Source organism: Centruroides sculpturatus, unplaced genomic scaffold, assembly GCF_000671375.1.
Source record: "Centruroides sculpturatus isolate CEXI.00-Female unplaced genomic scaffold, Cexi_2.0 scaffold119, whole genome shotgun sequence".
NCBI classification, from domain to species: domain Eukaryota; kingdom Metazoa; phylum Arthropoda; class Arachnida; order Scorpiones; family Buthidae; genus Centruroides; species Centruroides sculpturatus.
The window spans coordinates 600,776-672,864 of NW_019384338.1; the positions used below are offsets into that span (position 1 = coordinate 600,776).

At 33.1% G+C, this 72,089-nt stretch overlaps 1 protein-coding gene and 2 long non-coding RNA genes across 4 annotated transcripts; 1 reads left to right on the forward strand and 2 right to left on the reverse strand.

Annotated features, from left to right (window-relative positions):
- Window positions 1-1,691: 1,691 nt before the first annotated feature.
- On the forward strand, window positions 1,692-44,324 carry LOC111632734. The gene is made up of 4 exons (XR_002757916.1): window positions 1,692-1,821; window positions 24,982-25,072; window positions 39,390-39,437; window positions 44,249-44,324. It is a non-coding gene; the product is annotated as an uncharacterized LOC111632734 (long non-coding RNA).
- LOC111632724 lies at window positions 8,557-36,050 on the reverse strand. 2 transcript variants are annotated; one of them, XR_002757914.1, is made up of 4 exons: window positions 35,980-36,050; window positions 28,694-28,917; window positions 24,980-25,047; window positions 8,558-8,924 (listed from the first exon to the last, which is right to left on the reverse strand). It is a non-coding gene; the product is annotated as an uncharacterized LOC111632724 (long non-coding RNA). The 2 variants fall into 2 exon arrangements; XR_002757913.1 differs by lacking the exon at window positions 35,980-36,050 and having other exon boundaries at window positions 8,557-8,924; window positions 28,694-28,941.
- On the reverse strand, window positions 20,686-22,792 carry LOC111632716 (transcription factor Sox-2-like). Its single transcript, XM_023377226.1, has one exon. The coding sequence runs from the start codon at window positions 22,181-22,183 to the stop codon at window positions 21,107-21,109; it is 1,077 nt and encodes a 358-aa protein (XP_023232994.1). The 5' UTR covers window positions 22,184-22,792; the 3' UTR covers window positions 20,686-21,106.
- Window positions 44,325-72,089: the final 27,765 nt, after the last annotated feature.

The following is a 72,089-nucleotide window of genomic DNA, read 5'->3' on the forward strand; positions in this document are numbered from 1 at the left end:
ATAATATCACAATACTATTAATTGATATTTAAATAAGTATAAGGCATTTGATTCCCACAAGAGATTTTGACGATTTTTCAATTCTGAGAATCGCGAATTAATGTTTATCTCGGAATAGCATCGAGAAACATTTCATTTCCCAATTGACTAAAGAAGCGCAGGTGAAATCACGTAAAGCTTTAGACTTTTCATCTGTTTAATAGACACAGAAATGGGGGAGAACTCACCGCATAATTTTCGGGTGAAAATAAGCGGTCTATGACAGATGCTCCGCTGTGTACGTGACCTCTTCCTCTGTAATTATTATGTTGTCACCTGGGAGATCCCTGCAGCACTTTGCATCGTTGAAAACGCGCTTTGGTCCACTACATCGAATATTTTCCCTTTTACAAATGAAATAATTATTAAATTCGCACAGAATTGTCTTTATTATACAGAGATCTTTCCACTTATAATGTACTGTACAGTACAGTACCCTAGATATATTATTACTTTATATTTTATTACTCTAATCACCGGTCTTTATCAGAAATATAGATCATAAATATGCCAAAAAATGATTAATATGTTATATAATCCGTTGTAATAGGTATTATATAAAAGTGAAACATCTTGCGAAGAAATAACAAAGAAGCGTGACAAAACAGCGGTCATTGTAATCAGTAGACCATGAAAAGAGTTAGGCTTATACCTGTATTAATTAATATTTATTTTTTTAAAAAGAGTTCTTTATATATAAAATAATTTATGTAAATGTCTTGGAAAAAGTATGAATTTTTATATAACCCAAGTAATGATATTTTGTTTCTCATAGTACTTTTAGACTACAAAAAAATTGAATAAAATGTTGTTTCTAGGCCTGAAAATATAAGTTTACAGCAAGCAATGAACTCTAATTTGAAATATATCTATGTATATATTTTATTAAATAATGTAAGGCTTCATTTTTATAATAGAAAACTAATAAATGAATAAATTATAGCTTCAAACATCCTTTTTTTGAATTAAAAAAAATAATTAATTTTTCATAAATATTAATACAAAATTTATAAACAGAAAAATAAAAGTTAATGAATAGAATCTGAAAAATGTTCAAGACTACTTTTAATACAATCTAATGTAATGCATTAAAGTACTTTTATCATATATAATTATAAATCATAAATAATAAAAGAATATAATACATTAATGTTCATTTAAAAAATTTTTTATACAGTACTAATTCTTCTTAAAGATAAAAACAAATTAAAACGCTTTTGTAAAATTATTTATCTATTTGATTTGTATTTTATATTAAATTTTTTATATATAAAATTAAACAAAGCAATTAAGGCTTTGAAGACATTCTAAGCCTAATTCTAATATGGCACGTGACCATATATACTGTACTACTATAGTATAATATGGCACGTGAATAAATATAGCCTACTAATAGCATCTTATTTTAATAATTAGCACGTACCAAGATTATTTAAAGATTTTAATAAAATTAACATTTTTTTTTCTTTAACTTAAGATAAATTTATTTTTTAACTTACAAAATTCGCCCTTTTGTTTAAACATTGAACGTTGCCTTAGTAACGGAGTGATCTTAACCAATCGGAATGAACCAAACGATAGTTTAGCTCATTCTGATTGGTTAAGATAGCCAAACGATAGCTTAGCTTTCGATTCGGATAAAATGTCGTCTGGCTTAAGAAAATATCGTCTGGATTTTTTACTTCTGTTCATTTTATTTACTCTTTACATTAAATTACTCAAATGTTATTTTTAATTAATGTTTTAATCTAACTGATCGTTAATTGTTTCTTTCCAGAAAAGGTTCGTAATTGCTCTTTCATTTTGTTTATTTTCTATGAAATTTTTAAATAATTACAATGACGTTTAGATCTAAATATCAATTTTTTTCCATTTATAATGATTATTTTTATAATTTACGATTTTTAAAGCATTAATAGGCAAAAGAAGACAATGATTTATATATTTGCAATAAAATTTAAATAAAGATTAAGTTTCAAAAATACAGTATAAAACCTGTTCAAAACGGAACCTTAGTAAAACGGAAACCTGCCTAAACGGGAGGAATTCTTCGAAACGTAACGATTTTCTATGTTAAAAAAAAGTGTTGAAAACGGAAACCCGCTAAACCGGAAAAATATTTTGTACCATACGAGTCCGGTTTACACAGGTTTTACTGCACATCAATGTTGGAAACTTTTAGAATCGTTACAGTTAAAGGTTGTTGTTTAAAATACAGTAAAACCTGTGTAAACCGGACTCGTATGATACAGAATACTTTTCCGGTTTGACATGTTTCCGTTTTCAACTGGTTTTTTTTTTAACACAGAAAATCGCTGCGTTTCGAAGAATTTTTCCCGTTTTAGACAGGTTTTACTGTAAAAATTTAATTATTAGATTTTTATAATTAAAACAAAAAGTATACTTTGGAATCTTTTTTGTTTGTTTGTTTGTTTTTTTATGATTGTTCTCTATTAGACAAAAATTGTCTGAAGGAAATTTCGTAATATTATGCTTTATTGTTTCGAATTTTGAAACAGTATATTAAATGTTTTTTGCTATTTTAAATCTATCATAGAACGAAGGACGCTTTCATATCTTCCTAATAAAACCACATCTACCGTATGTTCACCTTTTGACCTGCAAATCAGTCCACCATATCTTGTTTTCGACACAGGAAAACTATTCTGTGTCGAAAACAAGCAAGATTGAAAGGAAAAAAAAAGAAAAAAGAAACTGCTTAACTTTCTGGCGGATAACTTCTGTAGATTTCTGATAGGAGAAAATTTAATAGATAATTTGATTGATGTTACTTGTAATTTTATCATTTTTCAAATTATATATTCTAAATAGTTTGAGATTAAGCTTTAAATAATTATTATTTGTTGGAATACAAAATTATTCAAAATTACATAAAATTTAAAATATTATTTGATTTCTAACTTTTAATGACTTTTAACACAAATTATCATAAAATTGTTATAAATAAATTGACTCTAGGCCTGTTATACTGTATATACGATATTCAATAATTATTACGTAAAATGTAAAATTTTATTTCTTAAAAATTTTATTTGCATATTCACAGAAATTGAATATTATCTTGTCTAATCTATAATTAATAATTAGCTGTTCTTAGTAAAATTAATTGATATTTAACATTTTTTTAATTCAATGAAAATGGAATCTTGGAACTTTAATTGTAATGTTATTGAATAGTCCTAAGAAAATTTTTAAAACACTATATCTAGATTTTTGTTTACATTAAAAATTAAAATTAAAAAGAATTACAATATAAAAATAACAATTATAGGTTATAAACAATCATTTTCACTTTAGATTTTGAGTTTATATTTATCTTCAATAGATAAATAAATGAAAACCCAAAGATGAATTTTGATTAATTAAGACTAAAAAAAAAATAAAAGTATCTATCGTAATTCCAGAAACCTTTGAGATAAAGTCAAATTTATAAACAAAAAGTAAATTGATGAAAACAAAAGATTTATTGATAAACTAATCCTCTACTTAAATGCAACCTTGAAATTAACTATAAAAAGAGCCGGAAATGAAAAGTACGCAATAAAAATTACAAATGAATTTAGTGAATTTTAAAAATGCAAAATTTGATTTACTTTTATGGTGAAATATTTTGTTTTACAACATAAAAGTAGTATTTAGGTTATTACAATCATAGAGAGATCTTAATCTCCTATTATATCACGTGATGTTACAACTAAAATCACGTCTTCATCTTCGTGACTTTTTCTTCTTTGGCGAGTCACACTAACTTATTCGCGATTGGATTGTTGTAGTTTCTATAACCTCTCCGTGTGAATGTACGTTTAATCCTAATACTGTCTATACATTCATATTTCATATTATAACACGGAATCATGGCTGAGTGAGTTGAAAAATGAACATAAAATAATACTCCTAGTAAAAAGTTTTAAAAATAGTAAGTACTAAATCAGCTCTAAAAATTGACTGATACGAATATTAAAAATTATTAATCAATAATAAATAGATTATTAGTAGCCTAAAAGTGAAAATAGTCAATTTGAGCTTAAATAATAACTAAACTGTAGATTAATGCTATAGTTATCTCAATCTGATTATTATTATATTATTCTATTCATTTACTGAAAGGTATAACATTAGAAGATAATTTTTTAGCATAAACATCTATATGCGTATGCTATCCACGTGTCTACTACGTTGTAGCCTTTATGATGCCAATTATTATACATGAATACAATGGGAAAAAATCTATGGATTAATAGATGGGCTATTATAAAAGCTGTGGAAAGCATCTGTGTAAATTTATTTTTACAACAGAACATCAGGTGTTTCGTGTTCTGTTTTATATATTATTTTATACAGTTTATTTTAACAAGATGAACCGTTTGATTTTCCGTTAAAAATCTTATAATATAGGCCTATACGCACACAATTGATAACAATAAAAACTGTTGGATCACTTTCCTTTTTTTTTCTATAAACTTGATAAAAGTTTGTTTTACAAATCGATTTTAAAATTATTGTAAAATGGAAAAGAAATATCATATTAAAAAATATAATCATCCTGTAATAGCATATTAAGATTAGATTTTAATTAAAAGTTTTAATTTGAATGACAATAAATTGATTTTAGATTAAGTCTCGATTAATTATTAAATTTCAATTACCGAGTTTTATTATTATTATTATTATATATATATTTTTTCCTTCGCTCTCCTTTTGTTTTACTAAATTAAAGGGTGACGAGGACTTTCTTTTAAAAAACTTGTCATTTTATAATGTTTGCGTGACTTGTACCGACTCTGTTAGGTGTTGGGGAGTTCGATCTGTTTACTAATTCGCCCTGAATACTTCAATTTGTCCAATATGTTTATGGGATCTCAGTCGGAACAAGTCATATTGTTATATAGTATTAATGGAATACCAACGACCAAAATCAATATTTGTATGGAATTTTAAGTCTTGAAATTGATTTCAATAATTGTTTTAAAATTTGCAACTTTAAATAAAAAGCTTTGTTTTTGTTTCTGAATTTCTTTAACACCTTTATTTTCTACTGTATTGTTGCAAATCATACCATCTTCCATATGTGAAATTAAAGACGAAAAAGTTTTCTTATCCATAATAAATTAGTTTAAAACTATGCTTTCTATGACAATTTATTGACGAAAATCCGACTCTCGTTTAAATTTTGTAAGATAAATTTATAGTTAAAAAATATTTTTAAGAACGTTTAATTTAATTTTTAAAATAGTTTAAGTTAATTATGGATTCCTAAATATGGAAAAGAAGATAAACTTTTCTTCAAAATTAATTTATTCTTTTTAAGAAGAAGAATACAGAGATGTGAAGGAATTTCTACAATTTGAAAATTAATATACTTTTTTTCCATATAATTTTATAGTAGTAAATTAAAAATGGTTAATATAATATAAAACTTTTATGAAGTTTATATTAATACGATTTTGTACTAGCAAATATTTTCTTAAAGATTATTATAATCTGCAGAACTTGGATCAATAGTAATTATCATCATTAGGTCTATAATCAATTTAGAATATATTCATTCTTCCCACTCTAAAAATTAATTTAAAAATTAATGTTTATTCGATTAAAAGCGCTGGTAATCTAATTTAACGGAAATGTATACAATATTCTATGATTATTATCTGTAGTGTTTATATTTAAAATAATTAGACTGTAAAACTATAATACTCGGCTGTTTGAAACATTTCTTAAGAGAATTGATTCTATATATTTAAAAACTTGGATAAGATATTTTTAATGTTAATTTAGATATTTTGAATTTTCGTTTAGAGTTTTATTTTAAAATATCATAAATAACTGTTTAATTATAAATTAATTGAAATTAAATAACATACGTTTAAAATTACAATCATTATTATATTAGATAATTTATTAAATTATAATAAATAATATTGATTTCGTATTTTCAAATCTAAATGGCGCTAATTATCATTATTAATTAGTTTTCTTTGCAAAAAACTTCAATCAATCATTAGACGTTTTCCTCTCTGTTACATGCTTGAGAAATGAAATTATCAGCCCATCATTTTGTTGTAAGGTCTAACAGTGTCGGAAGATCCCTGCGGACCTCCCCTCACTCCCCCTCACCTAATGAATCCCATTATAACCCTGCGGGTATCCACACATGGTTGATCCCACCTCTCCACATGGCCGATCAAATCACGTCGCTTATCTGGACAGATGATACACGTCTTGTCAAATCGAACCTAAGTAAAATTGCTTTCGTTAAAATAATAGATTAATATGCCATTTAAAAAATTATTTCAAATTGCTGTTTAGTCGAAATATATTTTACCACCTGAGTATTTTGTAAAACTTAAGGTTTAACTATAACTATAAATGCATTACACTTGCAAGTACGCAAAATTCGTGTCAATCTACATGCGGGGTTAATCCGTTCCGGCTGTGTTAAGTTCTCCACCTTTTTTGACGGTAGCACAAATAAACCGACTGCACCTTTGAAAAAATACATCTAACTATGGTTTTTAGGAGCCATCTAGTAAAAAGTATTGAGCTTTTCAGAATAAAAATTTTGGCATAAAGTGTGTTAACGTAAGCTTATGTTGTCTATGAAAATAAATAAATAATTACTGTATTATAATATTTCAAAAATAGACTATTACTATTATAATGATATTTTTTAATTAAACTTAAAATGTACATATCAGTGAATATTATTAGATCGAAAGCTTATTTAGTTTAGGTAAAACCAAGTTCGGATTTCTTACAAATGGATTAACTGATTGTCCAAAATGATTTCCTTTTCCTAAAAGATTGCCTAATTGGTTGGGAGTTTTATGTACAATTCATGCAACTTCAGTTGGGCATACATCCTTCCCTTCACTTACTCTGGTAAAGACTACGATTAATAAGCATGGATCGAGACGACGAAATGCATCCTGAATGCAGGACATGCTTCGACAATTTTCTGTAGTAATTGTTAGAGAAATATCTGATTCTAACTCATTCAACCTTACATTGATTTGGTATTATTGATCTACACCAAAACAGAATGTTTGAAGATGCTTATTAACTTGACGAAATTCGATGATGTATTGAATTCGATTTACTGTAGACCTTATTTAAATAACTATATATTCAACATAATGATCTTGACATTTTACTTAAGCAGTATGTGTTTTACATCAAAATTCAAAGATTTTTTCTTGTGATAAAAATACCATGATATATGCAAAATTTTCAACTTTTTGTTTTCCTTAAATTTTTGTAATTGTTTATTTATGTTCTTTTAAACATTATAAATATTACAATTATTTAATTTCGAAAGAAATAGCATTTAAATAACATTAAGAAACACCCATGTTAAATACTTAAAATCAAATAAGGAAAAATTTTGTTTCCGGAAATTAAATTCGCTTATCGTGATTATATATGTGTATATTTGTACTGGTTCAAGATATAAACAAACTGTTTCTAATGTAAAGGTATAGTTTCGACCTTTTCTTATTAGTGAACCATTCAAGATATAGGAATCTTGAATGATTTTCTAATAAGTAGGAAATAAACTAGGATATTTTCAGAGGCCTGTATACCTCATTTTAAATTTACGACATTCATAAAAGGCGGCACAATTCGCAAGATCAAACTTTCTATCTTCAGTATAAGGAGCGCTGGACTCCACCAATGTGTACCGAAGAAAGCTCATAGCCTGTCTATCTTGTAACTCCCACATCCAACCTTATCAGAATTGCTATCGTGACAGAATGACACCTTTGTGACAGGCGTTCTCACGATATATATCGCATCCCTGATAGTCCAGTTAACTACCTGGCAGTTCTTCAAATCGTACCTGGAAAAGCTGCGAATATGAGCTTATCAAAAATATATTTCGTTAAGGTTATAATTTCGATTGTTAAGTATCGAAAAGATATTGCTTTAGGAAAAAATATTTTAAAATTAGAATTTTTTTTACATACTGTAATTCGAAAATTTTTCCATTTAAGTTTGAATTTAAAATAAGTTTGCGGTAACGGTATTCTTGCATTCCACCAGATATTGGAATTATATTCAATTAGTTTTGTGAGAAATTGTTAGAACTATTTTATTTTAAACATTAAAATTCTATTGAAAGAGAATAGGTAATAATGTAAAAACATTTGGAGCGCTTTTGCAGAGTAATTTGATCAAAGATAAAGTATCTTTCCCACTCCACGTTTCTTGATAAACATAAGACTAAGACAAATTAACAAGATTGTCACTTCATAATAAAACAAAAAGAAACTGTAATTAGTCTACTTAACTTTATTTATCAAATTACAACATTTTTCTTTTTAAAATACATCAAAATACAGACTCAATACAATTCATTACTTTCACACAAATTTTTATACAGCTATATTTTTTAGATTATTGTCTTTTAAAAAATACAAATCCTGTTTATTAAACGAAAATACATCACCGATGTAGTACTTTCAAAATTCTTGAAACTTGATGAAGGATTATAAACACAAAAGAAGATGATAATTAAAATTTCCCTATAATTAATTATTAGAAAACATTTACATCTATATCAGTACTGATGTATTTTAAACGTTTTAATCTTTAATATTTTAATCAGTTATAAGGAGGGACAACATAATTATACAACCTACCTTAGAATGAAATTTCATTCAGAGTGTGTCCTGTCTTCGTAATCAAACCGGTAATTGGCTAGCTGAGACAGGGATGCCTGAATCATCTCTTTGAAGGGGTGAAAATTTTCCTTCCCCTATCTTTTCGATTGTGAAGTGGGACTACCTGTCAACGACAGAAGACAAGCTTTTTGTCCGTCCAACTCGAACCACGTCCAATGATTATCTTCTTCAGTTTGTCTCTCTCTATTTCCAGTGAAACAGGGTTTCTTATTACAGATACCAAAAATTCGTATTTTGTTGCATGTAAACTATTTTAGTGCTTATGAATTGCCATTTACATAAATATATTACAATATTTATCACCTAATTAATTGATATATATGTATGTTTTACAGTAAATTCTTTTTAAAAATATATATAGAGATAGTCAACTAATTTGATTTTCGTTATCTAATCCATTAGATATACATCTACTGGAATTCTTTATTGGGCTTTTCTTATAAAATCATTGTGGATTTTCAGTTTTATTTTCAACAGAGACTTGTAATAGTGTCATAAAATCATTATTTGGAACTTCTGTTTCTATTAACACAACATATTTACGCTTTTGAAACTCAAGACTGAAAACAAAAAAGAATTTTAAATAATTTTTATTACTAAGCCCAATATTATAAAAATCGAACCAAGATATGTATATTATTATATATTCGATTCAGAAATCTACATTTATAGGCTAGTCTTCGTTCTGTAATACATCAGATCTATAAATAAAAATATAGATATATCCATCCCTATTCATATTAAATCTAGCTCAAATTTAGACTATTACATTTTAATTATTTATAATTTATATCTTATTTCAATCCTCTGGAAAGAAACTACAGTATTGCAATATCTTCTATTCAGTATAAAAGCTTTTTTTATATACATATTTTTAAAATTACTCCTTTATTATGATCGGATAGTAGTATTGAATTAATCGGAATTGCATATTTATAAATGTTTAGAAAGCATATTTACGGTCATTAAATGACTTCTTATCTTTTATGGTACTAAGGGGCGATTTTTATGGCCAATTTTTATGGATCCGTCAGGCATCTTCCTAAATAATTATGTAGAGTCTCAGAAATCGTATTCTCACAACAGATGGATAAGAGAGGGTAACAAAGGCTCCCCACCAATTGTTGACCTCAAGTTCATCTTCCATCTCCAGACGGCACGCTTTAATAAACTTGCTACCGAAGCAGTCAACTTAATTAATTAAACTCATTGTTTCTTTAATAAATTTTAGATTTATCTACAATCAAATTAGATTCAGCCAAACACAAATTTATATATATTATTTAAAATTTAAAAAAGATTTCAAACATTCTGATTAAAAAGTCCAATATACGAAAACAGGAAGCGATGCATCGGATATCTCTTTCCAGAGAGCCATAAAGGCGACTGTCAGAGTATTTCCTGTGCATTATCAATACCGACTGCATGACGTCATGTTCTTTGCATATTTGATCAGTGACATCACAGCAAGTTATTATAAAGATTGAAATTTGCTTTAAAAATATTTAATATTAAGAAATAAATGAAACCGATATTCAATTGACAACTGTCCGTACATTACTCTTACTTGAAGAGAATTACCTTTACTTCTTTCAATCGGATAGAGCAGGATAGCTATTAATATCATTACAAAAGGAGGATACACCCATTAAAGGNTAATATAAATATAAATTTCACGAAAATCAATACGGTCTTGCTTATTTCTTCGAGAGTTGTTTCCTTCTATTCATATTCAGGAGCGATTTGAGAAAAAGCAGCAAAAATGTTTCATAAGCGTTATTTTCGAACTACTTAAGATAAAATGTCTCTTATTAATAACGTTAGAAAGAAAAATGTCTTTCTAATGAAACCGTGATGTAATCAGATGTGCAAATAGGATTGTGTATCAGGATGAAAGGCAGGAACCCGATCCTTAGATGCGATTCAAGTAAAGCAGTCGGGAAGTGAAGCATAGATACAGATGAGGTTGTCTCCCAATTGCAAGCCATCCGAAGAAATCGAAACATTCTTCTACCCATAGATTAGTTGAGTCAATAAATTGCAGAGTTGTTACACGTTGAGTCGATCCTTTTGATTCCTCTAGCCAATAGAGAATTACTTTCTCTATAGAGCTAGTCTAGCTTATAGTAGCGATAGTTTATTCTAGACAGCTCTATATTTGATCAATCTCTCTTCTCATATTAAATTCATTGAGGCTTACTTGAATCTAAATCTGTTGTAGTGTTAATACTTTGCCGGTTTACAGCTATAACTGTGTAAAGTGCTTAAGTTCAAATGATTCTATCTTATATATCGTTAATGCGTTATTATCTTCGGTGATAATCATACAGAGTTTATATTATAAAAAAATTCGATACTTATTTCTTTAAAATTAAAGAATTAGATAGAAACCATTTATATATGTAAATAATCTTAAGCGGATTTATTGAATAATTTTTAACTATCGTATTTTAAAACAGGAGAAAAAAACGTTTAATAATTTAGATGGAACTTAATTGGATTCTTATTAATTATAAATTTTCTTGTTTTCTTATTTTACTTATAAAAATATTTGTAAATTTTTAAGCGAAAATTTTCTTTAAAATTCGTCGATGCCTGATTTCTTATAAAGAGACTTATTAAAGTGATCAAAAGATTTCAATTATGAAAAGAACTTTCTCTCTCAACTCATTACGAACTCTCTAAAAGATGTTGTCCCTTCGAGCGTTTTAATTTCGGTGCTTGAGATAATAATGTTTACCTTCTACAGAATTCTTTAATTTCTCTTCGACTGAAAGACTATCCGTTCGCAAAAATAAGAAACTTTCACTTGGGCACTTCTAAAAGTATTTATTTCTCTTTGCTCTTTACCTGCAATTCTTTATAATAATATCTGCTAAGATTTTAAAAAGTAACGATTAATTTCTTTTTTTATTAAATTTAGATTGGTTTAAATTAAATTACGGATAGACTTATCCGTTTGTATTTCTTCCGTGCCACACAACTTTTTCATAATTATTATTTATGTAAACATAGTAATTTACAGTTGCAATAACAAAACGAGACGATTACAGATAACATAATAAAGTATCATGCAAATAAAAATTTTCGGGTTTATTCTATTTAATTAATAAATTGTTAAAATCGTTTAAAAACATATTTTATTTAAATAAGTTATCTATTGAAATATCTTTACGTCGCTAGCGCCAAGTTCAGCGTTTTAAATTAGAAAAACTATGCATCATTAACCGATATTTTGTAATACTATTTAATATTTATAGGAAACATCGCGCAATCTTCATATTTAACCTATTAAAACTATAATTATTTAAACAAATTTATGCATTTAATTGAAAAATGAAAACTTTTGTTTCAAATTAACTACGAAAAGATTTCAGGTGGAAAAACTTGAAATAATTTGGATATATATATATAAAAAAAGTTACACTTTATCATTGGATAACTTGTTATTTATAATTATAGAATAATTGTTATTATAAACAATTATTTTATAATTTAGCAAGCAATTGTGTAAAACATATTAAAAATTAGATGGAATTTTAAATAGTTTCGTATCTGAAATTTTCTTGAAATAAATAATAGGCCTATTCAAACTTTTAATGTCTATTTCTATTTATAATAATAAATCAAATCATCATAGTTAAAATTTTAATATAATAAAACTTAAAAGATAAATCTTTAATGCCGAATTTTAATTTTATACATGTTTTTTACAAGTATTGGATAATCATAACTAATATAAGCTGCTATTTTTGAACGGAGGTTAACATAGAAAAGATTCCAGAAGCGACGATGAATTTCCTTTCTAAAAAAAAAAGACGAATCCGAAAATAAAAGTAAAAAGTATGTGCCCGAATCATGAAGTTGTGTTCAGGTGTCGTTCTTCGATCCGCATCCCGGTTTAATTTTAGCCGGAAAGCCATTTAAAAGAATTACTATGGCGAAGTAATCTTCAAATGCCGAAAGAAGAGAAAAAGGCAATCAAACAGAAAGTCTTTCACAAGGGAAACTATTGGAAATTGTTTTGTCGATGCCAAACTAGAGGTGTCTTGCTAGACTGGATTTTTTACTATTGGGAAATAGTCGCTAACTTAAGTTTCAATTTTTATATTATTTTTTCGCGTGTATCCTTTTTTATTTTTAGATATTACAAATTATAGAAATAGTAGCAGTTTTTATTTTTTAAATTTGATTCTTTAATAAATAATATAGAAAGTAATACGTTCGAATTATTTGTTTAAAAGATGATATACTTATATAAGGATTTAAATATAGATTTCGGAATTTATTTTAACCACTTAGGCCTGCCTAGAATTCATTTCGAAATTTGATTGATTCTCCGCGTATTAAAAATAAAAATAAGACTTTTGAAAGTTTTCATAAAATTAATTTAATACTTTAACATATCTGAATAGCATCTGACTTTTGAAAGTTTAAATTCTTACTTTTTAGAAATAAAATTTGTTTAAAATTAGATTGTATCTGTAGAAATTAGTCGTGTGAAAACTACTTTTAGTTTCTATGATAACAGAAATTTTCGAATAAATTTGGCCTAATTTTAACAGAAGTTATCCTTGACAGTTTCCATTAACAAATTACAACACTTTCACTCGTTTTAGTCCAAAGCATTATACTTCGATAATGAGAAACTTGCGAAATATTATCAGTTTTTGCGAACGAATCAACAGACGGCCAAGATATAAAATAATACATAAACCTTTATCCAAAAAATAGTAAAAATTATCGTAAGTTATATTATTTAAAATTTAAAAAAGATTTCAAACATTCTGATTAAAAAGTCCAATATACGAAAACAGGAAGCGATGCATCGGATATCTCTTTCCAGAGAGCCATAAAGGCGACTGTCAGAGTATTTCCTGTGCATTATCAATACCGACTGCATGACGTCATGTTCTTTGCATATTTGATCAGTGACATCACAGCAAGTTATTATAAAGATTGAAATTTGCTTTAAAAATATTTAATATTAAGAAATAAATGAAACCGATATTCAATTGACAACTGTCCGTACATTACTCTTACTTGAAGAGAATTACCTTTACTTCTTTCAATCGGATAGAGCAGGATAGCTATTAATATCATTACAAAAGGAGGATACACCCATTAAAGGCTGTCGTGCTGTCTTCATTTCCAATCTGGAAAGAATCAGATTAAATAGAGAGTGCATTTTCCTAACTATCGAGGGATAGAAGGCCCACGATTCGTTCATTTCATCCTAACTTAACTATTTTTAATAGTTGAAAATAAAGTCGATCAAAATGTATTAACACGACACTAAGCAAATTTAAGTTTTGGAATTTGTTCTCTTGTTCAAATAGACGGATTTATAGTTTAATAAAAGATAATTATAGTAGTTCTATGAGAGAATTTTTAATCTAGAGGATAACGCGAAAAATTTGAAATGAATGCTTTTATTAACATAAAATCCATTTACATATTGATAAATTGAATAAAGTATTCAAGAAAGGATTTAATTAATCAATAATAAAACTTCTGATTACTTAGCTTATATTTCAAGTTTTGGTAATCTTACTATATAGGATTACTAAGTATTATTGCTTAGAAAAAGAATCTTGCATATAATTTTCAAAAGATAGTGCATTAATTTCTATGGTTCCCGAAAACTTGATAAAAGTAACATTTACAAAAGTTTTATGTTATATTTTTGTTTATTGAAAAGATTTTTAAAATGGCCCATGTTATAATATTCAAATCGTAAATAATATCATATTGTAGATAAGTGTAGTAAGTTAAATGAGTAGAAAATAAAATTTAGATAAGTTACACAGACCTAATAAAATTTTGAGGCATAAACAAAATACGAATGTTCTAACCTTTACTATAAAAGTCTAATTATAGTTTTATGTATTTAAGTTTTTCTTTTTTACGTATTGAAGAGAACGCTAATACGCTAAATGGGATAATTCCTATTTGTAAAATAAAAAGATTATCTTTCCAACTAGTTTATTATATTTTAATTAAATTATTGCTTAAATTAGTTGAAAATATCTAAAATTTGAATAACTAATTACAGTTAAAGTATAGGTAGACTATAATATTAGAAATGTAATATTTAAACCTATTAGAACTTAGAATAAACTCACTTTTATACTATTTGTTTTCGTTCTTATCTTCATGTTTAAATTTGTTCTTAATTTACACAAGGATACAACAAATTTTTAATAGTAGTATTAATAACCTACAGGGCTAGCTAATAGAGCTCTTAGAGGGCTAACTAATTCTAATTCTTTAGACTAATTGAATCACTGTAATTTAGAATCTTCTTATCATATCTTTTGATTTGTTGTAATCCTTTAAGAATATCTTAAACATTTATATTTTGTAATCTTAAAACATAATTTAGACTAATGATCTCTTTTGTATGGTTTAAATCTTGGTACCGGTTAAGACAAAGGAAACAAGCAGTTCGAAATTTATGTTATCCGCATTAATAATAAACTCGTCTCTTATTTTCAATTTTACAACATGAATAAAATAAAACTGTCCATTTTCAACAAATAATCATTAAAATATTATTAAGTTAATAAGGCAAGTTTAAATTGAATCCATATTATAATAAATTTGAAAGTAAAATTTAAATCGATGAAAAATAAACTTCAAATTAATTTCAACTCACTGTTTTTTTGAATATTTGGAATTTTAAGTATTCATTTTTTTTAAATTCTAGTAAATTTATTTTTTGATATAATGCATATGACACACCTATTGTGAACATTCTGTCAATTCTGTGAAAGGTTACTCGATATTCAAATTTGAAAGATCCAAATTTACAAAATAGGCAATAAATAAAAATTTAACAAGCTTTTTCTATAATAGGATATTTAGAAATATTTTTCTATTTGGTGAATGTGTGACTGAACAGATGGATTGCAAAATAAGCACTTGGTACTCCCGTGGTGATAACAGACGCAACAAACGAGAATAAAATATACACAAAGTAGTAAACAATACAAATAAACATTATCACTTCATATTACATTTATTAAAAACTCGCGGCGAGAGTTTTACTGCGAAAAGTAGATGAACTTTAATTACCCCAACGCGGAAGCCAAAACAATCCGGGCAAGGAATAAATTACCAAAACAATCTTACAATCTTATAATATATATGTATATATATATATATATTCTTTTAAATAAGATATTCTACTAAAATAAATCAAACGAGTACAAGCCCATTCACAGTGGAATTTCCTGCTAGGCCTCTTCCATACCAATGTTAAAGGAGAATTGAATCAATCTCTGCACAGGCCTGAGAGAAAATAGATTCGACCTTTCTCCTCCACGTAATATCCGTGCAAAAGAATAAATTCCAGATTTATCTTTACATGTGCAGCCAGAAACTATTCCATTTTGTTGACCAATGCGGCTGATTGAAAGAGGGAAAATGCGAAAATGGAATTAGAGCGAGAGAAGTAGGGGAGTAGTTGTTAAAAAAAAGCCAGACAAGTTAGCGTGAGTATAATTGCCTTCTGCCGTTCTAGTCCTACTTCCTATCACCATTGACATCGAACGGAAGTCATTAGGCTCCCGTCCCGTCAGCGGACATCCTAGGTAGCGGACGGTCTGGTCAGTCATGCGACAATACTCCTTCTACATCCCCACACCTGACTGATGGAATTAGAAATATTTTTCTGTTACAGGATCCACGCTCGCTGAGCAAATGTTGGACCATTGCAAACCGCTACCCACCTGTGAACTGTTGCATTACATTAATCGAAATCATAGATTATTATTAGAATAAGTTACATAAAAATTAATTTTAATATCAAATACCGCATTTCTTTTCGGAACTCAAACCCATTCACGGCATGAAGGAACTCGTCTCGAAAGCTCCCTAATGCTATTTCTCGCGTAACATTCTCGAAAAAGTTTAATGCACTGCCACAGGAACAACTAGAACTATATATACTATGCTATTTAATTATTAATTAAAGTGGATATTAATTTACCCATTGGCGAGTGAAAAAGAGAAGTTCATCTTCCGCTTCCTGGCAGAAGAGGATAGAAAACAGCTTAAACTTTTAAGTTGACTTTTATTAAACCGAATTCCGACGAATTTTTCTTGGGCTTTTCTAATATTTTCCATTTTGATAAATAGGTTTAACTGAAGTTATGACGGAAAATGGCAATTTAACTGATGCTCTTCCCTGGCTCGTCATTAATATTGTTATCTCTCCCCATATTAAGAACTATAAATTTTTTAGAGGGAATTAAATTTTATTCTTTACAGTATGTTTTCAATTAAATTAAAGGTTGTGGAGGAAATTAAATTACTTTATTATTACAATCATAACTATGCATTGTTTCTAAGAGGCTTTTATTATGCATACTGTAGAATCTACCTTTTTGTTTCATACTACTAAACGAAGAAAAAATTATTTTTGTTATTTTATTCATCTCGAAATAAATCGAATATGTTGATTTCTCTTTCTAACTTATTTCTAATGCCGGTCCAGTCTAGGCCTACGTAGAATATAGCTTACATAATAATGGACAAGAAAAATGATTTATATCTTTAATAATCCAAAACAGACTGAAAATAAAGTTGACATGATAACACTTCAACTCATTATCCGAAAAAGTATCAATAACTTGTCTACATTTATAAATAAATTTCAATAATATAATTTATTCGTGATAAGTTTATACATAATTTACTCTATTCTTAGTTTTAGGTATTCGTCTATATAGGCCTATTTAGATTGATCAAGGAAATTGCGACGTTAAAAACAGAATCGTATAAGTCTATTGTTCTCCACAGAGTAAATTATTGAATATAGACGTGGAATTGGACGATTTGGTTTGATAAAATTTCGAGTTATTAACGAAAAAAATCATGCATGCAGACAGCCGTGTAAAATTCGTTAACCATTTTCAAGTTCTAGTTATAATAATACGTGGCACAATCTCCGAAATAAAATAGTTTTTCGTTTCTCTTTTCTACTGTGAAATATGTAAACAATTTCAATACTTCCCGGCTTAATCCAATAAATGTTTCAATATAAATTCCATTTGAATAATTTTAACTTCATCACCGCTGGTTTTAAAATAAGCAGAGTGAATCCGGAAATGGAGGAAAGAAAGAAAAGATTGGCAATAGAAGAATATAAAGGAAAGCCTTGGTTGTGAAGGCCTACAGTTCCGAGCTTTTCTATAAGAAAATGATCTTACAAGATGATTCGTAACAAAGTAAGAAAAAAGAAGAAGAAAAAAACTTTCTTGAAAAGAACGAAGGGGCAAAAGAGTGGACCTATCGTCTCTTGGAATATTCCAATATAAAAACCTTATTCTAAACATGTCCAAGTTCTTTGTGCTAGTTCGTTTCGAGAATCATTTATAAAAGACGAAGGAAACTCTAAAGTTAAAATCAGGCGTGGTTTCTTGCCTCATCGAATAAGCGAGTCGACTTTTAGAAATCTTACAGAATAATACATCCACTCCTCTTATACTTCATTCAAAGTCCGTTTTTCTTTCTCGAGTGAGTCTTGAAACGAAACACGATCGCCTCTTCAATCCATCTCCTTATAGTCTATAGCCACTATATGGACTACCAGGCCTAAATCGAGCTGCGAGAAAACAAAATTAGTCATAATAGTCTATATATTTCAATATAGCGTCAGAATAACATCACGCGTTACACAACGGCACATTTCATCCAATATAGAAGGAAGATAATTTTACCGGAGACAACAATTTTAGAATACTGTTGTCGATAAAGCAATTTTCTGATAAGTTGAAAATGATAGTTAAGCATCACTTTCAAAGCTGTGATTAAATTTGAAATTTGCATCCTATCAAATTGTATACAATTTGCAAAACAATATTAAAAGCTAAATTTCAGCCGCGCACGTTTCCAATAGTTTATTATACAAATTTGCTTTTAACGAATTCGATACATTTCGAAATAATACACGATTTTAATTCTTAAATATGTACTGTACAGATAAATTTATAAAGCTTGGATTTCTCCAATTTCTGAATTGTAGTTACTATTCGAGTGAGATAAACTTGGCCTATAGGCTTTAAAGTAGCAGGCTTCGACTATATTATGAACTATTGATAGATGCACGCCTATTTTAAAACGCGATATTAGGGTGATAGGCGAACGATCCGAAAGTGAGGGAATCGACTCGGTCGAGTCGGTTACAGATGAGGTGGGGAGATATGAGGCAGAATAAATTCATTACAAAAGCTAACATTGCCTGCAGCTAACCCTGTACATAGAGACAGCTGGGATCCGGGCCGACGGCGGAACACCTCTTACGATAGGACGAAGCTGCAAGACGGATTCCCCTTACTTTACTACATCCTTTTGGCCATCCGTTATTTTGTCTCGTGCGCAATTTATTACCGGTCCCATCCGCATAAAGGATGTAGACCCACTCGCATCCTATTTTTCCTCTTGTTATAAATTACTTTTTTTAATCCTGCCAATTTTTAAAATTAAAAAAAAACATCTACTATGTAAAACCTTTATAAAAGTATTCTCGTGATAAAAAGTGCAATACCGTAACGTGATGTCATAAAATTGGCTTTTGAATGATTTGATCTAAAACTTTTTAAATAAAAAAAGTTAGAATAAATAATTAATTTTTTAAATTATTGAAATAACTCAGAAATAAATCTCTTTACAGAATCTGAGATGACATAGACTGTTAAATCTATTCTGTTTTTGAAACCTGCTACATGATTATGGCGAATTCTGTACTTTTCCGCTTTTTTTATTAGCTTTTAACTGATAAAAATTTAATTAAGAGATTAAAAATTGTTTGAAACTTAAGTAATAACAATAGCAAGATTGGGTCGTAGGCATTTCACCAACGGATCACAACGGGTCAATGATCTTTAGAAAGACGAATAACTTTCGGCACGAATAGCAATTTTCGACTTCTAAAACTGGGCCTTATGCTAAACGAGATCTGATAAATTAGGCCTACATCTAATGAATAGCCTATATTGTCGGAGTACATGTGAAATTATTTCAAGTATCGATTTTTAGATGTTTTGCATAATTTCAAGTTTATTAAAAAAAAAAAAGTCGATTTATGCTTATACAATTTTACTCTTTGGCTCCGTTTAAAGGTTTTATCTATGATTATTTTCCCCACTTAGATATTGAGACAAGATGCACTTAATCATTCCTCGAATAAATCCATAAAGTCATCTGTTGATCAAAATAAATTTTGGAATCGCGGATCGACCCGATTTTTCTTGCTTTGATTTTGAATGAGATAAAAGTTTATTTTGCAATATATAAGTACTTAGATTAATATTAAATTGGGTTTAAGAGGATTAGATGGGATCATTCCTGACTCGGGAGGAAAAAAAAAATATTTATATATCCTATACTTTAATTTGGCCGCATTTATTATGGTTATGGAGCTTAAAACATTCTGTCGCCCCCATACGCTGTTTAAACTTGCGTATAGGACACTTTTTTCACCTTTCGCGGCTCATTAATTTCTGCGGTTCAACAGAGAACGATCAATTACTGCGTCTCCCCCTCCATCCACGTCAGCTAAATATATTCCCCCATAGACATTATTGGGCTAGAGTTCTCCCGCGATTGTTTCCCCTGTGCACGCTTTTGTCTATCACTTTGTATCCCTCTAAAGACGGTAGAAATATGAGAAGATTTGTGAAGAAAAAAATCATGTAAATAAGATGTTTTAGGGCGATTTAAATTTAGAAAAAAAAATTTAACCCATGTAAAAAGGTTTAATGGCCCGAGATGATTATGTTTGATTCTTTATTCGAAAGTCGATTTTTATTGCCTATTAAAAACCTAAAACTGACGGTTGAGATGTGTCATGCTGGACTATTTGCAAGTGTGTTAAAACTAAATATGTTTCCTGATTCACTTTTAGTAAAAGGAAGATGACACTGGCTGAAACTCTTTCTTCAGATTTCTGTCAATTTATTTTGCAATGAACTAACAAACCGTGTGGCATCTGCTAACTACATAACGTGCGACATTATGTACAAGATGGGAGGCAGAGAGAGGGACAACTACAGTGCAAATATCGGTCACTTCTCGCACGACAACACTTGACACATAGAATGGAACAACGTGTCGTCCACAGCCGACTAGACTAAACTCAGGTACGGGAGCCCTCTTCTCTGCACCCACTACCCTCAGAGACCAAGTTCTTACATAGTACTGGGGTGCACCAAGTTTTCTAGAAACTAAAATTAGCTCCCAGCCACATTAGAAACGAACAGATGAATGGGTAGACATTACTTACGTGCTGGGTGGTGGGTTATTATGAAAACCGGCACACGTACAACATAGCCTGTTCCAGTTCAAAGTCACTTAACTAGCTACATGTGGGTCAGTGGCATGGTCCCCGCACTCAATGCTCCTACACTTTCAGTCTGCGGATAATGGTGACTTTGCATTTGTAGTCGACTTTGCAGACTAGGATCACCAGATTCTCCAGGTAGATACATGCTGATCATGTCCCGTAAGTCGGTTGTGCAACCGACCCTTCTTGTGGCTGCTGCCGCCACAGCTGCAGCAGCCATAGCGCTGGGAGAGTTTTGTCCGACCGACGGTGGGCTAGGGTCCGACTTGATGTTTGCGGACGTTGTCATCTGTCCACCAGCAGAAGTATAAGCCGTCGACATTGGCATGCTATAACTTGAAGTTCCGTTCATATAAGGCATCGACATGGTCGAACCGGTGGTCATCGGAGTGTGCATCTGACTTGTCATATCGTAGCGGGGATAACCGGCCATCTGGCTACTATAGCTGGCAGCTGCAGCCGCGTGTTGTTGATAAGCCTCGTGCATCATAGTTGGGTAGCCGTTCGGCATGTAACCGTTAATGGGGTAAATGTCACGACTCACCTGTTGCACGGCCGCTGCGGCCGCCGTGTTCCTGCCGTCGGCAGGCAAGAGTCCGCCTGTTAGCGGATATTTGTCTTTCTTCATGAGAGTTTTGGTCTTTCTTCGAGGTCTGTACTTGTAGTCAGGATGCTCCTTCATGTGTACCGCCCTCAAGCGTTTCGCCTCGTCTATGAACGGCCTCTTCTCGGCTTCCGACAATAACTTCCATTCGGCACCCAGTCGTTTGCTGATTTCCGAATTGTGCATCTTTGGGTTTTCTTGAGCCATTTTTCTCCTCTGACCACGTGACCACACCATAAATGCATTCATTGGCCTCTTAACTCGATCTTGGTCTTTCTTGCTAGCGGAATTGCCCGTAGTAGTTCCGCCACTTTCTACCACTGAATTGGGAGTGGTAGGCTGGCTGGACACGACGGACAGAGCCGTCTGAGGATGATGATGAGTTGCTAGGCCCGAATTAGCCTTTAAGTCACTCTCCATGCCGGCACCCGACGTTGGGGTGCTGTTGGTGTGCAGATTGTAATGGTAGGCACCATAGTCGCGGTCCATGGGGGCCAGACTAGTCGGGCTAGCAGCAGATTGGGGCTGGGGGTCCACCGGCTGGCTGCTGCTACTGCACAGCTGGCAAGGACAACTACTGCTAGGCCTAATGATGCTGGTGTCCGTGGCGGCTGGGAACGGAAAGGGAAGAGGACGCCAGTAGGCCTGATCGCTGTACGGGCTCGCCGTCACTGTTGCTCCTTTTGCTCTTACTTCGGTGTCGACATATCTACACTATTGTTAACGTGATAGAGCGATTCAGTTCAAAACTTTCGACCAACTTTGTTTTAAAACAGAACTATGAGCCAACAAGAGACGAGATCGTCTACTGAATGTCGAACGGACCGCCACACTTCTCTTTCTATGGGGAACTTCGCGACCAGTCCACGCGTTATTGATTGACAATAGCCAGACCGCGCGCTCACTCCAGCCAATAGCGTGCCAGCATCTTCCTCGACCAGATCCACTCGGATTGGACCAACGCCGGAGTAAGTCTGAGTAAGTGGGAGTGGCCGAACACACCAACTAAAGGAAAGTCTTCTTTGTAGCAAGGTGTGAGAAATTTGCACGCCTAACAACAATATTTTTCTATATTTCATTATGTACCGTTTTGTCTATTTAAAAATATGTTGACAATTATATCACTCTCCTTTACACACATTATTTTCTTGCAAAGGCGCTGCGCGACCCTTTTCAAACTCATAGCGTATCACTTCAACATCTCCAACTTTAAGAAAAACAATTTTATATATTTACGCTTTAGAATTATAGAATAGCTTTAATGTCATATTCTTCACTAAAAACACTGCAAATCTCATTAACGGCTACACTATTAAAACAACCTTTAACTAAAATTACTTCTCCTCCTAAATAGTTTATCAAACTTCGTAAACTATTTAACAACTAGACGATTATCTTTGAAAACGCTAAATTTTTAATAGTTCACAAAGCCGTAGTTTGTTCTCAGTAGCTGTATAACTTACTAACATCGGCTTTTATTAGTCGAAACCTTGAATAGTTATCCATTAATGGAGTAGATAACTAGCGAAAGTGATAGATACATAATCGATGGGTTCGGATTATTAAAATAAACGTTCAAGAAACGTGGTGGAAGACGACGATAAAGGGAAACAAGCGGGGAACTAACAGTTATTTAGGAATAATAATGAAATCCAATAAGTAGCTGTCAGAATCGACGCCTTAGTTGCTGGCCAGTTTGACAAAGTCTGTATTGGCCACAAATGGTGCATTGTAACCGGATCTTATTTCACAACACGTATTCAACTCCACAATAGCAGAAATCAGTACCTTCCTTCCTGCCAAAGCTTTCTATTCAGTCAACAGTAGACTCACTGCGACATCTGGTGGGAAATATTGACGCCACTCAGTACCTCCCCTGTAGTAGTGGCCGTGCACGATGCCTCTCTCTTCGTCGCTTCAGGTAGGTAGCCTTTACCTTAGTCGCCGCTTATCTGCCAGACATCGAGTTGATTGAAAAATGTACAGAAATGCATTTTTCAAACGCTGCTTTTATCAATAATACACACGTGCTAATAAATTCTCCTATTTCTTTCTTTCTCTCTCTCTTTCGCTCTCTCTCGTTCTCTCTCACCGAAGCGCGTGCGTTTTTTCTTCTCTGACGTGTTTATGAGTAAATATTTTAATTAAAACTGCGAGGAGCGTAGCTTTTTAATTTTTGCTCTCTGCCGAAGTTTGATTTATTAATTTTTAAATTTTTATTAGCCTAATTAATTAAGGATAAATATATTTGAAATCTACGAAATTAAATTAGTTTTCAGCTTATTAATGGTGCATGTTTTTATATACATTCATAAAACTTTTATAGGCTTAAAAAACAAATATTAAACTATTATTTTAACACGAGTTTGTTTCGATTTTTTAAAAAGTTTTAAGACAAAGTTTAATTTTAGGATTCAATTTATAATTCTTCGTTTAGAAACTTATCAATTTATATCGAATAAATTAATGAAGGTAAATTAAATCTGCATACAGCATATGGGACTACTTTCAATATCAATTTTAGCTAGTTTATGCTAATATAATAAATCAGTTGTTTATTAATGAGTTAGTAATTATCATCATGAAATAGCCTATATAGTAAACTTATATACCTTACCAATAGGGAACAAATCGCTTATATTTACTGATATACAAAGAGATTTAACTAGGGAATAGCCTACATTTTCTATAACTAAACTAATCATTGATTTATGATTTTATATTCCCTGTCTCTATTATATCCGCAAAATAATTGCAAAGTTTATACTATAATGCCACTAATGGAAAGTAAACAAGTTCAAATTATATGTATGCTATTTTATATAGGCACACATGTAAATTGTCTAATTTATCTTTAGGAATCGTGAATCCTTTATGTAAATAGCATTAGCAGTAAGGAAGAAAACTAAGTTTAAGAGTCAACCATCAGACTTGAGAAGCTAAATTTATTTGTAATAATAAAATTAATGACTTCATCAATTTTAATTTTCTATAAAAAGTTTCTATAAACGATAAATTTTTATTAAATAAAACAGCAGCTGTGTCCGATAGAAAAATCCATAAATTATTTATTAATTATTTAAATATTCTTAAATTAATATCAATGGAAAAACTTGTAAATTATGTTATTAAAACAAAAGCTTACATTTCACTTAATGATAGAAATTAGTGTCGACTGTATTATAGATTATTATAAGTTTAATTTTAATAAAATTAAGTATTAAAAAAATAAGCATTAGGAAGTATTTAAAAAATAACTTTATTTTTTTAAGTAAATTTTCTTACAGATCCCGATAGCAGATGTAGTTTAGGAGCAAATCATCACATCTTTATTCCAGACTCCGAATGAAGTCCTAGAAGAAAACAAATAATATAAATGTGAGAGTTTGGATATTTAGGCCTAATATTTAATATAAAAATCATATTTTTACTTTATTAAATTATTTTATCATTGAACTTGTTGTTTTAATTTTAATTTAGGCTATATTAGTCTGTTTTAACTTAAGTATATTAGAATTATAATTTCGAATAAATAGGTATACACATTGAATGTGCGAAGTTAATAGAACATTTATCTTATAGTCTGTATAGTTGAATTTTTGCTTATTATACATAGACTTGCTTAGTAAAAATCCCACTCATCGCATAAAAACCTTAAAGTATGAATGGTATACGGAATGAATATAAAATATCAGAATTACTGTTGAAATATGTTTTCAAAGTTCAAAACCATATAGGCATAATCTAAACGCACTGCGAAGCATGAATTGGTAAAATATTACTGCATTTATAAAATATTACATGATAAATTGTATTCGAGCGTGGATAAATATCGATAATGATGAACACACGAATGGTTTCTTAATCTCACTTTATAGACCTAGTAATTTTACAGCAACTAAATCCTTCAGCTCTTTCCAAGAAAATCTGAAAATCTTTATTAATCGAGTTTGATTGTATTAGCTTAAAACAATTCCAAAATGATTTAACCTTTATTAACGAATTGTCTTATCTAAATCGAAGTTCTTCGTTTAAAACAGAATGAGTAAAAAAATATCGCGTACCAACTGTTAAGAATACTTTTCTATTAAGACAGTTTCATTCAGTAGTACACATAGTATCGGTTACGTTCCTGCAGACAAACACAACATCGAGGACTATGTAGGAGGGTGTGGGGCCGGTACTTGGACACTGCCGATGTGGTCAATGAGCGAGGTTAACCGTCCATAAATTATCACTCTGAATACAGTCTTTTAGAAGACTCGACAGAACGTTGGGAGTGGAGGCTTCTGTTGGTCACAATATCCCCGAAATACTTTATTACCAACTGAGAAAACGTTGTATGGAAACTAAATAATGTATTCTGACGTAAAAATCTCTGCTGGAATGCTTTCTTAAATTCAAATCTTGTTTCAAATCTTTTGAGTTAAAAGTAATTCTTATAACTCGAATGATTATTATTTACTTTTTTGTAATCTACCCATTTGTTCAATTTTTTTTAGTCTCGTAAAAGGTTAATGATATAGGTATGGGGAATGTGATAAATTTTGGATATGGATTATCTTTTTCATCCTTGGTTGGAAAAGTGCCAAATTTTTATTGATATACCCCGTGGTAGTTGCCTGTGGGAACTCATAGTGACAGCTTCCCTCTGGTGGAGGAAAACTAAGACACATATGTCAATTAGACCTAATCTCTCTATAAACGATAGAACACATGTAGAGATGCTTGGCTTTCGATCCGCACTCGTTGGCGTTTTCATTCCCTAAATCGAGCTGCGGGAATGCTCTTTAATTACAAGTTTGGACCATATTTAACCAAAGTCTAATTTTAACTAGATCAGTTTACAGAGCCTATTATCTAAAAATATTTAGAAAGTAGAAGTTAGTATTATCAAAATTACAAAAAGGTTAATAGATTTGGACTAGAATCAAAATGAAGGGAATTGAGTTCGGTATCCTGAGCTAAATGGTCAATTTATATGCAGTCGCTCACGTTGATAATTTTAAAGGCGACGTACAGTACAGTACAGTACAGTACAGTAGCTTACAAATTGTAATTTTTATGCATATGTCCGTTTAACTTGGTAAATAAAGTGAAAATAGAATTTAATACTAATGTAATAAATCATTTATTTTAATTGTTTCTAATAAATAAAATGATTAATAATTAAAATTAAGCCTAATTTAATTTCTATTTATAATTTGAATTTAACTAACTAAATTAACATATATTCGATAGAGTAGTTAAATTAAATCATAAATAAGATGCTTAAGTATGCCTAAAATTAATAAAATCGGTCATGGAATAACTTTGCATAAATTAAGACTAAACTTCATAAGCACACAGGAAAAAACAATGAGACAAAATAATTTGCGCTTGTATACCTACTTTAATAAACTTATGTATATTATATGTATATTACATTGTCATAACGTAAATTATTTAGGTTTCTTTGATTTAGAGTTTATATTGTTTTCCCAATAACAAAGATTGTTAATTAAGATATAGAGTACAATTTGAAAGAGCATATTTATAGAATCATTAAATTCCTTACGTAAAAGTAATCCATTAAAATAAGTTTTACAGATAACTATAGTGCTGTAAATGTGTTAATCACATATAAAATGCACTCGTTTACATATAGTTTAAACAACAGACTACACTTTAAAACAATCTAATTATTAACGATTTACAGTTTATTAGTTAAAATATAGATTTATTTAAAAAAAGCAAAAAGCTTTGTCTATGCCTGTAAATTTATTACATATAAATCTATTTTAGAATATTTATGCTTTACTATTTTTCTCTAAATAATTTGTTCTAAGCTCGAATTCACATAGCCCATGATTGAAATTTCGTGGGTTACTACTAGATTAAATATCACTTGCAGTTATTTTTAATCATAAAAGATTGTAAGTATAACAATATAGATTTGTAATTTTGTCTGTTAGTTAGTTACATAATAGAAATATAACTTATTTATTAAATGAATTAATCAAATTTAAAAATTCTTTAAAATAAAAAGTCTAATTATAAGTTTGTTTTAATTAAGACCCATAAGCGAACTTATCTACAATTCATGATAAATATATTAATTCTGAAACCGGGATTTGATTTACGATCTTTCAATTAAACAAGAAATGATTTGGAGGAATTCTATTTTTATTGTCATGAACATTATCGCTTGAACTGAAAGTTGACAACAGCGATACTTAATAATAATCATAATACAAGCAGGCTTTATTATTAAATATTATAAAGTAAAAATAAAATTTTGGAGCATCTTCTATGTGAAGCGTTTAGTTATACCACTATTATAATTCTAATAAATAGTAAAATATTTTGAAGTCTACGATTATCATTGGTTTAAATATTGAATATTAATATATTTCTACTCGCTCCGCTTAAAATACATACATTGAGATAATATTTTTATGATTTGAAATTAAATAGTAGAATATATCAAAATAAAACAGTTTTGATGTATTTTCTACGAAAAATATCTAATTTTCAAATGAAATTCATTCACGTAGCAGCCTACAAATAATTTATTATGCAATTCTAATGCTCTTTAGACCAATTTAAGCAATTTTAGTTCTTATTTTTATTTTAGATACTTAGTTAACTTGTGAGTAACCTCTGAACATACTATCCTAGCCTGAAATTTATTTTGTAAGCAATCATGTCGCATTCTGCAGAGCATCCAAGTGTTTTTCCTAACGAGACTGTCTTTCATTTTGTTCGAAACTATCTACTTCTAACTATGCTACTATACGTTTGTCACACAAAAGAGAGAAGAAAGCGGAAGGAAAGAACGGAAACGAGTGGAGAACACTACTGACGTCATTGTAAACATGGCTAAGAGATCGTCTCTATTTCGACAAGATTGTCAATACGAGGGATGCAACTCCTGAAATCCCGAATTTACTGTAATCTAGGAAACGATCCACAACTCGACATTTAAAATCTGTCAGATTAGAAAGTAAAGCAACCAACTTGTCAAACCGTCCATAGCCCCATCAGACTCCCCACCGGGCTCTGTCCGGATTGTTCATCGTTAATATTTGTGGGATCTCCCCTCGAAGGCCGCAACCGTTGCAGGGACAACTCTGTGGCCTCGAGTCGACAAGGTGCCAACAGGGGGTGGACGAGAGCAGTTCCTCTATTTCAGACAATACTATTGTCGGTCCAGACAAAAGCTCTACCGGTCCCACAGAAACCTAGTGAGCAAAATAAATATCTTTTATTCATCTGAAAACTGTTTTAGACTTAATATTAAAAATTATCTAACAATAACTTTTAAATCAAGAAAATCAAAAGTTGCAAAAATTATTGTTTTGATGTTTTTGTGAAATTCCTAAGTGTACGTTATGTTGAATGGTAAACGTTATCAATAAGATTTTGACGAAATCTCTTCAAAATGGATAATAACATGACGCTACACATATTTTGAAATGCAAAATCCCACTAGTCCCATTTCGCATATCTTCTTACAAATCATATATGAAGTCTTATGGGTCTACTCGAATCGGATAACCATTTCCATCACTGAAAACCACATTGTTAAATAATCTCATAAAGGCTTCGCTATATGCATCTACTTTCATCCTACATATTTCCTAACATGTTCTTGGTTCAGTGCAACGAAACTTTCTGCTTCGTACAGTGTTTTTTCTAAAATAAAAAGCTGTTTCAAAACTGCAGCTTTATGAACTCTTTTGATAAAAGTCTTTGCTTAAATCTTAAATAATTCTCACTAAACTGCGTGTAAATCTTAACGCTCTTATTATAGCCTAAATATATTATCCAAAGCGCTCTAAACTAATGTTTTAGGAAATTTGAAGAGCTTGGCCAATAAATAAAATAGATTTATTTTATTCATAAAAAAACAAACCATAAATTCCTAAATCTGCAAAATGAAAATTGATAAAAGTCCAGACACCAAAGTTATGAGTAAAATAATTGAACTGTATGCTAAAATGTGTAGTTTTGAGTTTTCCATTTGAATTTAGTTAAAAGCAATCTTCAGTAACATTTTGACTTTTTTGTGTTTTTCTCTATAACAAAGTTGTAGTTTTTGAAATATGGCCTTATAATCAGAAACCGGCAATAACATCTTTAGAAGAGAATCAACAGAGAAAGCTAATAATCTTCGATGCAAAGTTCAGATTCAGGGAGAGACAAACAGACGCATTAACCATTCAACAAAACTATAAATTACGATTAGCTGACAGTTTCGACAAGTCAGTTATCTTTATCATTTACATTTGTCGCTATTTCGTTTTCTTGGCCAACTCGGTGATAAAGCGACAAGTGTCCTTAGGACTGCGGAAAGGAAAAATGATGGATTGTATACAGTGAATTACATTCTGTCCCGAAGCAACAAATGTCACTATATAGTAGCAATGACCATCCCTCAAAAATATTTTACTGGAACGGCCTGCATTATCAATACAGCATGTTAGCCATCCTGCCTTTTGCTTTTCATCTCCTTCTTGCTTAAATCAATTCAACTTGTTGGGTCGCCCCCATTACTTATAAATCTAAGTTTTCCTCTCTTTAAATATACACTTGGACTATCCATCTAATTCGAACTCTGTACTCGAATAGATCGGAAACAAGATTGCATATTCTACTAGGCCTTGAAAGTTCCATTGTTTGATCCTAGAATCCACAATCCATTCGTGACAAGTTTCTGTAACTAGAACAAATTAGGAGTTAAGCTCATAAACGAAATCCCTTAAGCTTATATAAGAAACAAACTGAGAATTGCCCTAATTCGATAGATTTAACGATAAAGATATTCGATATTCGGTGTGATAATTCCAAATCATGTATTTAAACTAGAGATAGGCCTAGACCATCTTGCTCTTGCATAAGTGCTATAATAATCTAAGTTCGATTTTTGTAAATAATCCTATTATTATTATCAATTTTTATAAGAACACGGTTCTCATTTCAGAAATGAGTTATACAATGTTCTCATTTCAGAAAATCCATATACAAACTATAAATATTAAAAATTGGAATATTTAACTTACTATTGACGACGAGATCGCAATCTTGAACTTTTCAACTTGATTATAATTTATTATCCGTATAATATTTAATGCCTTTTAATATCCTCAATATTGCGCTATTCTGTCTGTAGTTTATGTACTGTACTGTACCAGTACGTTATGCTTCACATTTTTAACTGACTTGGAGAATAAAATGCGATAAGATTTAACATATTAAATTAAATTATTGATTAGTAGAACAAACGAATTCATAGATACACCTATAAGAATTACACAAGTCTAATAAAACTTCTTTTGCTTCCACATGACAACAATTATTTAACCAAAAAAGATAAATTAATTCTTTAGGTTTACTTATGATAATTCTGATTAAAGCGTATTGTTTATCCAATCTTTAGGCATTTAAATTATCCTATTTGGATTAAGTAAGCCGCTAGAATTAGTCTATTATACTAACACGTTAAAGTCTATTATACAGATATTGAAGTTTACCGTGTAGCATAATAATTACGGATTCATAAATTAATCAAATCTAAAATTCTGAAATTTTAAAAGATTTATGCCAGATTTTACTTTTTATAAAAACATATTATAAATTTTTTCAAAAAGTTATAACTTAATTAGTGTATTTCAGACTGAATAAATGTTTAGGGCAATGTGGATAAAAGTTTAAGAAATTCGTAGAATAAAGTCAAGACGACACAGATTAACATTTTAATTTCCTTATTTTGGCTTATATTTGTCTTGATATAACAGTCTAAGAAAAACAACAATTGTTTAGTTTACATTCTTTAAACATTTCAGAAAAATATTGAAATAAAAGTATAAAATTCTTAATTGCTAAGCTAAAGACTTCTAATGCGACGTTGATGACAAAAGAATAAATGCCTAACATCATTTTATCAACCGGAAAGAAACTTCAACGATAATTACTTTACATTATTTTATAAATACAATTAAATTTATCTTCAATAGATTTCGGATAATTAACTAGAGGAAAACTTGCCAAAAGTCGAGAGCGGAACTGCATTAGACTACGTGTAAAGTTTCTTTACACAAACTGAAAATTCGCATTTCACAGAAAGTTACAGAGGAACGTCACGAATTCTATAATACTGAAGAGTTTTCATTATCTACAGCCTATCCCGATTCTCCCGCGCCAATTATTGGCTAAAGAAAGCCGATCCCGAATTCCATTAAAAGGATATTACTTGAATATTATTAAGTTCAGCAGTATATAAGTCTACATATTTTTCTACTTAAGTATATTATAGACAATTCTCTCCGCATTCCGTCAGGATACAGCGAGACTTTTGAAGAATTTTAATTTAACTTCGAGTTACCAGAATTTACTTTTAAAATAAATAATATAAGAAAATTAGAAACTAGATATTACATAATTAAAGTAAATTCAACTGTTAAATTTCAAATTGTGTATTAGTAAATGTTGCTCATTTTTATAGATTATGTTTACGTTTAATCTTCCGATATAACAGTTTATCTATTGTTCTAATCATTGTTATTCTAAAAAGTACAATTTATTGTTTCTTCTAGTAGAGAAATCACTATTAAAATGTAATATTTATAGGCCTAATAACATATATCTTTACTCGAGTTAACTGGTTAAAATATAGACTATACATTTTGAACTAAATTAAATTGCATGAAATCTTAAGGAACCTTTATCTTTAATTTTAAAATTAAACCGAAAAGTTGATAAAATCTGTACGCAGATTCATTAGAATTTAACAATTAAAACCATCCTATTGCATCTGTAAATTAAGAAAAATTCGCATTAAGGACACTATAGATCTAAGATAAGTTATTAGTTTCTAGGCCTTTAATTCCTTTCTGGATATCCGATAAGGAAATCAATGCTATAAATGTAAGCCTTGTCTAATCCTATATTTGCACCAGAGATATTTAGTTTAAAAAAAACATGTTCAATAGTATAGAATAAATTTAAAATAAACCATTAAAATCTTAAATTTTCATCAATCGGCTTAATTGTTGTCTCTAGATTTTAGAGCTTACGGTTAAAGGAAATCGAATAAATTACATCTAATTCGTGTATCCGTTATCAAATTTTAAGAATGAAATTTCGTTATGAGGCGTTAATAGTTGAACCTAATGTGGGTCGTGTTCTCATTAATTCTATTGGGTGTAACATTAGCAGTTGGCGTGGAAACGGGTCATCTGGCCCAGGAGAACCGTTGGCCTTGCATCATTTATTACGGCTTGTCGGAAACAGTTCGGAAAAAGTAGTCGAATGTGGATGCCATCCACGTGATTAACCCCAGACAGTTACCAGCACGAGGAAAACACACACCTTTCTTCACTACAACAATAGGTAGCTAATTCTGTAGGGTCCATTGTCGGCATTATTGTCAAAAACAATTAAAGTGCAACCACTGGAATTACCCACTTAACATTGTGTTCTAATTTATTTGACTTCGTCTTGACACGTTTGTCCATTGTGTCTTCCGTTTTTCTCCTCTTTTGATAATTCGGACAAACTTTAATCTGATATTTTTTCATATATTAAAGATTTGCTTAGGATGATTATTAATTTTACCGGATAAAATGTAACAAACTATATCCTATAAATATTTTTAAAATTTTGATAAAATCAAAACAAATTGTTTTAATTTTAGCTCTTATGTTAGTAACTTTAAAAATGCCCTTTTGATCTAGGTATAGTTTTCTTTTAAATTTATATAAGATTATATATAGGCTATTTAAGTATAAATGCCATTCAAATTTCAAAGCTTTTATATTCATTTAGTTCCTTTCCCCAATTTTCAGTTATAAAAATCTTTAGATAATTCACTTCTGTTTGTTGTACAAAACGACAAATTTATACTTATAGGTAGGCACTGTGCTAAGTATTTCTTCACCTAGCAAATGAAAAACGAACAGGTTTATATGCGATTTTACTACCGAAAATAAAGTTTCTATATGCAACTCTGAAAATCATGACCTATCATATATAAGCTACAAATTCATATAAAATTTTGTTTCCTGTGTATATCAAGTACTTGCTAAATTAGAGGGAAACTAAGCTTATTCAAAAAACAATAGGCCTACAGTTCATATAATGAAGGAAGATGCGTATGATCAAAGAAAATAATGACAACACATCAAAACTCTTCAACAAAAATTAAATAACAGCTGCGATGACAGACCATAACGGAAATCAAGCGTATGAAAAATACAAAAAAAGAAAACTAGAAATATAAACTTGCAAACAAGTCACTGTTATTGAATGTGTGTAGGCCTAGGCCTACAAAAATGAGTTTTAAAAAGTTAGATCAGTTTTTTTTAATGTTGTTGAAACATACGTCAATTATTGTATGTTTCCTTGGATATAATTCATATGTCTGGAAGAAAGTTGTAGACATGCGAAATTATTAACTTCCTCAATTAACAAAAATTATATATGTCTACAACCTTACAATTAGAAAGTTATGATTTATGAGTTAAGACAGTGAAATTTTTAACATTTACGAAATATAGTAATATGTTAGACTACATGCTACATACAAACACAACTAAAATTTCTAATTTTTTATATACAATCAAATCTCGTTAACACAAAGTCGAAGAAACTTAATAATCCGTACTTTGTATTAACGGAATTTGTATTAACCGAACTCGTTAACATTGAAATGTCTAGTCTGCCTCATCCAAGGACAGCAAATCTACTTCACATTAACGCCGACTTCGCATAAACCGATAACGTAATAACGAGGTTTGACTGTATATGTTAGAGTCTAGTGAAAATTCTAACTTAAGCTACTGTATATGAACCTTTTCATCACTAAATATCCTTACATATTTTTAAAAATATATTCTGTTATTCAAAATACATTTCGAAGAAGCTTAACAAAATAAACATTTTTACTTTTCAATTTAGATTTCTGTTACGATTAACTTATATTAATAACTTTTATACGATACAACACTTCAAAATATAATCACTTTAAAATTGTCTACAGGCTTACATCTTTTGATTTATATAGGTAAATTATTCGTGTATTAAGGAATAAATCTATATCAGTTGCATAAAGCAAAAAATTATTAGTATATTTGATCCTACATAGATAATACTCAATGACAGCCCAATAAAAGCAAACTATCAATAAATAAAAATAAAATAAATAAATAAATAAATAAAAAGGTGTGAATTTGATGACAGAAAACATTGAAAGATCGAAGCTTATAAGAAAAATTAGGAAATATGAATATTTTACAGTTTAAGAATTAAGCTGACATTTTTGTTGTTTAAGTACAGAAAAGGCCTATTTCCTAAAAGCAAAAGCCAAAATTATCGCTAAAAACGCAAAAGATAAGAGGAGCAAAAATATCCCCATCGCGGCCCGGCTAAATACTTTCATTCCGTTCTACTTTAATCTTCTAAACGACTTTCTGATTGATTGCGTTATTATAACAGAGAAAAGAATGAAGCTTAGTAATAACCTGCTGCAGCTGTTGGATCGATGCAAAATTTCAGATCAAACAACCTTCCTATTTTTAGTATTCTCCGCATGTAGAAGCGAAGAAATCTCTCCGAAATCCGTTGATTCTGATAGGCCCTATGCGTATACAGTAGTACCTACTTACTTCTACTATTACATACATTTAAGGACTATTTCTAAATCTTTACCGCATATTTTACAATACAAATGCAAAAACATCAAGAATGGATAAGGCACATGACCGGTCTCTCCTCATAAACTTATAAAAATCCCAAAAGCACAAAAGGGATGGGATTTGCAACATGCGAGTCGAACGTTTTTACTATTCGATCTGCACAATGTCTCCACCAATGCTCTAAATCTAAAATTCAGGTACCTGCATCTATTTGTAATCGACGGCAGAGGTAAATAAGAGAGTCACAATACAAAAACACACACCAATCAACTAACAAAAAAAAAAAAAAGAAAAAATTCCAAGTTCTAAAAGTTTGGAAAAGTTCGCATCCTACTAGAGCAAGATGTAAAATTTTGAAAATCGCGCTGCTGGTAAAGTTATGAGGGCTCGCTCTGTGATTTATACTGAAAAAAAAATTTCAATAAATGATGCGGGCTGCCAAAGTCGAGGGCGCCGGTCCCAAAGGGCTAAGGATGGGCGGAAGCTGCGGGTCAGCGCAATCGGGGTAAAGGAGGCAGCGGCACGCGCGAAGAACATATTTCGCAACTTGCCGAAAACAACAATACCAAACTAACCTAGGATGTCAGGCCTGCGAGTGGACACACCTACCTGGGGGCCTGCTATCCCATGATGCACTGCTCGGGCCAGCTATAAAGCTGCTTCTGGCGGCCTGGAGGACAGGCGACGGAGAACTGGGCACCGTCGGAGTTGGTCGCCGCTTTTATTTTCTAGGGAGCAGAGCGGGACATGACTCTCCTGTGAGACAATACAATATGCAACCTGATAAGGAGAGTCGGCTTTTGAAAATCTGCACAATATTTTTGAAAGGGCAAATAATAGTAGCCCGAAATTCTTTTCACCGCCTCTACCATTCAACGCCAGCCGGTATAGATCTGAGTAGTGGAGCTTCACAATAGAGGCCGCTCTGTTCAACTACCACACGCGCTATACAGCGACTCAACGTGATTTCGGGACAGCCTATAAGCTACGCTTTGAAGTGTGTTCATTTTGTCAATTACGAGGACCTGGCACGATAGCGAAGATAAAGCCTTGGGCTGCGTATGAAATTTGTGAAGATGCGCTCTTCAGCCATCCACCGAAATTCTCTTTCGTTTCTCTCCCTCCCTTTTCTTGCTCTCCACTTCTCTATTGTGTGACGGCAGCGTCGCCCGGGCCTAACGATTGAAATCAAGAGCTCCTACAGTTCATATCAGTTCCCGGCTGCTCCCCCTTCTCCACCCCTCGACCGTATTCAGTCCGTCCCTCGTCCAAATGGAAGCTCCAGCCCTACAAATGGCGACGTAATACTGGGCCAGCCAGCCGCGGGCTTTCAATACATCTTGCCCCCCGGGCTCGCAGCTTTATCGACGCCGGAGCATTAAGTTGGCCGCTCTGTTCCCCTTATTTGCCGTATCAGTCGCGCATTCCTGCAGCTGATGAATTCTGGCCTCCAGTTTTTTTCCTTTTTTTTTCTTCTGTGACTGGCTTTCATGTCTGTCCCGCTCCTCCGAATGGCAAACTTTGGACAAAGTTGGAACTAGCTGGCACGCTATTGGATGATGAAAGGGCCCTCCAGCGGCACGTGCCGCACACAGCGATGACGTCTTCATTCCCTGCACGCGCCATTAACCCGCTGTGTTGGAGTTTGTTTTAAAATTTCTTTGCAAAGGGGAAACATAAAACTCGTCAGCATCCATATGTCACTAACCATTAACAGCAATGATATAATATTTCTGCTTTCCGTGCTCGTTTTCTTTTGATTCCTTTTAGCCGGAGCAATTCCTTGTCTGCAGATTTTTATTCATTTTTTTCCCCTCTTCCTTCCTCCTCCTCCGAATGAAGTCAGTCCAAATCCCATTTAATAATATGTTTCTAATGAAAATATTTCGTAACGACAAACTATTATATAGAGAAAGAACCTTTCGAAGAACTTACAACTCCAAATGGTCTTTTCCGAATTCAATAGAGAAACAGAAATCTCATTGGTTCTTTACTCGCCCGACATATTTATTTGGTGAAGCGTATTAATCTATAATTAACCAATTGGAAGCTTTCTTAATCGCATAGATTTGCAGACGAAACTTTACTTGTAAGATGTAAAAATATCAGAAAAACTTATTGCAGCTGTTCCCGTCGAAATTTTGGTTTAAATTACTACACGAATTTTTTTTTTTTTTTTTAAATAAGCGAGAAGCTATCTTAAGATAAATTAAATATGTACACAGTTTAAAAAGTGGTGATGAGAGAGAATAAATTAATTTTATAAATATGAAAACGGACGAACCAACCAAGAAATGAGATTGAAAATCGAAAATCCAGTTTTGTTTATTAACAGAGTTTAATATTTCATATTTTTAATACTCTAATTTGTCACGATTTTTTAAATCATACGGTATTTAATGAATCGTTGCGACGAATTTAAGTGTCGTTTATTCATCTTTATTTCTTTAAGATTTAACATGGCGGACTTGTAAATATTTCTCATCGCTTTATTTTATTTTTCTCTCGAATTTAGAAATGAAGCATATTTTTTTTTTAAATGTTAAATTTTTCTGACAGTTTAAATTCATAAATACCTACCGACATTTTGTTCTGATGAGAAATTCCAAAAGCTTAGCGACACACCATTTGTTTAAACCTTTTGTTAAGTCCATTATATTCAAATCTTTTACTTCTAATTGAGCGTATCAGATTATTTACTATTGAAAATCTATTTCGCTTTATGAATTAATACGAATACTTTCATGATGTGCAGTACAGGGGTTGTTAAATACATTGTTTTGCTCGCTTCTCTTACATTATTTTACAGGCCTCAAATAACTTCTTCATTTATAAATTTCTCGTTATTAAAATTTATTAGTTTTTATATACAATTTATTAGATTCATATTTAAAATTATCAATTTCGGAAGATCATTTTTAGGCCTACAATTACTCAGGCCTGTGATTTTAAAGATTACGGTATACAGCATTTATTCATGCTTCTTTCTTAATAAATGTTGCGCATTATACTCAGATAATCTGATAAATTATATTAATAAGAAAGCAGCCGGCAATTTGTACAATGAAATTTAATTTCAGAGAATAAAATAAGAAAATAGCGACAAAATTATCTCAAGAATTTAGTTATAAACCGAAACCCCCCTTTAAATTATGAATAAAAGTTATAATTAATAAAAGTGAACGATGAAATTCTATTTTTGGAAAATCTCATTTGATTTTTATTTTACGAGATAAAACGTATAAAATTCAGCGTCATAAACTATGGCCTAATTATTAAAATGAGTAAATACTTTTTAAGTATTTGAATATTATTAAAATAGTAAAAAGTCGAAGAAACTTAATAATCCGTACTTTGTATTAACGGAATTTGTATTAACCGAACTCGTTAACATTGAAATGTCTAGTCTGCCTCATNTTATATTTATATTTTATATTTATATAAATATAAATAAGTTAAATTATTAAATATTTAGCATTTATAAAGTTATGTTTTTGAATATTTTGCATTTATATCGATGTAGGTTATAGCTATGAAAATTTTCTTTCCATTAAACTAAGTGAACTTTAATTTTTCTTTATTATATAAGTCGTGTAGTATAATATTTATGTTTGTAACGCGTGTTGTAATTTATATAAAAGATATAATAAAATAATTTATATAACTTTGTCTATTTTTCAATAATATTTCTTGAATCGTTTTTCTTGAGAGAATTTTTTTCATTAATTGTGTAAATATTTCTCTTAATTAATCCTTTTTTTAATTATTTAATTCTAATTAAGGTTTAAATTCAAATTCAATGTAATAGAAGAGTAATTTCTTTTAATTAAGAATTCACTATCTCAATTAAATTATTACAGTTAATGGTTTAAATAAAATCATCTTACAAAATTTACGTGCCGCTTAATATAGTCTATACTTTTTATAGTTTAAATCACATAAAAATAATTAAGAATAATATTTATCTTTGAATTTTTTTTATTAAACAGGTATATTTTATTTTTTTCCCATTCATTTAGCTTCAACAGCAACAAGTCTACAGATAGAATTCAAATAAGTTATATCAGGTAAGAATTAAATGAAATTATTAAAATTACAATACACATATTTTTTAAGATTATATTTTTATTTTATACTTTACATGTTTCATTCAATGACAGAAAATATGAGTATATTATACAAACAATATTTAAAGTGTGAAAAATAAAACTTTAATGCATACAAGAAATTCGAGAATGATTCAAAGTTGATCCATACATCAAGTCCACTCAAAGAAAGAGGGAAAAATGGAAAAATCAACTAAAGCAAAATAGGAACAGATGTTCTGCAATCCATTGTAGACTCAATGACTAGAAATGGGATTAGAAACGTGATCTATCGCTTCTATCTGCAAGATTTGCCTGGAACATGCATGCTTATCGCTACATCTTCCAAAATGCCCCTTCCTAAACTTTATGCGTCTGTTTATTGAGGCATACTTTTCTCTTTATATGTAATCATACCATTATCGAATTTCTAATACATTAAGATAGCTTTAATTATTTTTATATAATACAATTAAAATAAATTTTACAGATTTGCAAGAATCTGTAAATTTTATTTTTAAGTTCGTTCGTAAATTTTAAATAACTTAGTTCCGGAGATTCGACTGTAATGATATTAAGCATTACATACGATTTAATTAAACTTTATTAAAAACAAAACAATATTATACGACAAATTTTAAACAATTGTTGTGTAGCATTACGATAAAAATGCTTTGGTCTTTAAAAATTAAGAAAAACTCAGCACTGCATCGGTTGTTATCTTCTGAAGCAACAATTACTTTTAACCAGAAAGGAAAAATATTTCAAAGCAGTAATAATGTCATTCCAATGCATGGTTAGAAGAAGAAAAGCAAAGAGTGTCATGCAGTCATGCCCCATTACGTGTGGAACTATCAAACGAATGTCAACAATGAAGAAACAACCATCCAGACAGCTGTCCCTTCTACGTCGCACCTTATTGACCAATCAGAAGCAAGAGGCCGTTAGAGATGTTCGTAAATCACAGAAGTCTACAGTCGAGGATAATGTCTAATATGTCGTGATGAATTGATGTCGTTATGAACAGAATGGTCGCCATGGTTCTAGATACCTTTTATGTGGCTCATTGGAGGGAGACATACTGAGCTTGACCCCACCATATTGGCATCTTCTGTACAGTCAGAAAACATCTAGTCTATTGAACTCATGGTGTTTAAATTGTTAAATTTAAACGTTTAAACGTTTAACTTACTTATAAAGCTGAATAATTTGAAAATATTATATATTAAAGCGAGAAAATTGGTAAAAAAAAAAAAACGTATGAACAAAAAGCTACCTAACGAATTTAATTTAAAAATACTCTTTAGTGTTAGATTTAATTATTTAATAAAATAAATTAGAATAATTTTCATTTTTTTTCAAATAGTTGAGATAAAATATTGCTTGCTTCACTGCATAAGCCTGTATTTTACAGGAGAAACTGGCATCTCAGGCGTCTAGGAGGCGGTAAATTGTCTCCCTCCGTTGAAGCCCGCTAGTGACATTTTAAAATGTAACCGTAACGCGTTAAAACTCGAAAACGATCTTCATTAACAATACATCTCCTAGATCAATCATACAGTTGTTAAAATGAAGAGGTTCAAATCTTCTATATAAACGGGGACTTTCCAATTTACAGATCTTTTCCAACCGAGAAGGATCGAAGGTAGCGACTGTAAGTTATTGTGTTAGAATCTAACAAGCTAGGCAACTTTATGTGTTCTACGATTGGCTGGCGATAAAACATCAATTATTTCAGCTTTTCACCCGCTAACGACCATCCCTAATTCTGGTCAGCAGCCTCGGGGTCCAGACTTTCCCACCGACAACCACCTTGGTCGTTATGGCTGTGGAAATGCCAAAGTAGCTTCCAGCTAAACTGAAAATAAACTTGTTAAAATGTGCAGCAGTCTTTAACACTTCCTGATTTCTCCCAGCTGTTGTGCAGATAGTGGTCAGGCAACCAATCAGATCGGGAGTGATGCCAAGCCCTAGGGACAGACCCATATACTACTGTTATCTTCTCACTTGTACTGTGGGTCGTGATTCTAAGCACTTAATCTCTCACGGTTTGTGTCAAAGGATAAAAGACACGTTGCGCTAATAACTGACTTTTTTTAACCTAACATTAGACATTATACATTAATATACATGTAAAACACAAAAGTTTAAGTCAAAACTAGCCCGAAAGCCCGAAGATATCACACATTCAAACATCTTAATAAATTTCAGCGCGAATAAGCTTAAATCTCCGAAAATAATTAGTTTTATCCGATCGGTTTGATGATAGATAAATCTTACCAAAATCAATTCTCGATAGTTTTAAAATGAAAGAAAACTAATAAGTCTATTTATTATTAGAAAATTAGGGATATAAATCAAGGAAATGATGAGACTTCACGAATAATTAAACCTGCAAAACAGAAAATAAAACGACGAAAACTTCCAGACTGTTGGAACATATATTTATTTTGAAAAATGATTCTAGGACGAAAGTTTGGTCCAGCAGAAAACTTGTGTGTTGAAGATTAAGTTGGACTTGTGAATTACATTTAGGACAAAGGACTTTGAATCCGAGTCTAGGCCGAACTCATTTGTAAACGGTCCAATAGCGGCAATGCTACAAACAATGAAGGGGAAAAAAGTGGCTGAAGGAGCCATTAGAGGAAATATATCTCCACTAAACATTGCCTGCACTTCCACTTTCAATCAGAATCCGCCATTAGTGACAAATACCCGAGACCCAAACCTATTAGTACCCAGCGGTCTTCGCTACCATTCTAAAGAGACGGGGTTGGCCCCGATTGAAACATCCAGCTTCTTTATCACGGATCCGCTAATAATCTCTGCAGTTTTAATGATTAAAATCCTAATGTGCCGTTTTTTTTATTAACAAAACAATTTTAAATCATGTTTTTAAACAAATTATGATTATTTAACAAACTAGCGCTCTGGTTGCCGGAAATGAATCAAATTTTGCAGTAGGCCTATCTTTTGCATTCTATTCTTTAAGATATGAATTTTATCCTTAAAGATCTGGTAAGAGCGCCGAGAAGACGTGTCGCGTTTCTTTAAGTAAAGTAGTAGTGTGGCCAGTGAATTGACTGATATTTCGAATGTGACTCGAGATTGTCATGCAGGAAATGATTTGCCGCTCCGAATGACAAAGGTTGTTGGCGATACAATTTCCCGCAGAGAAGGTCGATAGCATGATATCGTGCTGGATCTTCTTCTATGGCTTCATTAGTTGGACATTCAACTCTCTTCTATAAATAACCGGCTTAGAACAAAGTGGTCTTAATGACGGTTTTGGTATGTTTCAAAGACAAGCAATTCCTAATCAGTCTATTTGCTGGTGTATTCTTTTAGGCCGGCCAAACAATTCTAAGTTAGGTTCAAGTGATGAAATATTTTGGTCTAAATGAGAGTAAACAACTAAGGTACAATATAGGCCTATTGAATACTTAGATGCAAGACGGAGATGAAAGTTGCGCGCTTCGTTTTAATATAAATATAGTTAGACGGGAACATAAAAACTTCTACAACTTAGCGAAAGCTATTATTATAGCCTTTAAATAATAAATAGAGTTAAAGAATGGAAATACATTAACGTTTAGAGGAGGGAATGACTTAAACAATTCCATCACTCTTTTTTCGACAAAGTCGACAGGAAGAAGCATTTGATGATCACCGTTTTGCTACTTTTTCTAGCGATACAGGCGAGCAGTTTTTTCCCTTTTGTAAAGAAAATTTCTGTATAAAAATTTGATCGAATTGATGGTTATTATCATCCAATAAAGGAGAAAATTACATCATAATTAGCCAAAAACTATTCAATTTATTTAAGTTTTTATTGCCGAGCGATATGAGGGAGGCGTTGCTCTACTGGCCAGATTCTGGCAACACGTCTCAAGAGTTAATGACTGCCATCAAGAGCAGATTGCTTGTCAGACATTTTTTCTTACTCGCCTGCCAAACGACCATGTTAAAAATGACGTTGGGCGTTCGACAAATGACCTGTTTTTATGAACCCCAGACTAGTATGATGGTGGCAATCTTTTCGCTCCATCGCCCATCTCGTGTAAATACACCTTCTCCATAATATTGGAGATGATTGTTCAATAATATTTCTGTCCCGGGACATCGATGTCTGCCAGAATCTCTCGTAGATCTGATTCTGTCTACAATAGCCACTCTGATAGGTTTGAATACAGTACAAGAGTTTGGAGATCAAGCATCGTCAAGTATGCGATTCATCATCAGTACTTACAAAGTCCCGAACGATACGCTCTACTTTTCTTCCTTCTTTCTCCCTTTCAATTTATTTTCGTAAAACTTCTACTACATCACTCAAAACCCAGTTGTAAATTTTGCATAAAAATAATCTCTAAAAGATTTCCTAAGATTCGCTTCGGCTTTCTAAAATATCTGTTTCGCACCGGTTTGAAACAGATATTGTTCCTTTGATAAGTCTTAATGGTTTGTTATGCAAAGTTACATAACAGGCTCGATTCGTAGTTACATCCACCCTTTTACAGTTTTACTAATTATCACCCGCGATTGCACAAAAGACACATTGCAATTGTCTAGATGTATTGTACATTCAGTAAACAAGCAGATTTATCCAAGAAGTACAAATAAGGCGTGGATAATGTTTACAGAATTGTTTCATTGCCGAAGTCTCTCTAAAAGAATATTTATAAAGGACGGATAACCTTACACGTAACTGAATTACGCCTTTTAATGTATAAATTTATTCACTGCAACCTTATTGAAAATGCTATTGATATAATACGTCGCATTTTATTTTACAGGTATAAGAATTCCGATCTTCTGTCTACGAATGTATAGGTCCTGTATACATATAAACTGTAAGTTACCTATAGGCAAATGATAAATAAAGATAAATATCATTATAACTTAAGTTTATTTCTTATTAATTAATCGTATAATCATTACAGTTAGTGAAAGATAGAAACTAAACTAACTTGTTCAAACTTTGAATCTACAGAACTTCCGACAGACTAATCACATATTTATTTCCTCATTTGTTTATTACGCTTAAACAATTTTAAAGTTTCAAAACTCATTCATCAGCCATCTACTGTTGCAGGTATGCCCATACAGCAATAGGTTTGTTCCTCGCCGAGCACTTAATTAGTGGCCGCAGATACTATTGATCTAACCTTAATTCTCACTGACAATTACTCAGTAACGGTTGAGAGTAATTAGTCCGGTTCTCCATGTTAACTCCACTAACCTGGTCCAGACAACCTTTCACAATGACCTGTCCGGCTCGTTAGTCGGTCTCTCAAGTAACATTATGTTAACTTTTGCTCCGTGAAAACTTTCGAGTGAGATTTAACTTTTGTAGTTAGTTAGCCGCGTGGATGTTTAACTCATCCAATCTCAGTAGATTTAGCCGGAGAGATATTAAAAAAAAAGTGTTGAATGTCTAAACAAAACAGGAGAAGGATCGATAACGTGGCTAAAAAAAGTAGCTAAAGAGTAACTTTTTAATTGAAATCTGCAACACTTTTTGCTGGTTTCTTTCTTTTACTCATCCATGCATTTTATCCAAGCTTCATTCGGTAGACATTTCTTGTCACAAACACACACACACGCACACACACACCCAGTGAGAGTAACGTGCACGATCAATTAAAAGCGGCCGCTGTGGGAATTCAATCAGCTTCCAACAAAACATCGACGGAGGGGATCGGGCCGGAAATTGCAGCCTATTATAATGGAGACGAGGCTAGGATGGTGTGGCCGATACAGATGTAATACATATGGATGGAGGCGGGATGACGACCACCTTCTACTCTCCAGTTTTTCTACTCTCTTCCAAGTTTCGGAACAGTTGGGCTTTGTTCTTAGCAGTGGCAGTGCTAACGAAATTGGACGATTAGTCACGTCTGTAAATTGGCAAAGTTTTAACTAAAACTATTCATTAGTCTTCAACCATAAGTAAAGTAATTCATTAGAGCGGCATAAAACAAAGTGTAATTATACTAAAATCTGTTGTTTTTACAGTGAGAATCATTAAGCAGCAGCTCTCTTTGAAATCTTCCGAGAAAATATATCTCTGTCCGTAAATCGGTCAGTTTTGTAAAAAGGAAAACAAAACTTCGTATTTTAATCTGTGTTCAGAACGAGAAATTATCTGGTTAACATCATTTATAAGCACGTTGTTTCAGAAATGTTTCATTTAACGAGGATTTTTACGTAAGACGAAATTTTAAAACGCATCGAAAAACGATTCATGCAGTCATCATGTAACGATTATTATATGGAAGGGTACGTGCTTCGCTGTATGATTCAGTGTACTAGAGTTATATGCGATGACGACTATCCTTGTACAAACCACACGAGTGTTTGTTCCAAGTCCGAGTACACATGTCGAGGATCTCACCACAGGAAATGTAGGCTTAACAAGCCGCACTCCACTCAGACGTGACGAGAAGGAAGATTAGGATGCCAACTATTGTTCCCAGTGTCGAGATTGTAACAGTAACTACTATACCATCCAAATTTCGAGCCACGGATTAGTTTCAGAAAATTAAGTTGGAGTCCTTCTTATAAGCTAACAGGAAGAAGTTCGGTAGCAAATACGATGACGTGACTTGTCACGCCTACACGAAACGTTCAATTTTCCAGCCATTGATTTCTACCTCATTGTCATCTCACGCGCGTGTTGTCCACTTCATCAGTATCAAGAGAAAACAAATTTGTGAGAGGACATTCCACGTCACGTGTCGACACGCGTCCACCCACTAATTTTTTGCTATTAAATAAACTCAACGGAACGATTATGTCAATATTTATAACAGAAAACAATTTTTCGTCCTGTAAACTTCAAAAATTGAGGAGTAGCGTCGAAATTATTCCTTTTGTCACACAACTAAAATTCATCAGAGCAAAACCACAGATGCGATTGCTTAATTATTTTATTAGTTTCATCCATCACGATTTTCACCTTACCGAACGGAGTAAAAACAAGTCTGGACATCTTTAACTAATGGCAAATAATTTGGGAGTTGCAGAATCGGTTATAAATGTCTAGCAGTCGAATTGATCGACAATTTACCGACGGCATTAATTAAAAAGCGTGCTAACCAATGGCTGTGATTAATTTGACTTCGAAATCAGCAACATTCAGACAAAGTCCAGCCTTGTCTTCACTCTGTCAAGCAGATAATCTGTCGGCGTCATCTTTTTTTTCGGCGCCATCTCCCGTCCGTCCGCCTGTGGTTAATTTATAAGTGGTAATTAACGATTTTCTCTGCTCTGGTCTTTCTTGCGAGCCGCATCCATCACTTCTGTCTAATCTCTCGGATTCTTTCCATTAAATTAATATATCTGGTAATGATCGCTGATATGCGTAATCTGGTCAAGTTTCCACATTATGGCTCTTAACATTGCTCCGATTGTTTGACGTCTCGAGTGCGAAAAAGTCCTTCTCTAATTTCGTCAATGTCCACAGTCTTAAGAATTTAATGTATCCGTGTGAATGTATTAATGCTCTTCCGTTTATTACCACACTTTCGAAGCTTGGTATCAACCTGGAAGCTGTCGTATGAAAGTAAACTAATTCACAGTTGCTGCGGTTCATAATATATAAGTATTACAAATACATAAAGAGAATACAACTCTTATACAGTACAAATAACGGCATGTAAATCTTAGAAATGTTACGTTCTAAATATAAAAGTATATAAAATCTCAGCTATTTTAAGTTATCTTTATTCTTTATCTCTCATATTCAATAAGAATATTTTATAATCTATAGGCTTATGAATTACTTATCTTGTATATGTACTCCATTTATTCTATTTCTAGTTTAAAAAACTGACAATTTGTTACTTTTTATAACATGAACTTGATGTCTGTTTTTCTGCTTATGAGAATTTGCTAAAAACAATAGAATTTCGGTTGGAAAATAACAAGAAAAACTTAAAATTGTGTCAACGAAATGTCAATGAATTACAACCTTTACACACCGAGATTTTATTATAAATGAAAAAATGTATATCGATATTTTTTCATTTATAATAAGTCTCACACTCGAAAATTAATTTTATTGTAATTTTAATTATTTTTAAATTTTGCTCTTAATCTATACAAATTTCATTTCATATTTATCTAGAGCCTATATAGAGATTTATAATGTATAAATAACTTTATAATCAAATGGTTCCTGTGATTTTTAAAACATTTTTCTACTTCATTTGTAGATGTTTCGTGTCTTTAGAACCACGAAATTATTTTATATTATGCACTAGATTACGTGAATCTCTAAAATAAGGAAGGTTCCGACGGGAAAAACGTCGATATTATCGATTTTATACGAACCAATTCTTCTTCCATAAATCTTAAAATAATTGGCATACGTTAAATTAAAACTTATAAATTCTGTTAATTATAGCGTATAAATTTTAAATAATTATTTATTATTTAAAAATTTCGAAGGTGATTTCGATTCATTACAAGAATTAGAAGATCCCTCAGCAGATAAATAAATCGCGCACAATGCTTATTTATAAAAACAAAATTTTATTATACATTTTAGTTTTTATAGTATCTAAGATGTATTTTTATTTATATATATATATAAAACGTGTAAAAAAAAAGACGTCAGTCACATTCTCAAACCGAAAGTTGTCTTTTTACCAAACAACTTCAGTGACATGTTTCATCGTCATTGTGTCCATCGGCAGCTGCAATGTACTCCAGCACTTCGTACTTACTGGCAGAAAGTGAAATGAAGTTTGGCAAAAAAAGAAAAGTAACTGGATTGTCACTTCAAGAGGCGACAATCTAGTTACTCTAAGAAAGACGTCGACTTAAGAAGAGACGAAGCGGCACAAGAAAATTAACAGGAAGGTTTCGGGATAGAAAACCGGGCGAAAGTCTACACCTTAAACTTTTTTAATATCCATTTTGTATCGGATCAAGTAGCAATTTATATATATATATATATATATATTATTATTATTTTCTCCCTTCTCTATCTTTTCCTCCTTCGATACAAATTTGGCCGTTAACAGGTAAATCACGAAAATTTAAACATATTCGACGTAATGAAGGGAGATGCGGACTATCCGCTTAAGCTGTAGTTCCCGGTTCTCCTACTTAATAACGGCGAGGAAGTCCTCCCATTGCACAGATAAGCCGATAAGACGTCGGATTGGGTGAAAATTCCCATCGCAACGTGTTGGCGGTATTCAGCAAGTTTGTTTTAATCTGCTGCAGCGGGCTGACTTCATCAAGCAGGAACGTACGCTCTCTCTCTCTCTTCTCTCTTTCTCTCTCTCTCTCCCCGTCCACAACGAGAAAAATAGGAGTAGGCATCTAGAAAGCATTTTGCAGCGAGAACGACAGTTATATCGCTATTTAGTTATCACGCTTCATTATAAGGTCCCCGAGTATGATGCTTCTCGGCACGACCCACAATTAGCGAACTGAAAGAAGAACACCAACAGCTTTATCGCTTAATGAAGAGCTAAAGAAAACACAATTAAGCATTTCATTTCGCGGTTTGGAAATAACTTTCGCTTAATATCGCCAATCAATAGAAACGATCCTTAGTCCGTCTGCTGTAACCATCATTCACACATCATCAGCCAAATGAGAGAAGAAGAGAAAAAGAAAAAAGAAAAAGAAAAAAAAAAGAAAAAAAGAGTGCATCCTAATCGAGTGGTTGTGTAACGGGAGACTAAAATTCGATAAATACCTCTGTCATTAGCGCTGTTTGTATTGACAGATGTTTTGTCGCAGATAAGCAAGGTTTGTGTCGAGTTATCTGTTCGCTAGCCAGAAGCTGCCACGAAAATTATTAAATAAAATTGCGCATTGATAACCGGATGAAATGGTATAGAGCCTTATCGTCGGGTAGGAAGTAAATATTACTCTCAGGCTCTTCTCTCGTCGGGATGTACGGATAGATAACTGTCCCACCTGCTGTTTAATCGACCGTAACCAGTAATTAAATGTAGTTTAAGTGGATCGAGCCTGCGCCTGAATTTAATGTCGAGTTCGCCTTTTTAATATATTCAAGAATAAGTAAAAGATATTTTCAATACAACTCAAATCCTGTCTCCGTCAAAATCGCACTTAAAATGAGTAAAAATCCGAATTCTCGCAGCCTGTAGAATTAATCTTGCTTAAACATTATCCTACAAGAAAGCTTACAACTTATCAAAAATAAATTAAATACAGTTCAAATCGATTAAATCCAAATCTTTAGCGGGCTAAGAAGACTGATCGTCGTTTTTAAGCCGATGTACCACCACTTATTTTTTTTTTAACAATTTTTTACGGATTTAAAACGGAATCAAATCTTAATGTTACTTATAATGGCGCGTAACATTTATAAGCTTATAATGAGAATAATACGGAATTTCTTTAAAATTTAAGCTATAACGCGCTTTAAATTGGAATTTAAGCTTTTATTCGTGGCCAACCGATCGAGCCTATAAAAGAAAACGGACAGAAAAAAAGGAGGAGAAAAAGAGAATCGCGTTAGAAAATGAAAACTTTTTTTAATAACCGGGGAAAAAAAAGGAGAAATTAAAATTTTAATCTGGAGCACGAAAGTGGGAAGTAGAAATAGTGAGATATTCTGTCGGGCAGATCTTTTTTTAGTAGACGGGCGAGGTGTTGGAGTATATCAAAAATTCAGTGGAACAGAAAGTAGTGCAGATATTATGGAGGATTTCCCACAGCGACAAAATGTAAATGTGCAGGATGGAATGGACAACTTAATTGAATCCCCACTTGTCCGCAGCACGTGGGTAATCCGAGCCATGTCCCCCATTGTTGTCCATGGAAGTCAATGCGACAGAAGGATTATATGATCAAGCAGCAGGGTAGAGGCCTATCTTCTGTCGCCAGACCCGCCCTATCGCCGATTCCGTCAAATCTTGTGGGGATATGGATTATTGCACAGCACCGTATCTTCACTCCTCTAACTCTCCGGAATTATTGGAAAAGTTACGTCCAGTATTTTGTTTTCGGTCGACGACAGACAAGCTACACTCTTAATTAAAGAGATGAACGTTCGAACGGGATTAATTTTCCATTTATCGACAGTTAGCACCGACTTCTTACTTTTCTTTCTCTTCCACTTCTTACTGTTCGATGCTGTAAAGTATTTTTGTTTCTTCCTATAACACCGTATATTACTTTATTAACTAGCAACACCCGTACATCTCTAGTGTCCTTATTGTTTTCCGAACGAATAAATCTAACTATTAGAAGCTAATTTAATTTGAAATAAAGCCATATTTTACTGTCACGAATGGACCGTAGCTTAATACTACATAAAATTTTTTACAGATAAAATACACCGTAAATAATTTTATAGACGAAACTTATAGTAAAGGAGAAGTAACGTTCTTGCAATCGTAACTAATTGTTATCTGTTAGAGAGGAAGAGAGTTTCACAATCCCGAGTAACTCGCTTATAGATTGACAGGCCTAGCAACACTATTGTTAGACGACAAGGGTTTTGTAGCAAACAGAATTATGAGGTCGATTATAGTTAATGAATATCGATCTCTTACTAAACCCATTGGCCTTTTTACTATTGTTTTAAACGTAAAAATCTTAACAATTATTATTTATAAATTGTGTAAGATAATTGTGAGAATATAGAGATACTTTACGTTCGTTCGGTACGAATAAATTCCGTCTTATCACATTTATTAATGCAATTCTAATGTACAGTATCTTGTTGGTAACACTTAACATAGCACATTCACTCGAGTTCCACTCGTATAATTCTCATTAAAATACGGGCGCACTTATGTTCTCTGGTTGTTTGCACAGAAACTCTCGTCCAACTTTCTGAAATTTTGAGAATAAGTTTTCCAAACCACTAATAACCTGCACTTTATTACGAGATGTTCGTCATCGGTTTTCATGCGTCAATAATTAAACTGCATGAGAACGTCAAACAGCTAATGACCTTATACACTACCAATAATAAGTATCCTGACATTTTTCTTACTTAGCATAATTATAAATTTTTAAAACACTCATTTATTCTCGTTTTTTAAAATGTTTTATACGAGTAGAATAAAGTTCTGGTAGAGCGTACGGTGTTTTATATATTAAAAAAAAAAAAAAAAAATTTTGAATAATTTTGTAAATTTGCAAAATCCGTAGCGAGATTCCTCCTTGGAAATTTACAATATTAAAAAGGTGCAAAACGGTAGCTAGTGGGCGTTAAAGGCTTTTCTACCTTACATGCCCCTAATCTGCTACTGGCGATAGCTATTTTAATAGAAAGATGCATATCTATGGCCCTCATTGGGTCAACTCTTTTGAAAATCAGATCGTCGCATGCAACCAGTTTGGATACGACGAGGTGTGACCAAAGTGAGGATTAGAAGTCTATTTAATCCACATACAAGAACTATTTCCTGCCAAGCTGAAGTGTGATACATCCCCTCCAACCCACCAGGATTAGCAGGAGCCTGCAATATGGACCATGAGCAGAATGGCATCTCATTTCGCAGGAATTTTCAATTTTCGTCCAGGTTTTGTGGGACTAATCCCAAGGGGAGACTACCAGATTGACAGGGCTGCACTAGGGAGGAAGGAAATGGAGTTGACTCCCTGTAGTCTTTTGCCGATAACGTTTCTGTGCTGCACCTCTTCCAACAAAGCAGCACAGTTTCTGGGCAAGCTTGTTTGTACAGAAAAATAAACAGTTTTTTTCCCTCTCTCTTTCCTTCTGGTTCGACCTGATGGAGGTTCAATGCCCATACTGTTTTTTTTTTCTTTTTTCCCACTTCGCAACGAGAAATTACATTGTACTTCATCTAACATTAATTCATTTCGTTAAACTTCCATCTCCGGTAGAAAAACGAAGAAGAAAAAATTAACAGATTTAACAGAATTTTCCATAATTAAAATTTTAAAAAAATATGCAAAATATCACCAAATTAAATCTTAAATTTAAAAGAATTTTACTAATTTTAATAATTTTTTAACGCGATAAAAAAATATTCTACTCATTCCACCAATTAAAAAAACGCTCTTTAAAGATAATTTATTGATTATTTTGAAGATATCGTAATGAGTAAATTGACGAAATTCATTAATTTTAATCTTCTTAACAATATATCCCGTTTCTAATCCAAACTGAAACAAATGCGTCACATTATTCGACCTGGTCATATGAAAGAAAACATTTTAATTAAGTAACTGTGTACAGTGTAAATATCCAGTCATTATTACGCCATTCCTCATAATACTATGACTGTATAGAGACCTCCTACTCTGTCCACATACTGCTGTTTACATTTTGTGTCCTATCAGTCTACGAATATAGATTGTGTACAGTGGAACATAAGGAGAGAAGTTCCTCGGAGAGTGATACAACGTCTGACTTACATATCAATGAGACACTGTGCATTGAGTTTAAAATAAGTTTAAAACAAGTAGAGTTTATTGTAAATGATTTATTCGATATTTACAAACATTACATCATTTATTTTAATATATATATATATATATTTTACATAATTAATAAATATTTCTGTATTTTATTCTGTAGCTAGATAAGCTTAATCTGACTCGGAGTTATGATTCAGTTGGTGAGGGGAATAACAGAAAAAAAAGAAAAAAAATCGGTAAAAGTTTAGACAATCGAATGGACTGAATGTCAGTGAGAAGTCAAGCAGAAAACACTATTATCGTCTAAAGCCGAGATTGAATCCGACTCTGTTGCTTTACATACAGATAAGTTATGCTATCGCTTTAGTACATGAGACGTTGGACTTTGCATACTAATGGAAAAGTTCTGAACAGTTCAATTAGATAACTGTTTCGGTACATTCGCCAAAAAGGAGTTCTTCCTCTATCGTTTGTGCTGTTTTAGAACTTTTAAACCTGGCAATTACTAATTCTTTATTTTTATGTTGTAAATGAGTCGAGAATTCTGTATAGAAGATGGATTTAAAAGAGCTATATATGTACTGTACTGTACTGTACAGTACTGTATAGTATGCGCTTTAAAGGGGTGTGTGGCAAAATGAAAGATGCGAACGATCCCGGGAATAGAAGCAATGACAGTTGACATTGATTATTTATGGTATCTACTTTCTTACCGGTATAGAAAACGCTATTTGGTTCTCAGGTAGCTTCACACCTGCGTGGCACATCGCTCAGTTTCCCGTGGTGCAGTTGACATTTGGTGGACAGACCCCGCTAAAACTGACAGTTCTGACGGATGGATACGAAACAAAGACAAACAGCACGTGCCGAATTGCTCCACCTTCAACGAATTTTACTTAGGCTTATCGATCATTTGCCGTTATTTAGAATTGTAAATTTTTCTTCGGACCGAATGTTTTCTTAGTGGGAGTGAGAAGTAGAGAAAAAGGACCGGCCTAGAAGAGCGGAACTTATTATAAACAAAAAATATGTCTAAGTAAACCTGTTTGGGATGGAAGGTGGGTCGAAATGAACCAGTGAAGCATGGTGTCAGTACAACCAGCTGCAGCTGGTTCTATTGTCCCTTAGCAGACATCCCAGCCAGGGGGTAGGGAGAATTCGCTCCAAAGAGTAAGAAGAAAGAACTAAGCCTTAGAACATGGGACACCTTCTTTTGAATACGCGAACAATGGAGGCTGCTGCAGTCCCGAATTCCCCTACAGAGGTGACGAACAATGTGACACCGTACTTCACAGACGCCTTGGTTTCAATACCACTTCTGCATTTTTCTTAAAGTATGGACCAACCACACAAATCTGCAGAAGCATTAACCGCTTTAATTAGTTTAGACTAATTTACTAAGAAATTTAGACCCCCGTGGTTATTGTAGAACCCAGTAAAACGGAACAGAAGCGAAGAAACGCTTAAAAATTGTGGAAAGTTTAGAACGGATGGGAGAAGCGGAGTCAGAAATGGATAAGAGTTGCAATGCGGGCAGCTTTTTTTTTTCGGAAGGGAACTAATGAAAGAGGAATGTAAACCACGCCACAGTGACAGGTGGCTGTAAAATGTGAAATAGTCTGAGCTCATTAAGACGATAATTGATTGTAGGCAAGCAACGGGTCAGTCGTACAAGGGGCGAAATTAATAATTCACGCTACTTAGAAGCCGCTAATGACATGGTTTCACACTAGATGTGCTTAATTAGGTAAGTGGCGAGTAGAAAGAAGCTGCGATGCCGGACACAGCTGCACTGCATCTTCCTTAAGAAAATGGTTTAAAGGAATGAGATTTTATACCGGCTCCTTTAACGTGTCACAGAATGGGCCTGTAAAGAAGCTTATTCAAAAATATAAATACCGATATTTCTGTTTATAAGGCGGAGGGAGGAAATGCGCATTTCAAAAACGAATTTTTTAGAGGGAGGTAGAGCGAGAAAATATTATACTTTAAAACCTCCTTTTTTGACTTTGAATTCGAATCACGCAATCACTTTCCATTCTGCACAAAGACAACTAACACAGAAAAGCAAGGAATTAATTTAAAAAACACTGCAATCATCGAGTAGTGTCTTTGCTACAATGCCCCTGTGTTTAAAAATAACGTGTAGGCATAATTGCGATCCAGAATCGAAGCGAATAGTTATAAAAATAATTAAATATTAAAAGATTTGGAGTAATTAAAATTTAAAAACGGCTAAAAAAAAGTGATGAAGATATCGATTACTTCGAATAAAACTAGTTTAAAAAAAAAAGAAGATAATCTAGGGGTGGATTTTTTAAGCGCAGTTTTTACTCGAACTACATAAATTATCGCGAAACTATTTTGCATTCACGCCCCGTATAAGCTTCCTTACAAAGTGGAATAACATACTTTCCCTCGATACGACCTTACTAATGGATGTAGTCGAGTATGGTCTCTAACACACTTTTTACATTAAAAACTACTATTACGAATTAATGATCTTAAAGAATTTGAAGTATGCCACTCGTCGGAAGAAGGACGGATATAATGATCGCTTCCTCTATGATAATTGCTATTTCAATCGTTAACCAATATTAGAAAAAAACATATATCTATATATAAAAAATACATTCTAGAAAAGAAAAAAAAACGAAAATAGAAATTTTCGAAACGGACAGACAGTCGAGATAACCGCGTAAACGCAGCGACAATAAGATGAATATAAAAAATGCTTAAATAGATGCATTAACAAAAGCTTTCATATTTTTTAAAAACAGACTGTTATCCCCTTAGACTATGCTTTTTTAATTCCATTATTTCCTTTTTTTTCGACGAAGAAGAAGAAGAAAAAGAAGGGGAAAAAAGATAATATCCATTAGATAATCATGATGTCGGAAATTACACTCGTTACAAAAAGAACTTTGTGTCATTAAAGTATAGATTCAAAGCGATGAATGGTGAAAAAAATTGCTTCATAAAATAAAAGCATCGGGAGAGGATAGGATATATTGTTCTCTCCGTGACGTTTCGTCCTCAAAAAAAAAAAAAAAGAAAAAAAAAGGGGGAAAACCTTACTTTATGTTTATGTAATGAATCCAAATAGATATAATTAGAGAAGCTAAAATGGGCTACAGTTAGAGTTTGAGTACACCGAAGAATAATACTAATCGAAATAAGCATCGTTCCATAAACAATTCTCTCATCAAAACAAATTTCTAAACTTTCCATATTCTTATATTTTATATAAATTGCATAATTCGAAAAGGCCTAATCGAATTCACTATTATAAGTCTTCGATAAATGAAAATTAATGCCTTATATTCGCTCAAATCCTGGTAATGCCGTGAAAACTCGCATCTCACATCGCTCCAGGCTGAGCAGAAATTTTAGAAAATGTACACTATTGATAAAAGGCCTAAATCGTACAATTACATAAGCTCGTTATTAATGAAAGTGGGGTCTAATATTAATAACTTATTAATAATACAAAATATCTAAAATGAAATTAATTTCCGATTTAAGTTAGTGGAAAATTTTTCAGCAACGTAGTTTAATCGAGTCGATATGTGCTTAGAATAACTTAAGTTATATAGATTATTTGGTTTAAAGTTTATTTTATCTTTAGTATAGGATTATAGAAGCTTCTGGCAAGGACGTAATGCTATAAATAGTTAACGAAAGAAATATGCATACAAACTGAGGCCCTATTCGACAAACAACACTATTTCTATTTACTCGACGCTTCTGTCCAACAGAAATGAAATTTGAAGCCCGGGGGAAAACTACCCATTTCTTTAATGGCCTTCCTGAGATACTAGTTACTTCGGCTGCTTTTATTTTTATTTGGATTCGCGCTAAATCCATTATTCATTTTAAGATCATTGAAGACTTGTTGATGGATCAAGAGGAATCTTTTTGCTTGTTGTCGCTGTCATTCGAAGAGAACGGAAGCCGACATTGACTCTCTAAACATCCGATTCTCCATAAACAAACTCGAATAGAGAAAGACTTACGCTTCGACCGACATCGCGGCAACCAGATTTACAAAACTAGAAAACAAAGAGAGTAAAAAGCAATTTTGGAGAATGCCCGTAAAGCCCGGTCGCTAGGACGTAAACCCGAAGGACGATATTAAAGTATGGAAATAGAATTTAATGCACTATTGAATGGAGCATCCCCAGAGAGGTGTAAAGAGCCCCATGAGATCGGCGTGACGCGCCCCCAAAAGCAGCTGATTAATTTGCGAACCTGTAGGCCTTAAAGTCGTTATTCACTGTAGCTAGCGACACCGAGATCCCAACCGTAATCTACTCAAATCAATCTTCTCGACTCCAAGCTAACGGGACAAGCTAATCGTACTAATGGCCTATCACGGCACCATCAAGCCCCCAAGGCTTCCAAGCTCCCAATTCTACCGCTGTACGGAATTAGTTATGTCTACGTCCATTGATTTAAGCAAACCAACCTCTAAGGTTAAGAACAGAGGACGGTTAGATTTTCGGACCGGGATTTTAAGTAAATAATTAAACTTAATCCGAGAGAATCGAGTAATTTAAAACTTTATTCGCTTTTTGTGGTCGATCGGAGAGCGCGTAACGCCCGTACTCGACAGGTAACAATGTCTGGCCATCATGATCGCCGACTGTTATCTTAAGTGTCGACTACGAAAGCTCCGATGGCAAAACTAGTCCATTAGCCTGCGATACGGCAAAAAACGGTTAAAAGAAAACCCGATAGAAATTCATCATTGCCAATAGTCAGCCGGCTTTGGCTCTTATTCGTGGCCTGGCTCCGCCTATCGGGTCAGAGCATTGTCGAGTCGTTCGAGTTGCCGCCCACCGAAGGAGGAGCTAAGCTAACTCCGCCTCTCCCGCATCGCTGCCGCGGAGCTTTAAGCCTGTCCCACGTGCGCTGGCGAGTGCTACAGGTAGGCGTGGCTTGTGTCACCTTCTTAGAGGCTGCCATTAAGCCGAGGATGGTAGAAGGACGACGTGGCTTGACTGAGCCGCATCCTAAATGACGTTGCGACTAAATTGAATATTTCTTAACTACTGTGCACTTAGATGGAACTGACAGTCACATGCTCTACGTGCCAAGCTTGGTTCCTGCTTTATCTAGTTTAGGAATGTCTCTTTATTGCATTCGCTAGTTTCCTGTTTCTCCCTATTTGACATAGTCAGAATCAATCGCGAGGAAATAGTTCAAATAAACTCTTTTAAATCACAAAACTAATTTCCCTAACACGAGTGGATTTTTGTGAAAGTTTTCCTTTTTTCGCCCGCTCTCCTAACTTGTTTCTTTAGTTGATCTACACAAACGCTCTTCGCTCGGTATAAATCAAATGATGCACTAGATAAAAATAAAATATCTCGCATCTTTATAGCTTATTTATAGGATGAGGAATAGGGATAAACAAATTTTAATTCCTTCTTTATGTTCGCCCTTCTTTTAACAAGTTTACAGCTCGGTTTTGGGGCTTTAAACAGAATATTTTCGTCTCTTCCACCCATAAAAACGGATATAACCGGGAGAATGATTGTGTACGGATGTTTGCACATCCCACTAAACGTACCGGGCCACGTACTATACGTTAATAATTTCAAATAAGTACGTACAGTACAGTACGTAATAATATTAAATATATTTTTATAATCGACAAAGGAAAGAGAATGAAATGCATTTAAAAGTCTAATTAACATCAAAATCTAAGATACCATCGTCTTAATTTATTCATCTCGGCCGAGGGAGCATTTTTATTCCAGAATGGCCTAAGGGTTTGTTTTCATTTAGATAAGGAGAGCAATCTATATTGCATTCCAAATCCGGCCCATTAGATCCTTCTTATCTACATGCCTACATTTTAATATATCGCAAAATGCACATTATTGCTGTCTACGTCATTAACGCCTATATTAGCTTGGCCTATTTGATATATACGCTACCATAAAGAGTGAAGAGTTTAAAGTTAGAACCAAAGATATAATCTTCGAAACTCTAAACTTTAAAGCATCGTTCAATAATATGTTTAAAACTTAAATCTGTCCATTATAGATTTATTTACACCAGATTTTAGTCCCCGTTTAAAGCTGCTGGCTGTAGATAAATATAATTTTCCGTTATTTAACGTAATGTGGATATAATTAGTTTCTCGTTCAATAATTTAAAGCTTGCATAGTAGGCCAGTTCTAGAAAGGGATTATGCCATGCATAACTTTCTAAAATAATCATTTATTAACTTATAGAAAAAATAAGAAGTGTTTAATTTGTGGATCGTGCGAGAGCTTTGAAATATTTCTAAAAATTCATTTAATGTCAAAAGTTTTGGGGCTAAAATGAAAAATACTCGGTATTTTTAGATCTTAACACGTAAAAAAATCAATAATTTGTTGATTTCTATGCACTGTACGAAGCATAAAAGAGAATTTATTAACGTTAGGCCTTAGCATGTAGGCCAAGATGCGCGAAAAACTCTCAAACTTTTCACAAATCTTAAATTACTCTGGCTAAAGTTCAAGCTTATTGCAGCTAGATAAAAGCTCGAATGTACTTTGAACTGAGACTGATTCGATGCAATGGTAGTCTTTCCCCATATTTACTGTTATCCGCTTCTCTGATGGCCGCGATGCAGTAGACTATCATTTGTCAGCAGCTGCCCGAGTCGTACAAATGATATCCAATTACCGAACATCATCCAAAGAGCGTTAACTTTATGTTCGCCATTTCTTTTGGCTACGTCTTTAAATCTTTTCAAACCTTATTTTTACAAAAGTAAAAAATAAAAAAAGCCTACCGCAGTCTAATATTGGAAGAAAAGTTAAGGCTAACCGAGCCGCATCTCGTCATGGTTATATGAAAAACAAGCTTCGGTGGAAGAGATCAGAGAGTTTATTGAAAGAAAAAAAATAATAAAAGACAAGTCGATCGTCTCCTATATCAGCCATTGCCAAGCTGTATAATCGAGCTGTAATCAGAGATTCGGTACATAATCTTCCAGCCATTATTCACACTTCTGTTCAACTACAGATTAAACAAGCACAGACTAAAATTCCTCCTGTTACAGACTACGAAGGTGTCAGAGAAGAGACAGACAGTTTCCTCGAGCCAAGCAGCTTAGAAGTCAATAACAGGCAGCAGGATTATTCCGGCTATATGAGCATGACGTTAACGTGATATCATAGATCGGGCCGTGGTTACGGAGGGTTGGCCTTTATTACCCATTAACAACGGCTGGCTAGTCAGACCTTCGCCCCTTCCTACTGTTCGTCAGATTCTCACTCGTCTCTACTGATTGAACTTTGCCTGTTCCGGAAACATCTTTGCTAACTAATAGAAAGCCCAAAACTATCTGAAATCTGAAGGATAAACCGCTCCATTGGTTTAAAACTTATCGGTAGTCGAAGCAACAAACTCGGTCGTTAAACCGAAATGAAATCTTTACTTTAGTAAACTTTGAAATTATACAATTCGATTCCGGTCTTTCGCACAATTCTAAAGTTGTTTACGACTAAGTTTCCAAAGACATTTTAGCCGAATCGTAAAATTTTACAAATGGATGCTATGGAAACATCACCCCAAACATTCTGAATCAAAACAAGTTGACAATGAAGCCTGGGAACAGTCTACCCAGAGGGTGTTCTCTGAACCACAACACAGATTAGGACACGGTTGACCCATTTTTCGTTACTCACTTTTATCCAGTGACCTGAAATTCACCCCGAAACATCGCAGTCCGGAAATGGAAGGAACTGACAGACTGGATGACGAGCAAAACTGTGCAAATTCTCTATACACGTCCGGATATGATCAAAGTTCGCACCCCTCTTCGGAGAGGGACAAGAGCGGGACATTCGTTCTTTTTTTTATGATTGTTTCGTATGAACTGACGAACCGGAACTGACAAAAAAAGGAAAAAAGGAAAAGAAAACGTGTCACAACTCTCGATATAAGCCCCTAAACTAGTTTCGACAGTGTAAAATTTAGCTTTGAATAGATATATACAACTTGTTACCGTGATTTGTCGCCATTCGTTCGCCGTCCATTTTCCAGCGGAACTGGATAATTTAATCGAACTAAGTCATTCCCGTTCGAATGCAGTAGCAGTCGATTTAGCGAATAAAGTTTTAATGGACTAAACAGACGAGTGTGGGCAGTGGGAACCTGCGATTAGATTTCCTGTCTACACATATCCAGATCTAAAATGTCACTGTCAATAAGGTAACATTGCACCCAGTGTCAATATTAGATTTCCCTGCTGTGCCCTTCAATAAAGGTGATTGTTGCGTGTCAGCGAGCTATTAGAAAACCAACCATCCCCTATTTTGCCAATGGCCACCATCGAAATGCCCACCGGCCGAGGCCTAATCGTTTTTTTGTTTGGAATTTTTGGATACATTAAAGTTCCTATGCTAAGTGGAAGTGAAATTTTCGGTAGAATCACATTAGAAATGGTCTTGTAAGACGTAAATGAGTCCACGAGGCTCTCGCGAGCTGGGGTGCATTGAAATGCCAGAGGTGAATGGCCGGACAGGCTTAATGGTCACGTTGTCGCCAGTGTTTTTTTTCTGCCCCTTCCATACGAAAGAACTTCATCTCGAGGAGAAATAGAGGACCTCCGAAGGAGAGACGACACAAAACCTAGAAAGATGCCGAGGTAAGAGGCGAGTCGAGGCAAACTAATCGCTATCTCGTTTATTTGGATGGAAAAATCAAGTATTGTATGTAATCTGTAAGAAAAGGAAGAAAAATAATTAAACAGTTGATGATTTCATCCTAACTGTTGAGGATGTCGGTGGGTCGATAGCGGCGCCCCCGGCGGTAGTGGAGAAAACTAACATGGTGTTGGTGTCAGGAAAACACATTTCCGCAGGCAGATCTTGTTAAGCTCGGTGATAAGTCCAGCAGGGAAAGTCCGATAAAAGCAGACAGCCGTTGATAAGGGGGAGGCGCCTGCTGACAAGCCAACCTCGGCAGAGTGAAAACATTGTTAGTAAATGCACGGCAGAGTCGTTTTGTAATGAAGTTACCGGTGTCACATGTAGGAAATCCATACACGCAACCATTCAAAAATTGCCTGGCTCCACTCCACATTGTTTGCCAGACAATTTATTCACGCAACACAAAATTTGTTGTTGTATCTTCTAGAAACGCCCACGCCGACAGAAGAAAACAAAAATATCCCTCCCCATCTGGAAATTTATGATGACAAATTATAATGTAAGATCGGCCGTTCAACCTTTTCTATATAAGATTTTTCATAAACCTTTATCGCCCGTTCAGCATCTCTTTCTATCATTCTTTTTTTTTTTTTTTTATTCTTAAATTCGGAGACACACCGAGAATTGATGTGGAAAAAATAACACGGTAGCGTAAAATAAACGGTTTTTCCATTTTTGTCCATTAGTAAGGGGAAAAAAGTGCAGAATCATGAATCAAATCAATTCCTTTCTCTGGCATAAAAAATCCACGTCAATTCCGACCGAAAAAAAAACTTCTATTTATTCTTCTTCGTTGCTTTTCTTTTCTTCTTTCAGAAACTTTGCGATAATCTCTGTTGTAGCGAATTAATTTTCCAAATTAAAAATTGGTAGATTCGTCCTTAACCGAATTCTAACTTTCACCTGCACGTGTGCGCTTCACCTTCGTAACAGGAACTATTGCAGTGAAGCCGTTCATTTTACTATTTAAATATCCATTATAACCTTAATTCGATCGTGTTTTAAATCATTTTAACCTATCGAAAAGTTAGTTTAGAGTTACCTATAATAACTTTAACATTTCTAATGATTATAAATCATTCGAGATGAACACTTAAGTAAGATAAATAAACTGTTAATGCTAATAGTGAGGACGGATCCTTACTACAATCACAATTTCGAAGATAATAGTCTAAAATATTGAAAGAACAACCATAAAAATTTAAAATTAAGATGTTAAACTCTTCCATGGATAAAGAATAGAAAGGATATTTAAGATAATTCCCAGTAAAGAAGACAAGCTGTCCTAAAATTCTCAAAATAAACAAAACTTTTGTACGAAGCATTCCCTAAGATTTAAGAACACGAATTTGATTTAAAAAGCTAGAAAGTTACAGCAAATATCTGTACAAAATCTGTATTCTAAGGAGCGAGAGATAAAATGTCCAGCAATATAAAAAGATAAGGAAGAGATACACTCTTCGACAGACAAGCAACTTCTCTAAATATAAGGAATAACATATTTAACGGCATAAAGTTGATATTTTAAGGAGCAGGGCAGTAAAATATTCGTCGTTTAAAAGTTTAGCGCCCATTCTGGACTTGTCGCGACATAAGCAAAATGTACTTACTTTTGGTCAGTTTAAGCTACACTAGCTACAGATCTAAGTTAGCACTACAGGCTAAATTACATATAAAAAGTGTTTTCAGTGTCGTGTCGAATATCGGTCCACCATCCAAGGCTCGGCACAATCTTCATTTCCACCATCCGTAGTCGAGTTGAGAGGAGAGAACGAGAGAAAGATAGAAAGAGAGAGAGGATAGCGCGCACATCATCCAGCCTCCGAGCCCAGAGCTGGGCAAACTTATGTCAGGACGATGGTTTTCAAACGGCTTTTCTCTCCTTTTATCTTTGGTGGTTACACAAAAGGTGCTTTATATAACCCCAGAACCGTGTGCAGAACAAAAGCTCGCCCTTCTTTCAAGCTCAGTGCAAATGAAAGCTGCCTATCCACATCTTGGCTATAAAAGAGTGAACAATAATAGCGACAGTCCGAAAGCTACATACTCTCTATTCACAATCTACCAATGGAATATTATTGTAAGTAGATATTGTTATAGAACTGGGAAATAGGGAAAACCTTCCTGAATAGAGGGATACACACACGCAACATTCAATAAATGACCGTTCAATATGGAGACAATGGGTGACTACTTTATCAGACCAATTGCTAAGCTCTGAATGGATCAGAATCTAATTGAGTCTATCTACTCGTCGCTTCTTTCATTCTTTTACTTTGCCGATAAAGAAAAGCAAAAAACAAAAATAGCTTTCTTACTCTCGATTTTAATAAAAATCTATCTTAAAAAACACATCTTTGCACTTAAAAAATTATCCCCAACGACAGTAAGAGAGAGACGGACTTAATTAAATATAAGTTAAAACGGCAAGAAAAAGTTTTCTTTCAGCTCGAAATGCAATTTAAATAAAATATGCTAGTCACCGACATTATGGCTGTAAAACCGGCCATAAAAACAACCGAAAAATAATTTTTTACACACAGAAAAAAATCTGTAAGAGTAAGGATTATTGCTGATAAAAGAAAGAAATAATAATAATGGCCGATACTGTAGAAGTCGGTCGGCAGAGAAAAAAAAATGAAAGAAAAGAGCATTGGGATAGGATATGAAAACCAACTCGTTCAGATTGATTTGGTTTGTTATCAAAATATTCACTTCTGCAACTGATAGATGGTGGCCAGTGACAGATGAACAAATAAGACGGATTGTGAAAAGCTTGTAACCGAATAACAACCGCCAAATCTGTTGTCGCTTGGTTGGAAATAGTAGGAGAGAGAGAGAGAGAGAGAGCGAGGGATTAGAAAATATTCAGCATCTCTCCCTGTTCAGCCTCATCAACACATCGACATCGAGATGGGAGCATGCAAATCATATATCAAGCTAGACCCTATGACAACTAGCTATCCCCTAACTACCAGGCATGAATAATAAATTGCCCTCATATTTGAATCCCAATGCCATCGCCATATCGAGGGGGGCAGGCCGAGAGGGGCGGGGAGAGACAGAGAGACATAGAGAGAGAGAGAGAAAGAGAGAGAGGAGGAAGCGAATGCGATGAAAAATGACTACTTAGTAGCTGCTAGAGTAAAGCAGTAATTGAAAGCCTGCTAGCCCCTGTCTGCGACGCGATATTAAATATTTTCAATATTCTACCGGGATGCTCTCCTGGATTTAGGGCGTCGTTAATATCGGTTAGGGTTAGGCCACCTGCACGATTCCTCCCGTCACGTGACAGGGGGCTCCGGAGACCGAACCGTGTTATTACGTCAACGCCGAAAAATCCCTAAAATCCCTAAGCTAATTATGCTTTATGCCAATGTCTTCCGCTGGGAATGAAGTATTACCGAGACCAGGAATTATTAAAATTAAATTTTTGACTTTTTTTTCTTTAAAGAAGGAGTTTCCCGAGTTCAAGTGTTTGAAAAACAATTCCATTGAGACGGGTATACACATCTGAAGAGTACGTGGCTCCATCTATGGTGTCGGCAGATAATACATTTTTACATTAAAAAATTACGAATATCTTAAAAATTCATTTAAAAATAATTGAATAAATTAAATATTAAATTTAACATGTAATACATTTATGCCTTGCTTAATTTTCACGTAGTAGACGATAATTCAAGCTCAATTGAAGCTTGATATAATATTATCATGTCAGAGTATTGTGTAACAAAGTTTGAAATTTGTAAAAATTTAAAAACAAAAGNATGACCTTATACACTACCAATAATAAGTATCCTGACATTTTTCTTACTTAGCATAATTATAAATTTTTAAAACACTCATTTATTCTCGTTTTTTAGAATGTTTTATACGAGTAGAATAAAGTTCTGGTAGAGCGTACGGTGTTTTATATATTAAAAAAAAAAAAAAAAAAATTTTGAACAATTTTGTAAATTTGCAAAATCCGTAGCGAGATTCCTCCTTGGAAATTTACAATATTAAAAAGGTGCAAAACGGTAGCTAGTGGGCGTTAAAGGCTTTTCTACCTTACATGCCCCTAATCTGCTACTGGCGATAGCTATTTTAATAGAAAGATGCATATCTATGGCCCTCATTGGGTCAACTCTTTTGAAAATCAGATCGTCGCATGCAACCAGTTTGGATACGACGAGGTGTGACCAAAGTGAGGATTAGAAGTCTATTTAATCCACATACAAGAACTATTTCCTGCCAAGCTGAAGTGTGATACATCCCCTCCAACCCACCAGGATTAGCAGGAGCCTGCAATATGGACCATGAGCAGAATGGCATCTCATTTCGCAGGAATTTTCAATTTTCGTCCAGGTTTTGTGGGACTAATCCCAAGGGGAGACTACCAGATTGACAGGGCTGCACTAGGGAGGAAGGAAATGGAGTTGACTCCCTGTAGTCTTTTGCCGATAACGTTTCTGTGCTGCACCTCTTCCAACAAAGCAGCACAGTTTCTGGGCAAGCTTGTTTGTACAGAAAAATAAACAGTTTTTTTCCCTCTCTCTTTCCTTCTGGTTCGACCTGATGGAGGTTCAATGCCCATACTGTTTTTTTTTTCTTTTTTCCCACTTCGCAACGAGAAATTACATTGTACTTCATCTAACATTAATTCATTTCGTTAAACTTCCATCTCCGGTAGAAAAACGAAGAAGAAAAAATTAACAGATTTAACAGAATTTTCCATAATTAAAATTTTAAAAAAATATGCAAAATATCACCAAATTAAATCTTAAATTTAAAAGAATTTTACTAATTTTAATAATTTTTTAACGCGATAAAAAAATATTCTACTCATTCCACCAATTAAAAAAACGCTCTTTAAAGATAATTTCTTGATTATTTTGAAGATATCGTAATGAGTAAATTGACGAAATTCATTAATTTTAATCTTCTTAACAATATATCCCGTTTCTAATCCAAACTGAAACAAATGCGTCACATTATTCGACCTGGTCATATGAAAGAAAACATTTTAATTAAGTAACTGTGTACAGTGTAAATATCCAGTCATTATTACGCCATTCCTCATAATACTATGACTGTATAGAGACCTCCTACTCTGTCCACATACTGCTGTTTACATTTTGTGTCCTATCAGTCTACGAATATAGATTGTGTACAGTGGAACATAAGGAGAGAAGTTCCTCGGAGAGTGATACAACGTCTGACTTACATATCAATGAGACACTGTGCATTGAGTTTAAAATAAGTTTAAAACAAGTAGAGTTTATTGTAAATGATTTATTCGATATTTACAAACATTACATCATTTATTTTAATATATATATATATATATTTTACATAATTAATAAATATTTCTGTATTTTATTCTGTAGCTAGATAAGCTTAATCTGACTCGGAGTTATGATTCAGTTGGTGAGGGGAATAACAGAAAAAAAAGAAAAAAAATCGGTAAAAGTTTAGACAATCGAATGGACTGAATGTCAGTGAGAAGTCAAGCAGAAAACACTATTATCGTCTAAAGCCGAGATTGAATCCGACTCTGTTGCTTTACATACAGATAAGTTATGCTATCGCTTTAGTACATGAGACGTTGGACTTTGCATACTAATGGAAAAGTTCTGAACAGTTCAATTAGATAACTGTTTCGGTACATTCGCCAAAAAGGAGTTCTTCCTCTATCGTTTGTGCTGTTTTAGAACTTTTAAACCTGGCAATTACTAATTCTTTATTTTTATGTTGTAAATGAGTCGAGAATTCTGTATAGAAGATGGATTTAAAAGAGCTATATATGTACTGTACTGTACTGTACAGTACTGTATAGTATGCGCTTTAAAGGGGTGTGTGGCAAAATGAAAGATGCGAACGATCCCGGGAATAGAAGCAATGACAGTTGACATTGATTATTTATGGTATCTACTTTCTTACCGGTATAGAAAACGCTATTTGGTTCTCAGGTAGCTTCACACCTGCGTGGCACATCGCTCAGTTTCCCGTGGTGCAGTTGACATTTGGTGGACAGACCCCGCTAAAACTGACAGTTCTGACGGATGGATACGAAACAAAGACAAACAGCACGTGCCGAATTGCTCCACCTTCAACGAATTTTACTTAGGCTTATCGATCATTTGCCGTTATTTAGAATTGTAAATTTTTCTTCGGACCGAATGTTTTCTTAGTGGGAGTGAGAAGTAGAGAAAAAGGACCGGCCTAGAAGAGCGGAACTTATTATAAACAAAAAATATGTCTAAGTAAACCTGTTTGGGATGGAAGGTGGGTCGAAATGAACCAGTGAAGCATGGTGTCAGTACAACCAGCTGCAGCTGGTTCTATTGTCCCTTAGCAGACATCCCAGCCAGGGGGTAGGGAGAATTCGCTCCAAAGAGTAAGAAGAAAGAACTAAGCCTTAGAACATGGGACACCTTCTTTTGAATACGCGAACAATGGAGGCTGCTGCAGTCCCGAATTCCCCTACAGAGGTGACGAACAATGTGACACCGTACTTCACAGACGCCTTGGTTTCAATACCACTTCTGCATTTTTCTTAAAGTATGGACCAACCACACAAATCTGCAGAAGCATTAACCGCTTTAATTAGTTTAGACTAATTTACTAAGAAATTTAGACCCCCGTGGTTATTGTAGAACCCAGTAAAACGGAACAGAAGCGAAGAAACGCTTAAAAATTGTGGAAAGTTTAGAACGGATGGGAGAAGCGGAGTCAGAAATGGATAAGAGTTGCAATGCGGGCAGCTTTTTTTTTTCGGAAGGGAACTAATGAAAGAGGAATGTAAACCACGCCACAGTGACAGGTGGCTGTAAAATGTGAAATAGTCTGAGCTCATTAAGACGATAATTGATTGTAGGCAAGCAACGGGTCAGTCGTACAAGGGGCGAAATTAATAATTCACGCTACTTAGAAGCCGCTAATGACATGGTTTCACACTAGATGTGCTTAATTAGGTAAGTGGCGAGTAGAAAGAAGCTGCGATGCCGGACACAGCTGCACTGCATCTTCCTTAAGAAAATGGTTTAAAGGAATGAGATTTTATACCGGCTCCTTTAACGTGTCACAGAATGGGCCTGTAAAGAAGCTTATTCAAAAATATAAATACCGATATTTCTGTTTATAAGGCGGAGGGAGGAAATGCGCATTTCAAAAACGAATTTTTTAGAGGGAGGTAGAGCGAGAAAATATTATACTTTAAAACCTCCTTTTTTGACTTTGAATTCGAATCACGCAATCACTTTCCATTCTGCACAAAGACAACTAACACAGAAAAGCAAGGAATTAATTTAAAAAACACTGCAATCATCGAGTAGTGTCTTTGCTACAATGCCCCTGTGTTTAAAAATAACGTGTAGGCATAATTGCGATCCAGAATCGAAGCGAATAGTTATAAAAATAATTAAATATTAAAAGATTTGGAGTAATTAAAATTTAAAAACGGCTAAAAAAAAGTGATGAAGATATCGATTACTTCGAATAAAACTAGTTTAAAAAAAAAAGAAGATAATCTAGGGGTGGATTTTTTAAGCGCAGTTTTTACTCGAACTACATAAATTATCGCGAAACTATTTTGCATTCACGCCCAGTATAAGCTTCCTTACAAAGTGGAATAACATACTTTCCCTCGATACGACCTTACTAATGGATGTAGTCGAGTATGGTCTCTAACACACTTTTTACATTAAAAACTACTATTACGAATTAATGATCTTAAAGAATTTGAAGTATGCCACTCGTCGGAAGAAGGACGGATATAATGATCGCTTCCTCTATGATAATTGCCATTTCAATCGTTAACCAATATTAGAAAAAAACATATATCTATATATAAAAAATACATTCTAGAAAAGAAAAAAAAACGAAAATAGAAATTTTCGAAACGGACAGACAGTCGAGATAACCGCGTAAACGCAGCGACAATAAGATGAATATAAAAAATGCTTAAATAGATGCATTAACAAAAGCTTTCATATTTTTTAAAAACAGACTGTTATCCCCTTAGACTATGCTTTTTTAATTCCATTATTTCCTTTTTTTTCGACGAAGAAGAAGAAGAAAAAGAAGGGGAAAAAAGATAATATCCATTAGATAATCATGATGTCGGAAATTACACTCGTTACAAAAAGAACTTTGTGTCATTAAAGTATAGATTCAAAGCGATGAATGGTGAAAAAAATTGCTTCATAAAATAAAAGCATCGGGAGAGGATAGGATATATTGTTCTCTCCGTGACGTTTCGTCCTCAAAAAAAAAAGAAAAAAAAGGGGGAAAACCTTACTTTATGTTTATGTAATGAATCCAAATAGATATAATTAGAGAAGCTAAAATGGGCTACAGTTAGAGTTTGAGTACACCGAAGAATAATACTAATCGAANATGAAAATTTATTAATTTTTCTTTCTTTTTTTTAACGTTTAATTTAGTGATAACTTAAAATATGCTGAACAAACTTTCTGTATGTACTCATTCGCTATTAATCATACTAAATTACTTTAAAAAGAATTTAAAATCGGCAAAATAATTTACGACTCTCAAAAAATAACGCAAGCGAGAGAAGGGGGGGAAAAAAAGTTTTTTTTTTCCTCCTTCGGTGAAATGGCAGAATTTTTATATCAAAGGGATTATCTTTTATAGTGAAATGAATAGAAGCTATTCTGAATTTCAGATTGGCGATGATAAATTTTTCAAAGCCAGACAGAACAGGTTAATGCCGAATGAAAACAAAATGAATAATTGTTGTCATTATTGATAGCTGTAATGAATTGCCTCCATTGTGTTGTAATGGTTAATTACAATGCAACTAAATAACAATGCATCGGCAATTGTTGCTTAACTGTATTGTTCTACTTATTCGGTTATTTGGTTAGAAATCCAATTAATTTTGTTTTATCGCACCGTTAACTAATTTCCTCCAACCTCCAATCCTAAACAAACATAACCACGCTCGTAGAATAATGTTGATTCGTCGACGATATCTACCGCTTATTGTCCTCGGTTAAACAGCATATAGACCATAATCGTGATTAATTGATCTATTTTGCATATTTATGTGGGGGACTAGAGCTGTTCGATATCTTGTTTTAGGCCCATCACTTTAAGTAAAACTGCTTTTGAAAGACTAGACCATTGTGGTAAAAGTTAATAGCGAATAACAGTACTGTACTGTACTGTACTGTACGTTCAATTCCAAGTTTATGAGGGACGATACTACAGTATAAACATTACCATATACATAAGTTAGGAGTGCTAATGAGGAATTTCGTACAATTTTGATTATAAAACCCACCAGTTTGATGTACTATTTAAAGCTCTGGGACTTAAACCCATCTCTTGGAGCTGTATAGTAATTGGAAATATTCGTATTGAACGTCAACCTAATAAAGATGAATTCGCTGTGTAATTTATGGCTGTAACTCCTCAATATTGATCATCACTTATTATATTTTCAATATAAAGTAATTAAAAATTGAATTTTTATAATTGAATTTATACGGAACTCGACACTATATTCTTAAATTAAAATTGTAGTAAAAGGGTTTAATATATAATGTTTATATATTACCTCTACTAAATACTACTAAAAACTGTATAGCTACAGTTTTTAGTAGTATTTAGTAGAGGTAATACTATATTAGTACAGTTTATTCTATTTATTAGCGTTTAGATAGAGATAAAAACGGGTTGTTTCGAAAATATCTCATTTCAGCACGTTATATAGCAATATCATAATTAAAAAAAACAAAGAAATAATTTAAAAAATTGTCAAAAATAATTATGCAATTATATGACACAACATAAATCTTACTAAGGAGGGAAAGAAACGAGAGCTCTTACAACCCTCGGCAAATTCCCATAATCACTTATCCAAATTATGTAATAACGGGGCCGAGACGCACTCCTCCCTCATAAACGCCCATTAATAATCCTCGCTCTCTTCCCGAACGCATTATGCATTTTCATTCCTTCCGAATCAATATAAACCACCGATTTTATAAAACATTAAAACAAGTGAGCGCCCACCCCGCGGTTGGACCCGGCACCCATATTAAAATTCACGCTCCATTTAAACATTACAACCGCTCTACACACGCCTACTATGGGCGAGTGAGGACTGGGTACTATGGGGCGAGATCACGCCTCCGCCCAAAATAGAAATTCCAACAAAGTCGTCCTTACCTCACCGGGGTCACGTGACAGCGGAGGATGGAGAACCGCCGCGTGGCGCTGCATAGAGAGAACACAGCCGACCAAATTACATGCACACTCCTTTATGTACACACCACCGTAAAGCGTCCGTTTATTGGTCGGCAGAGAAAAGAGCGACGTCAGCAAGCTTTTATGTCGGGTTCACAATGTCTAGCCATCGTAATAACTCACCGTTCCATTCATCACGGCCGGAACTTGGGTATAAGTTCATTCTGCAAACCAGCAGGATCGTCTTATCAGGAGGAGTGCGACTAGCTATTCTGGCCGACAGTCTAGTTGAATAGAGAGAGAGAGAGAGAGAGAACTACGGCGATAGAAC

Coding starts and splice junctions, on each gene's coding strand:
- LOC111632716 (XM_023377226.1), bottom strand. CDS start 22,183: ATGGACCGCGACTATGGTGCCTACCATTACAATCTGCACACCAACAGC.